General features: G+C 41.6%; 2 protein-coding genes and 1 long non-coding RNA gene across 16 annotated transcripts in view; 2 read left to right on the forward strand and 1 right to left on the reverse strand.

Annotated features, from left to right (window-relative positions):
- epb41l3a (erythrocyte membrane protein band 4.1-like 3a) overlaps positions 1-7,793 on the reverse strand; it is a 22,498-nt gene extending 14,705 nt beyond the window's left edge. For 8 of the 9 annotated variants that reach the window (XM_037079049.1, XM_037079046.1, XM_037079048.1 and 5 more), the window contains exons 1-9: positions 7,723-7,793; positions 3,359-3,437; positions 3,094-3,273; positions 2,907-3,011; positions 2,784-2,826; positions 2,579-2,654; positions 2,367-2,488; positions 1,870-1,966; positions 1,285-1,372 (exon numbers count right to left, since the gene is read on the reverse strand). In XM_037079049.1, coding sequence (XP_036934944.1) covers positions 1,285-1,372; positions 1,870-1,966; positions 2,367-2,488; positions 2,579-2,654; positions 2,784-2,826; positions 2,907-3,011; positions 3,094-3,273; positions 3,359-3,427 — 780 coding nt within the window. In that variant the 5' untranslated portion in view covers positions 3,428-3,437; positions 7,723-7,793. Of the gene's footprint in view, positions 1-1,284; positions 1,373-1,869; positions 1,967-2,366; positions 2,489-2,578; positions 2,655-2,783; positions 2,827-2,906; positions 3,012-3,093; positions 3,274-3,358; positions 3,438-4,572; positions 4,589-7,722 lie in introns of those variants that run through there. The other variant, XM_037079047.1, reaches the window with a different exon arrangement.
- A 4,250-nt stretch (positions 7,794-12,043) lies between these two features.
- LOC119008577 (piezo-type mechanosensitive ion channel component 2-like) lies at positions 12,044-60,124 on the forward strand. Of its 5 annotated transcripts, none has more exons than XM_037079034.1 (55): positions 12,044-12,546; positions 17,002-17,097; positions 17,854-17,961; positions 18,651-18,693; positions 20,334-20,454; positions 22,289-22,505; positions 22,645-22,858; positions 22,940-23,087; positions 23,337-23,510; positions 25,108-25,222; positions 25,661-26,049; positions 27,665-27,782; positions 27,890-28,146; positions 28,356-28,504; positions 28,805-28,883; positions 28,976-29,070; positions 29,283-29,476; positions 29,562-29,719; positions 29,814-29,990; positions 31,005-31,118; positions 31,225-31,425; positions 35,754-35,958; positions 36,284-36,385; positions 39,549-39,726; positions 39,806-39,892; positions 40,861-41,017; positions 42,758-42,854; positions 43,054-43,219; positions 43,298-43,387; positions 44,016-44,104; positions 44,194-44,253; positions 45,005-45,132; positions 45,961-46,081; positions 46,895-46,975; positions 47,369-47,535; positions 47,626-48,113; positions 48,358-48,672; positions 48,742-48,843; positions 48,917-49,073; positions 49,170-49,352; positions 49,449-49,629; positions 51,153-51,252; positions 51,377-51,524; positions 51,616-51,703; positions 51,777-51,903; positions 52,010-52,168; positions 52,546-52,693; positions 52,811-52,999; positions 53,211-53,303; positions 54,307-54,473; positions 54,592-54,708; positions 55,956-56,035; positions 56,632-56,845; positions 57,160-57,301; positions 58,144-60,124. In XM_037079034.1, exons 1-55 carry the CDS (start codon positions 12,483-12,485, stop codon positions 58,243-58,245), a joined length of 8,259 nt encoding a protein of 2,752 aa, XP_036934929.1. In that variant the 5' UTR covers positions 12,044-12,482; the 3' UTR covers positions 58,246-60,124. The 5 variants fall into 5 exon arrangements, with proteins under 5 accessions (XP_036934929.1, XP_036934930.1, XP_036934931.1 ...); XM_037079035.1 differs by having other exon boundaries at positions 46,898-46,975; XM_037079036.1 differs by having other exon boundaries at positions 27,890-27,957.
- Positions 60,125-66,918: 6,794 nt separating this feature from the next.
- The window catches only part of LOC119008235, a 7,509-nt gene continuing 2,338 nt past the window's right edge, over positions 66,919-72,089 (forward strand). The window contains exons 1-3 of one of the 2 annotated variants that reach the window (XR_005071362.1): positions 66,919-67,332; positions 68,639-68,695; positions 69,989-70,291. This is a non-coding gene — a long non-coding RNA (uncharacterized LOC119008235). Of the gene's footprint in view, positions 67,333-68,638; positions 68,696-69,988; positions 70,292-72,089 lie in introns of those variants that run through there. The other variant, XR_005071361.1, reaches the window with a different exon arrangement.

Raw genomic sequence — 72,089 nt, forward strand, 5'->3', positions numbered from 1 at the left:
GACCAGACATAAGCCAGCAGCAGCCTGATATCCAAGCTGAATGAGCAGGACGCTCATCCAGCTGCTCAGGCTGGATGGTAGAAAGATGCTGTGGACACTGATCTTCTCAGAATACACTCATGTTCACCTGTAATTGGATCTGCCTGTCTGATTTTGTGCATCTGATCCATCTGCTTATACTTTACCTGCCTCAGATCTTTTGATCTTGTGTCCACTGACTCCACCTGTTGTCCAACTGGATCAGTAAACAAAGCTGGCTTTCATCAAACTGCCTTGATTTCATTACAAAGCAGAACAAGCACTGCACGTCTTTTAGGTTAGTTTGTAGAATTTAAACTAGGCATTTTAAATCCCTCCAATATATCAATATGTTTTGTGATTAAATCTGTGATCAGTGCAATCAGGTCACTGTGGATCCTGTTAGACCTGCTGCTGATCCCGATCTGAGAGACAGTCTGTCCGAAACTGAGAGACTCAATCAATCAGGACAACAGCCACGATGGAAAAATCATTAATGTCACCCTGATCACACACAGACGCACACACGCACACACACATGCACACACACATACACACACACACACACTTACACACACGCACGCACACACACACACACACACACATACATATACACACACACACACACACGCACACACACGCACACACACACAAACATGCACACACACGCACACACACACACACACTCACGCAAACACACACACACACACAAAGATGATTAATAATGGACAGGAAGTGGGTCACGTATTGGTGATTGACCAGCTAGCAGAACATCAGCTGCACTGATCCTCTCACTGTGTTCTGTGTAGTTTATATTATATAGAAGTTAAATTCACAATTCAAATAAATACGTTAAGATAAATAAAACACTTCGTAACTCCATATGATAGCAAACAAGATGAAAATATTAAAACCTGTTTGACAGAAAATGTAAACTGTATCAAAAGAATTTATCAATGTATGTGTCCAACTATATATATATATATATATATATATATATATATATATATATATATATATATATATATATATATATATATATATATATATATATATATATATATATATGTATATATATATATATATAGTCCAGAATGGAACTACAGGGCTGATCAGAACATACAGCTACTGTTTGTTTCTCTAATGCAGTGCTAACAATGCTAACAATGCTAAAGACATATTTCAGTATATGTTTTATAGGAGCTGTCTGAATGCAGCATCCACCTGTTTCCCTGCAGTCTGAAGGGTTATGTTCTGTGTGTTTACCTTCGCGTGATGAAGGTCCACTCCATACATCGAAAGCTTTTTCACATTGTCCAAGAAGTGCATCTCTGCTTCAGCTGGTGTCATTCCTCTAAACACACAATCACACGTGGCTTCAGTTTGTTTCACTCCCAATAACATTTATAGTTTCATTTAACATTTATAAACGGAACCTTATGTTTAATTTAATGTTCACATACAGAATCTTATGTTTCATTTAACGTTTATAAACAGAACCTTTTGTTTCATTTAACGTTTTTAAATGGAACCTTATGTGTCATTTAACGTTTATAAACAGAACCTTTTGTTTCATTTAATGTATATAAACAGAACCTTATCTGTCATTTAACATTTATAAACAGAACCATTTGTTTCATTTAACGTTTATAAATAGGACTTTATGTTTCATTTAACGTTCATAAACAGAACCTTATCTTTCATTTAGCATTTATAAACAGAACCTTATCTTTCATTTAGCATTTATAAACAGAACCTTATCTTTCATTTAACATTTATAAACAGAATCTAATGTTTCATTTTACGTTTATAAACGGAACCTTCTGTTTCCTTTCATGTTATAAAGAGAACCTGTATGTTTTGTGAAGCTCCATGATCTTCTCCTCCATTTCTTTTGTTTGGTTTGGGGCGAAACAGAGTTCACTGATGTAATCTGAACCACACTCATCTGAGAGAGAGAGAGAGAGAGAGAGAGAGACAAGTGGTCAGAGACAGCAGCTGAGTACAATAATACAGTATAGGGGGTAAAACAAGTCAGAGAAATATTCCGTTGGGTTCTGTAAGGTACTAAAGGGCTATTGGGGGGTTCTGTAGAGTACTTGTGGGTAATATATGATTCTGTATGGTACTGAAGGGCACTGCATGGCTCTTTATGGTTCTGTAGGGTATGTAAGCCTCTGAACAGTACTGTAGGGTTCTGTATGTTTCTGCGTGGTACTGTAGAGTACTGCTTAGCCCTGGGCTACGTATCGTTCTGTAGGGCATTGCAGAGCTCTGTGTGGTTCTATAGGGGCGACAGGATTCTGTGGGGATCTGTCGGGTTATATTAGTGCAGAGCAGTGCAATACCGGGATCGTAGTCTCCAAGCTCTGATTGGACGGTGTAGGAGCCGAGGACGGTGTGAGTTGCAAATGAACATGGAAGACGACCAGAAACTATATCCTGTCTGAGCTGGAGACACAGAAAGTACCTGCAGACAGACAGACAGATAGACATCACCTGTCTCAGATGAACCAGCATGTGACAGTGTTGAGCTGGATGGACAGGTGAGTGAGTCTACCTGGTGATGTCCTCAGACAGCTGGGTGGGATCAGGAGGGTAAAACTTGATGTTAAAGGAGAAATTCCAGGGAACACCTGCCAGACACAGACGAGGGATCAGTTAACACATTCAACCTTTTCTACTGGATCAGGATCCGCTACCAAAACTGACCATTCAGGGTCAAACTTCCCCCTTCCCCAGGTGGAAGAGGCGGAGCTACTGACCTCTGACCTGCTTCTTCATCTCCTTCGCTGGATCCAGCCAGTTCTACAAGACAAAAGGTAGGGTCAGACAGACAGACAGAATGGCAAACAGACAGACAGATAAACAGACAGACAGACAGGTACCTTGTTGTTGTCGGCATCTCTGAAGCACAGAGCGAAGTAGTCTCTCTCCAGCAGGTTGACATGGTCACAAACTTTCTCAAACAGCTGAAGACCACGAGACCGTTTCTACACAAGAGACAGGACAGAGTTCATCTTTGATCATGTTCTCACCTGTCCCATCTGTCTCACCTGTCTCAAGCTGTCTCACCTCCACAGTGCAAGTGAACAGTGACCCGTCCAGCAGGGTCACTTTGGTCTGCATCGTCCTGAAGCTCAGCGGGTTTCTTGCTGGAGAGCGAGCGATCCGACTGTTCGATGACAGGTGACTTGACGAGTCATCAGCCAATGAGCTCCGAGGTTGACTTTGGGACAGCCTGCCCTCCCCTCCCTGCGGGCACAGGAAATGATGTCACATTTCACGTCCTTGTTTAGAATTATTATCTAGTGTTCATTGTTTTGGGGTTTTTTTTTACCTGTTTCGGTGTGGAGTGGGCGGCAGCTTCAGGGAAAGACTCCTGTGGCTCACCTGCCTCTGTCGTCATGGTGATTCACCTGCACATTACCAGCAGTTACCATAGAAATTAATAGTAATAACACTCTGGAGTTCAAGAGCACACTGAGCTGGAAGTAGATTGGCTGTCAGGGAAATGGTGCATTCATTTGTAGTCAGAAAAGAGGAAACTCAGTCCAGAGCAAAGGTTGTTCTGATTAAATGAGGTTAGCTAGAGAGCACCTGAGCAACTTGAGCGACAGTGACACTGTTTCACAGTATAATGTGAAGGTAAATGTCTTTGTAATGTTAATCGTGAACTTGGGTTAGTCATCTCAGTAAATATGTACCAATCTACATAAAAGTCCAGAACAGAATAAACATTTTCTGAAAGAAGCCCAACATCTCTTATGTGAACTGCGCTCGTGTCCTTGAAGGCAGCATCAGTTTTAAACACTCTACTTTCTGCTCTGCAGCTGCATCCATCTGTGATGGGAAAATTGCTTTTCATTATGGGTTGATGAACTTTGAACTATTTTGTCGAATATGATTTCTTAAAAACATTTATCTAACTTGCTTCATGTGACTGATATCTTATGCAAATGTATGAACACCTAACCTCTGCCCTATATGATTGTAATAGAGTCACGAACCAGCCAAAACTCAGATAGAAAGTCACCTTCTTGTCTCATGTTTTATGTCTGATAATTTTATGCTTCGCACAGAGTCCCAGGTCATGCGTCATGAAGTTTTAACTTTATGTCTTGTGTGGATGAGAAGCCTGTCTGATTGGGATAGTCATATGTATGTATGTGTGTAGCTTAATCATTGCTGGCGCTGAGAGTGCTTGTCTCTTCCCCTGACCTTGTTGATATCTGTGTATAAATTGTGAACACTCCTTTACTCGGGGCTCATTCACTCGGCTCATGAATTTGACTGCGTGGTGAGTCCATCTGCAGATGGTTGGATTAAACTTACAGAAAAGACAGATCTGACTTACTCTTTTATTGACAGAAATTTCCACCACACATCCTGTCTGCAGAACTCCAGAGAGTCCGCTTGAGGTGCGGACAGCACTGGACTTTACTGATTCAATTGCCCACAGTCATTGCAACATGTACATGACGTAACTTATAACAATAATAAGTAGCTACTAGTGATAATAATAAGAAGAGAGAAAGATGTGAGACAACTTACCATAATCAGATTTTTGGATAATAATAATAATAATAATAATAATAATAATAATAATAATAATAATAATAATAATAATAATAATGAAACTTCAGACAACAAAGTGATACAGCTAACAGAGCCATCCATCCATCCATCCATTTTCTTCCGCTTATCCGGGGCGAGGTCGCGGGGGCAGCTGCCTGGGCAGGGACACCCGGACTTCCCTCTCCCCGGACACTTCCTCCAGCTCCTCCGGGAGGATCCCAAGGCGTTCCCAGTGCAGCCGAGTGACATAGTCACTCCAGCGTGTCCTGGGTCTTCCTCTGGGTCTCCTCCCAGTGGGGCATGCCAGGAACACCTCTCGAGGACGGCGTCCAGGGTGCATCCGAAACAGATGTCCGGGCCACCTCAGCTGGTTCCTCTCAATGTGGAGGAGCAGCGGCTCTACTCCGAGCTCCTCCCGGGTGACAGAGCTCCTCGCCCTATCCTATCTCTAAGCGAGCGCCCCGCCACCCTGCGGAGGAAACTCATTTCGGACGCTCGTATCCGGGATCTTATTCTTTCGGTCATGACCCAAAGTTCATGACCATAGGGGAGGGTAGGAACGTAGATTGACCGGTAAACTGAGAGCTTCGCTAACAGAGCGTCACAGCTAAAAGAGCGATACAGCTAACAGAGCTTCACAGCTAATAGAGTGATACAGCTAACAGAGCTTCACAGCTAACAGAGAGACACAGTTAACAGAGCGACACAGCTAACAGAGTGTCAGAGCTAACAGGGTGATACAGCTAACAGAGCGTCACAGCTAATGGAGCTTCATAGCTAACAGTGCTTCACAGCTAACAGAGCGACACAGCTAACAGAGCTTCACAGCTAACAGAGCGATCCAGCTAACAGAGTGTCAGAGCTAACAGAGTGATACAGCTAACAGAACTTCACAGCTAACAGAGCTTCACAGCTAACAGAGCGTCACAGCTAACAGAGTGATACAGCTAACAGAGCTTCACAGCTAACAGAGCGACACAGCTAACAGAGCTTCACAGCTAACAGAGCGATACAGCTAACAGAGCGACACAGCTAACAGAGTGATCCAGCTAACAGAGTCTCAGAGCTAACAGAGTGATACAGCTAACAGAGTCTCAGAGCTAACAGAGCGATACAGCTAACAGAGTTTCAGAGCTAACAGAGCGTCACAGCTAACAGAGTGATACAGCTAACAGAGCGTCACAGCTAACAGTGATACAGCTAACAGAGCTTCACAGCTAACAGACTGATACAGCTAACAGAGCGCCACAGCTAACAGAGCTTCACAGTTAACAGAGCGATACAGCTAACAGAGCGACACAGCTAACAGAGTGATCCAGCTAACAGAGTCTCAGAGCTAACAGAGTGATACAGCTAACAGAGTCTCAGAGCTAACAGAGCGATACAGCTAACAGAGTTTCAGAGCTAACAGAGCGTCACAGCTAACAGAGTGATACAGCTAACAGAGCGTCACAGCTAACAGTGATACAGCTAACAGAGCTTCACAGCTAACAGACTGATACAGCTAACAGAGCGCCACAGCTAACAGAGCTTCACAGTTAACAGAGCCATACAGCTAACAGAGCGACACAGCTAACGGAGCGACACAGCTAACAGAGCGTCACAGCTAACAGAGCGACACAGCTAAAGGAGCGACACAGCTAACAAGAGCTTCACAGCTAACAGAGCGTCACAGCTAACAGAGCGACACAGCTAACAAGAGCTTCACAGCTAACAGAGCGTCACAGCTAACAGAGTGATACTACTAACAGAGTGTCAGAGCTAACAGAGCGTCACAGCTAACAGAGCGATACAGTTAACAGAGTGATACAACTAACAGAGTGTCAGAGCTAACAGAGCGTCACAGCTAACAGAGCGATACAGCTAACAGAGTGTTAGAGCTAACAAGAGCTTCACAGCTAACAGAGCGTCACAGCTAACAGAGTGATACAACTAACAGAGTGTCAGAGCTAACACAGCCTCACAGCGAACAGAGCGATACAGTTAACAGAGTGATACAACTAACAGAGTGTCAGAGCTAACAGAGCGTCACAGCTAACAGAGCGATACAGCTAACAGAGTGTTAGAGCTAACAGAGCAATACAGCTAACAGAGCGATACAGCTAACAGAGTGTCAGAGCTAACAGAGCGATATAGCTAACAGAGCGATACAGCTAACAGAGTGTCAGAGCTAACAGAGCGATATAGCTAACAGAGCGATACAGCTAACAGAGTGTCAGAGCTAACAGAGCGTCACAGCTAACAGAATGATACAGCTAACAGAGTGTCAGAGTTAACAGGACGATACAGCTAACAGAGTATCAGAACTAACAGAGCGTCACAGCTAACAGAGCTTCACAGCTAACAGAGCAACTTTCTGTGTCCAATCAAAGAGCTTTTTTAAATTGCTGAAACACTGAATACAACAGTATACATGTTTTGGATGAGTTTTTTGGGGAGAAATGTTTCTAACTTTCAATCACTGTTAGTTTATTTGATTGATTTTATGTACTGACAATGTGATTGTGTTGTATGTTTCAGTCCTGCAATTGTTACTTTTGTATGAAGCTGATTTATAAATAAGTTTTAGTAATATCTGTATTTGCAACATATTTTTCTGTCACCTTTATTGTTTATTGATTTCTGATGTTTGTCTGATGCCTTTTCTCAGATCAGTAAAGTCTCATCAGGTGATCTTAAACAGCTGATGAGCAACATGAACTGTGACGTCACAGTAGGTCATTAACAATAATTAACACGAACTTATAAAATAACACAAACTTGTAAATAACATATAATACTAAATTTGTTTTAATTAAACGTTAATAACATTAAATTCTATCTGAAATGAGACGTTTGTCACACAGACATGATGCGGTCCAGTCTGCGGTTCTGAGTCTTTGTCGTCCTGCAGCAGGAAACACCCCGCTGCAACACACACACACACACACACACACACTGAGCTGCAGAGTGATGAAGCAGAATGATGCTCTCTCTCTCTCTCTCTCTCTCTCTCTCTCTCTCTCTCTCTCTATCTATCTATCTATCTCTATCTCGTCCCCTTGGTCCTGATCATTGATATTAAAGTGATGATCACTTCTATCAGTGATCAATAACCTGCACATCAATCCATCAGTTCATCTTTACCTGTCCTCGTGCAGGACGCTCGCCCTCTTCCTCCCGTTGACGGACGTTTTTTTTTTTTTTTTTTTACTACGTCACTTCTCTCTTCCGACACAGCGCACGTCGGCTGCGGAACTGTGACGTCATGACGCACGGAGCGGAGACAGCAGTTTTTTTTTTTTTTTTTAAATAGATCGTCAGTCATTTAAGTCAGTACTGATGATGTACATGAAGTACTGTTGTGGTATTTGTATAAACTGAGCCCACCTCATCGTGTGTGTGTGTGTGTGTGTGTGTGTGTGTGTGTGTGTGTGTGTGTGTGTGTGTGTGTGTGTGCGTGTTTGTGTGTGTGTTTTACTCACCAGCGATGGATCCAGCAGAAGAAAAAGAGAAACACACACACATATTATATATTATAAATGCATGTATATAGTGAACTTCACTCTTCATGTATCAGACAAGCTATCAATATTGACAGTTTCTAGTCTCAGTTTAACTTCATGAAAAGTGTCAGTCGGTCCTGATGTGTGCTGACTATTGATTGTTGATCAGCTGTGATCTGTACTGGCTGGTTACTGTAGGGTTACTGTATTTATATGTATATTTGAATATGTGTATTCATGCATCTGAATAAAGCTACTCCCTGTAGTATACTGAAATGATCATTTTTATATTATCAGCCACTCTGTGAAACATTGAACTGATCACTGTAATCAATAACTGATCAGATTGGCAGCCAGCTGCCAATCAAATCTAACCTTCTTCATGTTTGTGATCAATAATATTTATTATTTTTTTTAGAACAATAAAATCAGTGGTTTCTTTACATTCTGAGTCTCAAACAAACAATAATCAATAATCTGAATGAATATTAACATCTAATCTAAATGTTTAAAACTCAGAAGATCAATTATCAAACAAGTTACCATAAACATCTGTTGATAATCAATAAAATGATCAGACTGTTCATCATGTTCTCAGTTAATATTTTGTCTTCTTTTTTCCAATCAGTATCAATCATACCATTATCAATCATATCCTTATCAATGATTTGAGTGTAATCAGTAACAATATTATCAGTTTGACTCTAGATCTGAACCTGACATTGATCTGCATCAGGTGGGAAAACTGAATCAGTCATTGATCAACTGATTAACAGGAGTCAGAGTCATTGATGTATCATTTATTGATCATTCATTGGTCACTTATTCATCATTTATTATCAGAGCTTCAACTTTGGAACAAGTTGAATGTGAACTACAAAACATCAAGATGCTAAAATGATGTGAGAACTTAAAGATGATCGGAGTATTCCAGAAAGGAGGGTGAACAAACTCTGAGTCTAACCCTGAACTCTGAGCTGACTTACCCTGTGAAGTGAAACTCTGACTTTTCGGTTCCAGAACAGCTGATCTGAGTTAGGTAAGTCGACTCTGAGTATGTTACCTCTGAGTTGAGCTCGTGCCTGACGACTGGTAAAAAGCCATCATCAATGGAGCTCCGATACTGTGATTCACCATGGCAACAGGGGAGACAACAGGAAGCAGACATTTTCTGGGGGAAATAGTAACACAGCTGCGACCGTAATAAAAATCACTGACAGAGTTTTACATGAGGTTGCCTTTTCATTTTGGATTTAACATCACTTTCTTTTATATTAGCATTTAAGAGAGTGGTTGAATGTTGTTCAATGTTTTGTTTTATTTTATTTTAGGCTATTTAATTAAAATCGTCTGAAAATGAATTATAAAAACAGTCTCATGATGGCTCCTCACTTTGGTTTTATTTCACATATTAAACAAAGTAAAAGTTTATCCAGTGGATATTTTAACTTGTAGTAGCTCTTACCACCAACAGAAAATGTTTAACACACATCTGTGTCCTAACATCCCGCTGAGAAGTTGAACATGAAGTGGTGCTCTCCTCCACCTCATCCGACAGAGGCAGAGGAGCTGATCCTGAGTCAGGTCGCTGGGCGACCAGAGGAGCTGATCCTGAGTCAGGTCGCTGGGCGACCAGAGGTGCTGATCCTGAGTCAGGTCGCTGGGCGACCAGAGGAGCTGATCCTGAGTCAGGTCGCTGGGCGACCAGAGGCTGAGGGCGTCACTCACCCCCAGCACCAACATTAGAGGCAGACACACACTGACTGTCTACAGACTGAACTAGAAGTCACTTAATCTCATACTCAATGCGGCAGCAAACTAGAAACACAGACTTTGAAATTACGTTGTTGGAAAAAATACAATAGGCTACACATCCATACATAGATGGTTACTTTTGTAGTTATCTGTGGGGAACTAAAGAAAGCCAAATGAAAGGTGACTTAATTTTCTTTTTCTGGCTGCTGGAAGGTGATTGATTAACCTGCAAAGTGATTAAAATTGTTTTGTTTTTTTTAAAAAAAAAAAACCAAAGCGGATTGTTCAGATCTGAGAGCACGTCAGTGGTGACGTGTAGCCTGATATTCGCTGTGCAGCCGGAGAATATAAATGACGGACTGCTGTTCGGTTCAGTCCTCGTCAGGGAGTGAGAGCTCATCTAAATGAATCTAAATTCTCCTCCTGGTGTAAAACTATGTGAATTATTTCTGCTTCAACATGATCGGACTGAGAAGGAAAGGACAGCTGCTGTCAGACAGCTCTGTCAGACTCAGGGTTTCTTCTGGCAAACCTGCCAGCGAGCAGGTTATGTTCACAGAGTAAGTTACCGCGGTAACAGACCCAGAGTTTAACTTACGTCTCTTTCTGGAACTGAAAACTCACTGAAAACTCAGAGTTTCTCTCATCTCAGGGTTACCAAACTCAGAGTTTTCACAAAACCTGCTTTCTGGAATACCCCCCAGATGTATTGATCTTCAATGTTAATGGTCACACAGTGAGATCAGCTGTTTGATTTTAATCTGTGTGTGAAGCCGAACCAACACAATGTGTTTGTGGACGGGTCAGTTTGACCTTTCAGGACCTCCGTAGAGATACTGCTGACACAAATAACATGTTTACTACATCTAAATATCAACATCAACATCAACAACAACATCAACATCATCAACAACATCAACATCAACAACATCAACATCTACAACAACATCAAGAACAACAACAATAACAACATCAACATAAACAACATCAACAACAACATCATCAACATCAACAACAACATCAACAACAACAACATCAACAACAACACCAACAACATCAACAGCAACATCAAAAACAACATCAACATAAACATTAACATCAACAACAACATGAACATCAACAACAACAACGCTCTCTGTAAACAACATGTGGGGTTGATGAGTGTGATGATGAAGATAAAGATGGAGGATCAGGCGACATGAAACAGCGACATCACTAATACACACACACACACGCACACACACACACACACACACACACACACACACACATTAAACATGGGTGTATGTGTTACCTGTGCAGGTGTTGAGATGACGAAGATGAAGATGATGAAGGTCAAAGTCCTTTAAATGAATCCTCTGTGTGTGTGTGTGTGTGTGTGTGTGGTGTCCTGTTGTCTGCTGGATTAGTGATCTTTACTCTGACACGTCAGGCCCCGCCCACACAGATTATCTCCCCCCCACCCCATCACAGCTGTCAATCTCAGAACGGGGCGGGGCTGACAACTGTCAGCAGTCACTGGGTCATGTTGGGCTCCCTCCTGCTGAGGATTGTGGGATGTTTGACAGTCTGTCTCCCCCTGCTGGCCACATCACGACACTGATGAGTTTTGACTGTTTGATGAATGAATAGTATAAAATAAATAAATAAAATCTTCATTTGTTGACGATCTCTTTACAGTTTTCTTTTGATTTAAAGTCATAAAACACACAGTATCAGTATCCTGGAGCTGGGATTTCAACCTGCTCTACCCACTGAGCTACAGCCACCCCTTGAGTTACCTGTAATAATTATTTATTACAATAAACTAAAATCATTAAAGTAAAACACTGCTAACATTAGCTTGCTAACTCAGAGAGTAGATGAGTCAGAGATAATAATGTGCTGCTGTTGCTGAATGTGTGAATTATTTTTTAAGGGCTTTAATCTTCATTTATTGATTAATTCATCACATGTGAAGGAAACACTTTCCACAGTCACATATTGATTATCTGGCCTTATTGTTGTTTATCTATTTATTTATATTCATATTTATATTCGCATGAGGCGTGGTCTCATTTCACCATGAGAACTGAGTTGGCTCCTAATCCCGCCCCTCTGATTGGCCGAAACAGCTGTCAGTCAACATGTGGGCGGAACCTGTGAGTTATACTTCTGAGTGTCGGCGTGTTTTTCAGTGAGGAGGAGGAGGAGAGGAGAAGAAAGGACAGAAGAAGAAGAAGAAGAAGAAGAAGACCAAGAAGAAGAAGACCAAGAAGAAGAAGAAGAAGAAGAAGAAGAAGAAAACGGACTTCACTTTGTGAACGGATTTTCTCTTTTTGTTTTTTACTTCAACAAACGAAACTTTTGCTGCCTGAGAGAGAGACAGAGAGACAGTCTTAAATCTGTGGTGGACATAAAACTGGCAGTGAGACAGGCAGCATCTGTCTGTCTCTCCGGAGGACGGAGGATGACACCGGGGTGTGTCGCCTCCCTCAGCCGGACCCGCGGCTCCTCCTGCGGGCATTTAGAGCTCTGACAGGAGGAACCAGAACCAGAACTGGAGCCGGGACTGGATCTGGATCTGGATCAGTAAACCCGGATTAGAACAGTGGATCCAGACTGAAGTGGACCAAAGTGGATTGAAGCGGGTCAGCCGGATCCAGGATGTCCTCAGGACTGGCTGTAGGTGTGGTCTTCAGGGTTCTGCTGCCCCTCACTCTGACTGCAGGTAAGATCCGGTTCCACTCAGCTACAAGTAGAAACTGAGGTAATCTATTACAGTTAGACCAGTATTAGAAGTAAAAGTACTGAGTGTCCAATGATGTATAAATATTGTTATTGATAATCACAGGTGATTGATCAAGTTTATTAATCACTGAGGAGTTCACCTGTCACAGCTGTCAACTGTAAACATCGTTATATACAAACAATCAATTAGCTCCAGTATTGATTACCCTGTGGACAGCTCAGTATCCTTTCAGAGGCTGTTGAGGAGCTTTCAGTCACATCACATGATCTTCTTCAGAAAACATGTGAAGCCACGCAGACAGTGAGCTGCGTGACGCTGGTGGGTCCAGAACTGGTTCTGTATGTCAGGATCAGTATCTGGACATTGACTAGACGAAAATATAAATATGTTGACTTCTGCCAACATCTGAATCAATCTGATCAATATTATTGCAAAATCATATAAAAAAAAACATAAACATGACTCAGTTACCATGGAGATGATCTTCATGTCCCACAATCCTTCACTCCTGAAGAGGACCTTCAGCCGGCTGCTCAAAGACAATCAGAGCAAATGTGCTCATGTTGTTCACCAAGAACCCTCACACAGATGTTTCACAACCTGAAGGAGCTGCAACACACACAGCCTCTTCTTCTTCTACATATCTATAGATGTGTGTATATCTAATTACATATGTCTATAGATACATATATATAATTATTGTTAATGGAGCAGATGAACAGGTAGCTCATCTGCTCGAGTTTCTCTAAAAGGTTTTCTGCTTGGTCCATCTTCTCTCCGTGCATCCTCAGAGTTAGTCCTCGTCTTTCTAATGAGACTGTAGACTGTTACTACTAACTAACCTAACTAACCTAACTAACCCTCATAAGACAATCTTTTACTTCGTGGCTCAGATTTAAATGTCATTTCTTATCAGTTCTCATAAAGAACATGATCGACATGTTTGATGAACGATGATAGAAAACAAACTCTATTTTTGATTAACAGATCAAACCAAAGTCTCGACTTCCATTAGCTGATCAGATGATTCACAACCAAATAAACAAGTAAACATCAGTAATCAGAGTATTTCTACAGGAGCCCAGAAGGAGCAACCCAGACACTGGAATGACGTGGAGGATTCAGTTGGTTCCAGTCTGCAGCCTCACCACTAAATGTGACTAAATCAGCAGACCTGATCAATGATTTGATCAGATTAATAACCTGATAAGCTTCCTGTAGGGTCTGAGCCTGCCGACCTCTAGTAACCTGTAGTGATGTCACAGCTCTGTGATGTCACCGTCTGCCTCACAGATGTTTGCAGAGTGTGTGTGTGTGTGTGTGTGTGTGTGTGTGTGTGTGTGTGTGTGTGTGTGTGTGTGTGTGTGTGTGTTGAATTGTTAGCATTTCCCATTGATGAAGTCAGTTAGCAGTGAGCTAACTGCTGAAGTGGCCTTGAGGAAACAGCTGGAGTTACAAATCATTCCAGGAAGTTCCAGGATCTTCCAGGACTGATCAATGTGGAGCCTTGAATTTATATTTTAGGTGGAATTCCCCTTTAAAACTGCTTCACATTCCAGAGAGAGGGGGAGGTGTGTGTGTTGACACACTGCTAACCACACACACGCACACACACACACACACACACACACACACACACACACACACCAGATGTTGTTACCTGAAGAGGGGAACCAATTTGTGTGTGTTGGGGGAGGGGAACTTAAAGAGGGGGGCACTCTTCCTGTTTGCACCCCCCCCTCCACTCACACACTGACACAGTGAGCTGTAAATAGTGCGTGTGTGTGTGAGTGTGAGAGAGAGAGAGAGAGAGAGAGAGACGTTTATCTTGAGACTGTTTATGAATCAAAATTCTGAAACTGAAGCAGCTGAGGGTAAGCTGTCTGACAGTGGGTTGACGTGTTAGCAGCTAGTTCGCTACGTTTAACAACCCTGCTGGAAAAACCAGCATAGACCAGCACCAAAACACAACATATGCTGGTCTTGGTAGTGACTCACCAGCAAGACCAGCATATGTTGTGTTTTGGTGCTGGTCTATGCTGTTTTTTCCAGCAGGGAAGTGCTCTGAATTTTTAGTTAAATATATAAAGATCTCTGTTAAATTTAACAGTCTGAAGAGGCTGCTGACAAGTGCTGCTTACTGAGAGGCTCAGGGGCTGTTAGCTCAGTGCTAACGGTGTTAGCTGCTGGACAACAGACTCAGAACAAGATACGTAGGTAGACAGACCTGTCCAATAACATCACACAGGATGACTAAAATGATCAATGATCAGTTATTGGAGTTTTTTTCTTTAAGCTCTCTGATCATTTGAGTCATTGATTCATTAATTTATTGATTTCTGTCGGATGTTCAGAAAATTCTTCTCAAGCTGTCTACTCACCGTCACATGTACATCAAGGATGGACCTGCTTGTGCGTGTGTGTGCACATGTGTGCACGTGTGTTTGTATGTGTGTGGTTGTGCATGTGTGCGTGTTCGTACGTGTGTGTGTGTGTGTGGTTTCAGAGTTATTTCTGTCTGCCATGTTTACAGTCCGGTCCAGTCTGCAGACAGTAAACTTAAACTGACCTCAGGTCAGTCACTGAAGAATGTAATCAGATTACACGTAGGACTGAAGCACTTCTTTTAACAAATACATTTATTGTTTTTTTGACAAAAAAAACATATAATATTAAACTTCACAGGAAAGAAAAGGAGAAAAAATTATATTTTGGGGGAAAAAATAGAAGGTTCTGAGGTCAAGAAGGAAATAAGTTTAGAGGTGATACTAAAATGATTTTAATAATACTAATGCAGCCAACATGGGACAAACAGCCATCTGTTAATAGGTTCTATTTCTGAGGCTATGATTGGGTCATAATTTGATGGTGGAGGCGGAGTGAGTCTTTCAGTTCCTTCAGAAAGAGAATATTAGATTTGCTGTTTTTCACCTGAAAACTCACAGAAGCATCTGATCAGTCCGAGGAGGGTCGGCACGAGGGTCGGCAGGAAGTTTGGCAGGCCTAGATTTAAAAAAACAAACAAAACTTGGTTTTGACATATAGTTTAAGTATGTTTAATTCTCATCCTGTTTTAGTTTATACGATATCACTCACATTCCAACTTGAGTTTTCTTACATGCCATCATGCCATCAACAAACTTGATAAGGGCCCTGAGCCCTGTGTCGTAGTACAGACTTTATAAAGTTAAAACACACAAAACAAAAAATAATAATAAAGACATGAAATAACTGGGTCTCCCCCACACTGCCCGTCCACCTCGTGGCCCATCCACATCAGCCCATCCAACTTGGCCTGTCCCAATCCTCTTTCAGACCTCCAGGTGACTATTGAGCCGACCTATAGAGACAAGCAGAGTACAGCAGTGTGTCCCTAACCCTAATTCTACCACAGAAGACAAAAGTACATTACATTCAAATCATATTGGAAGTGACATAGTGGTTTACTAACTGCCCCTTCACTTTAGAACCTGTGCTGCAGAGATCTCACAATCACAACTGGCAGCACATCTGTATGTTCGGATGTCTGAACAGAGCTGCATGTCGAATCCCCGCTTCATTTGTCTCTTTGAGCTGTTTGGTGGAAGAATTAAACTTAAAGGAGGATTGTCGGCCCACACTTACTGAGAGGGAATGCTCAGTCCTCTTTAATGAACAAACTGATTAAAGTAAATACTGCTAATGTGTCCAGCTGGCACAAAATGTGTTTCTAAGTCCTTTGAAAATGATATATATCCCCTTGATATGGTTGTGTTCAGTCTCATGTAGTGTACCTCTCTTCCTGATGCGTATCCATGTCACAAAGAAAAGATTCAGCCTCACATGGAGAGGCGAACGTACGTCTACATCCATTGTGGAAGATGCTGAAATCCAGTTCCAGATGAGGAGCATCGTATTTCTTTCTTTTCTACATCACCAAACATGACGTGGTGTTCTCCGTGCGCTACCTCGCCCTCGGTTCCGGCAGCTTTCATTACCCTGGTTTTATCCTCAAAGTTTGAGAACTTCACGATGAGTGGTCCGAGTCTGGCAGCAGACGGGTCGTCAGATCTATGTAGGCTCTTCATTGTGCTCATTTTCACATTCTGTACTCTGCTTCTATTATCGAGTGTGATCGCTTGGTCTTTATCTGTCTTCGAGTAAGGATGCTGACAAACTGGTTTCAAACAGTTTACTGACAGTTACAGTGTTTGTGGCTCTGTACTTCACCTCCAGCTGTTCATGGACATTATCAGGTTCTGATCAGCAGAGAATCAACAACAACAGTTCCTCTGAACAGAACCAGAAATGTTCATCATGTTACATCAGAACACAAGTCAGGCTAAAGACCAGATACTTGACGAACCTGATTGAACCATTATTGATCTGTAATCAAGACCAATGTGGATGTACTAATTAATAGATATACTGATGTATTGATTCATGTGTTGACAGCGTGTGTGTTGCGGTACAATGGATTCTCTCTGGTCTACATCCTCCTGCTGCTGTTGCTGCCACTGCTGCGTGAACCATCCACCTGCTCCACCTCAGGTACCAATACTGATCAACATGGATCAATACTTCATCACTACCAGTGAAAACATGTGACTGTATCTTTTAATGATCATCCTCTCCTCCTGATGAATGTAATATAAATGTCTCACAAAGCAATGTTACAGAACCTAACAACAGTAACTGTAACTGTCTTTGGCAACTTCCATCCTCCTGTCTGTCCTGTCCGTCTTCCTGTCTGTCCTCCTGTCAACATCAGGAAATAGACCAGACCCAACCTGTCTGTCTTTGACTGTGTCTGTATGTGTGTGTGTGTCTGTATGTACACACACACATGCGCGCACACACAGGTCTCAGGTGATGACAGGATGTGAGTGTTTCCTGAGGGATCTTCCTGAGGAAACACAGAGAATAGAGGAGGGGTGGGGCCATGACATCACTTCTTGTGTTCTTGTAGTTTTTCTGAATGTGCAGGAAACTGAACAATCACTGCAGTTACAATGTTTATGGGTACAAGTAAATGTTTATATGACAGCGAACTGAAGTACAGTTGTACAGTTACACATTTCCCTCAGGTATTTTTATCACTAACAGGAAGTACAGGGAAAACTACCAAAATAATAGTCATGTTTCACCTTTTTCCTTCACTATGCACCTGTAGGTGTGACTGACAACAGGTAAATCAGCTGAACCTATGAAACATCTGTTTAATGCTCTCCATGTTAATATCACTTCTTCTGTCTGCAGATTTTCAAATTAAAAGTCCAGTTTAACCGCGTTGCATTTGTTTCCTAGGTAATACGAGTCGCTGTGTGACGGCGGTTTGTATCTCCAGTTTCCTCTTCCTGTTATTGCAGTCCTTCTTCCAGCTGACCACTGCGACCCTTCAGCCAGAGAACAACTGTAAGTCACACCTGTCTGTCTACCTTGTCAGTCTCTCTACCCGTCTGACTGTTTAACTGTCTGTCAGTGTTGAGCTGATGGCTGACTGTCATTGATAAATGATAAGTGGACTTGCATGTCTACCCTAGCATTAGGACAAGCACTTTTCCAGCCTTCATAACACCTGTCACGTTCACACACATTGAGCTACGGCCGATCACTGAGTCCTGAGCATCCAAACATCGTCAATGTCAAGTGGCTCCACCAGAGAGTGCAGTAGAGTGGTGTGTCCCCTCAGGGTTGCCGTAGGGCGGGTGTTGTTGTTTGTGACATTTGTCTCCTTCATTCTTTTCTTATTAAACTAGTTCAGACGCTGTGAGCTGCTGTTGGTGTGTTTCTTTCGTTCAGCCTGTGTTTTTCTGTGCATTCATAGCTTAGCTTCCTCAGTTTGGTAAGCCAGCTAACATAGTTTAAAGTTTCTGATATAGCGAAGACATTTCCAAACCCAGTACATGGATGAATTTCAGAGATGCTGACACTGCTGATGGGAGACAGTTTTCTGTTTGGACAATGTAAATTGTCACTAGCCAACAATCTTCCTGTCTGTCTGTCTGTCTGTCTGTCTATTTGTCTGTGTATTGATTACCTGTCTGTGTATTAAGGACCTGTCCATCTGTCTGTCTGTGTATTGATGACCTGTCTGTCTGCAGGTACGTCATGGCAGAAAGCTCTCGCTCAGCTCGGCCTGGTGAGGTAAACATTATACCGTGTGTGGACACAACTGATGGACGACTGTCTGTATTCACACACGCACACACACACACATACACATACACACACACACACACACAGTGAGGATCAAATGTCAGGTTGTTTTCTCATCGTACTCTAAAGGGACAGAATGGTAAAACATCATGACACTTATTTTGGTAGTTTGTCTGAACTGCCTGGTTGTTATGGAAACACTGAGTCATGTGGCCACAGTGTCAGGATGTTGACATGACTGGGTTCAGACACCGAGACAGAACATGTGTTCTGATCCATGAATTGTAATGTGCCAATAACATTTTAGAAAAGGGTCAGAAACTCTGAGAGGAACGATTTAAGAGAGGTCATATTCTGCTTTAGAAGGAACGATTCAGGAGTAGGAACCTCCCAGAGGAGGAGAGGGAACATTCCAGTGGAGGAGAAGGAACGTTCCAGTGGAGGAGAAGGAACGTTTCAGTGGAGGAGAAGGAACGTTTCAGTGGAGGAGAAGAAACATTTTAGAGGAGGAGAAGGAACTTTTCATTGAAGGAGAAGGAACGTTTCAGTGGAGGAGAAGGAACTTTTCATTGAAGGAGAAGGAACGTTTCAGTGGAGGAGAAGGAACTTTTCATTGAAGGAAAAGGAATGTTTTAGTGAAGGAGAAGGAACGTTTCAGTGCAGGGGAAGGAACGTTTCAGTGGAGGAGAAGAAACATTTTAGAGGAGGAGAAGGAACTTTTCATTGAAGGAAAAGGAATGTTTTAGTGAAGGAGAAGGAACGTTTCAGTGTAGGGGAAGGAATGTTTCAGTGGAGGAGAAGGAATGTTTCATTGAAGGAGAAGGAACGTTTCAAAAGAGAGGGAGGAATGTTTCAGGAGAGAAGACGGAACGTTTCAGAAGAGAAGAAGGAACGTTTTGGAAGAGGACAAGGAACGTTTCAGAAGAGGAGAAGGAATGTTTCAGAGAATAAGGAACATTTGCGGAGGAGAAGGGAAGTTTCGGAAGAGAAGAAGGAACGTTTCAGAAGAAAAGAAAGAATGTTTCAGAGGAGGAGAAGGAACATTTCAGAAAAGGGAAAAGGAACATTTCATTGAAGGAGAAGGAACGTTTCAGAGGAACCTCCTCCTCCTCAACAACAGGTCTGCAGTCAGTCCTTGATGTCACTCAGTAACATTTTTACAGGGAACGGATACAGTGTGTGTGTGTGTGTGTGTGTGTGTGTGTGTGTGTGTGTGTGTGTGTGTGTGTGTTTGTGTGTGTGTATGTGTGTGTCAGCAGTGGGAGGTTCAGACAGTCGTCTCTCTGTCTGGACTACATGGCTCTGTAAACACCTACACACCAATAAACACATGCACGCACGCACGCACGCACGCACGCACGCACGCACGCACGCACGCACACACACACACACACACAGAGCAGCAGCAGCATTCTGCAGCTCATGAATCTAAACAGATATCATTCTGACTCTGAACCAGAATTTGAACCATTTCATTTTTTTATTTTTTTTTTTGTCAGTCTCATTTTTCTTTTCCTTCTTGACTTACTATAAAATTTAGTTTTTCTCTCAAGCTGAAAGTTTCACGTATCATCCAAAGACAACGTGAAATATCTTAATGTGTGTGTCTGTCCGTCTGTCTGCATCAGTCTGACAGGAAGTGATGCTGGTTCAGCAGTGAGACAGGTCTTTCCAGATGTTGGTGTGCTGGTTGTTGGACTGCTGGCCTGGAGGCTGATCGTAAGACTGAACGCTGACACACATACACAGGTATCACACACACACACACACACACACACACACACACACACACACACACACACACACACACACACACACACACTAATGAAGCATGTGTAACCTTGTTAAGTCGTCTCCTCTTGTTTCTTAACAAAGTTTCCTGTCTATTAGTGTGTAACTCAGTAAGCTATTTATTAACAGTAATGTGGTTATGTTACTGCACTGGGACACATACGTACAGGAACACACACACACACACACACACAGGGTTTAATGATTAAGTTTCAGGATTAATCAGTGTGTTAGTCGTCCTGTTGGAGTCCGTTAACATGAAACCAGACCAGCAGACAGCAGCAGTGACTGACCACCAGGAAACCAGCTCTCCTCCTCCCTCTCGTCCTCCTGCTGCTCCTCCTGCTGTCTTGATATTTAATCAGCAGGGTTCTGCAAACAAGTTTCAGAGTGAAATTTTCCTGATCTGCTAGAGATTTTCAACACGTCTCTTCTCTCAGGTGATAGAGACGACTTTGTGTCTATTGGTAAATACACAATCCTCTAGGGCTCCATTCTGGGGCCTCTACTATTCTCAGATAATGGAAATCAATAAAATATGTTACCATAGTTCTGCAGATGACACAAAAACTTAACTAACCATATCACCAGCAAACTATAATCCCCTACAAATGCTGAGTAGATGCATTGAACAAATCAATGATTGGATGTGTCAGAGTTTTCTTCAGTTAAACAAAGATGAGACTGAAATAATTGTTTTTGGATCCGAGGAAGAACAACTAACAGTCTCTGCTCAGCTTCAGTCTCTAGTGTTGGAAACTAAACTGAGCCAGAAACCTTGGTGTGATCATGGACTCAGACCAGAACTTCAGCAGCCACACTAAGGCAGTTACAAAGTCAGACTACTCTCACCTGAAGAATATATCCAGGATTAAAGGACTTATGTCTCTGCACTTTTGTCCCTACATTTATCTTAAGCAGACCTGAATACTGTAACGGTGTCTTTACAGGACAGACAGCTGCAGCTGATTCAGAGCCAGCTGCTCGAGTCTGAACAAGAACCAGAACAGTAGATGACATCACTCCAGTTCTCAGATCTTCACACTGGCTTACTGTCAGTCAAAGAACAGAGTTCTAAATCCTGCTGATGGTTTAAAAGCACTGAATGGGTTCTGAACCATCCAGAACCTCTGAGGTCATCAGGTTCTGGTCTGCTGTCAGTCCCTGGAGTCAGAACCAAACATGGGAAGCAGCGTTCAGTTATTATGAGCCACAGATCAGAACAAACTCCCTGAAAACTGAAGGTTGGCTCGACTCTGAAGACCTTTCAGTTCCATAGATTTAAACTGCGCTGTGACTTCTTTGTCTCTTTGAAACCTTCTGTCGTAGATTATTTTACTGTTTCCTAACTTGTTTTAATGTTTTGTCATTGATGTATTCGTGCTTGTTTTTAATGTCTTCTAATGTAATTGTATGCCCCTGTAAAGCACTTTGAGTCGTCTTGTGTTTAAATTGTGCTTCACGGATTAACTTGATAAACCTCCACATTTTTGACCTGATGTTCAGGTGTTTGATTCCTGTCACCTCTTATGATACATGGAAAGAGTTTTACTGGATGTTCAGAAATGTATAACCGTTAGTAGAAACAGTCAGCTAGATGATTGTTTTTAATCTTTTTGTTCTCTGGTTGCAGTGCGAGGAGGAATAATTTTTCATACTGATCTAATGTGAAAAGAATCTTCTGCACAATAACAACTCTGTGAAAGTTTATTCAGCGGATAATAAGTCATAGAGTCAATGTCAGCTGGCAGTCATGAGTTGCGTCTTACAGTATCAGTCTGTGTGTTTTTAGCCACAGCAGGAGGAGCAGCAGCCAGAGGAGCTGATGTTTGAGGAAGACTCTGTTCTCGGAGAGGAGGAGGAGGAGAAGGAGGAGGAGGAGGAGGAAGGCAGCAGAAACAGGGCTCTGGTTGAACTGGAGTTACTGGTTTGTAAAACCAGGCAGTTATTGGGAAGCATGATGACAACTGGACGAAAAGTCCTGCTGACGGCTCTACTGGGGATCACAGGTAAGATAGAAACTGACAAGTAACCAGTAGAATCCAGTAGAAAGTTACTAGAGCCATTGTGTAGTGCTGGACCAGAATCAGGGAGGACTGAGGAAAGAGGTGCTACTAATCTCTCACTCTCTCATCTCCTCCCCTCCAGGTATCATCTTCCCCTCTCTCTCCTCCCTCCTCTACCTCCTCTGTTTCCAGGTGTTGTGTACATGGTGGGCATGGTCAGGTCAGGTCCCACCCCTCCTCTTCAGGTGTGTGTCTGTGATGTCACTGCTCTATTCCTCCTCTCACTTCCTACTCTTCTACTGCTACCAGCTGCCCTTGCTGCAGGAGTCATGGCCCCCCAGCCACACCTCCACCAGGTAACACACCTGCACACCATGAAACACTTTTGATTGTTTCCTGCTGTCTGTTTAATGTTAGTATTGATTTTTTTCCTGCAGTGTGTTTGGCCTGGTCTCGTTGGTCTCGATGGACTGCACTACCCCATGGAGACTGCAGGTGAACTCTGAGCTCAGCTGGTTTCACTTTATCAGTCCCCTGATGCTACTGCTGCTCTACAACACTGTGGCTGGTCTGTGGAGGAACCAGGTGATGTCACTGGTCCACCACTGGAGTGAACTATATATGCCATTTTGCAAACCCATCATAAACAGACAGGAACTAGAGTTGTGATCCCATTAACTGCACATGTTGTTTCAAATGCTGTTGATGTGTTTATTGTTACAGGAACTAGGGATGCAAATGTTACCCATGTTTACATTGTGTATTTTCTTACTGATGTTCATCAATGTGCTCATCATAAAGTAATAGTGGCTGACATGTCACATGTCTCTGCAGCTGATTGACAGTGATGGGGGGCGGGACATAGAGAGGACAGAGTCAGTGGTAAGCGAGAGCTGTGACATCATGACTGCCACCAGCAACCTGAGTGATGAGGTCAGCGGTGACATCACAGCAGAGAAGCGGAGGGAGCTGTGGAGGAGAGCTCATGATCAACCTGACTGCAGAGATGTAAATGAACCTTTTGTGATCTCAAAAACTAATAATTTGATATACACTATATTACCAAAAGTATTCGCTCACCTGCCTTTACTCATTCTATGAACTGAAGTGCCATCCCATTCCTAACTCATAGAATTCAATATGATGTCGGTCCACCTTTTGCAGCTATTACAGCTTCAACTCTTCTGGGAAGACTGTCCACAAGGTTGAGGAGAGTGTTTATAGGAATTTTTGACCATTCTTCCAAAAGCGCATTGGTGAGGTCACACACTGATGTTGGTCGAGAAGGCCTGGCTCTCAGTCTCTGCTCTAATTCATCCCAAAGGTGTTCTATCGGGTTCAGGTCAGGACTCTGTGCAGGCCAGTCAAGTTCATCCACACCAGACTCTGTCATCCACGTCTTTATGGACCTTGCTTTGTGCACTGGTGCACAGTCATGTTGGAAGAGGAAGGGGCCCGCTCCAAACTGTTCCCACAAGGTTGGGAGCATGGAATTGTCCAAAATGTTTTGGTATCCTGAAGCATTCAATGTTCCTTTCACTGGAACTAAGGGGCCAAGCCCAGCTCCTGAAAAACAACCCCATACCATAATTCCTCCTCCACCAAATTTCACAGTTGGCACAATGCAATCTGAAATGTACCGTTCTCCTGGCAACCTCCAAACCCAGACTCGTCCATCAGATTGCCAGATGGAAAAGCGTGATTCATCACTCCAGAGAACGCGTCTCCACTGCTCTAGAGGCCAGTGACGGCGTGCTTTACACCATTGCATCCGACGCCTTGCATTGCACTTGGTGATGTGTGGCTTGGCTGCAGCTGCTCGGCCATGGAAACCCATTCCATGAAGCTCTCTGCGTACTGTACTTGGGCTAATCTGAAGGTCACATGAAGTTTGTAGCTCTCTAGCAATTGACTGTGCAGAAAGTCGGCGACCTCTTTGCACTATGCGCTTCAGCATCCGCTGACCCCTCTCCGTCACTTTACGTGGCCTACCACTTCGTGGCTGAGTTGCTGTTGTTCCCAAACGCTTCCATTTTGTTATAATAGAGCTGACAGTTGACTGTGGAATATTTAGGAGCGAGGAAATTTCACGACTGGATTTGTTGCACAAGTGGCATCCTATGACAGTTCCACGCTGGAATTCACTGAGCTCCTGAGAGCGGCCCATTCTTTCACAAATGTCTTGTTTCACAGTCTGCATGCCTGAGTGCTTGAATTTATACACCTGGGGCCAGGCCAAGTGATTAGAACACCTGATTCTGATCATTTGAATGGGTGAGCGAATACTTTTGGTAATATAGTGTACGTCTTAGTTGTTTTAAAAGTATATGATGCAGGATATTCCTCACACACAAAGTTTGATCCACTTCTTTCATGTCTCTGCAGAGATGTCTCTGCCTTCACTTTCATTTGTCTCACTCTGTTTCTATGCTCTGGACGTTTCTGTTGTAGGTCATGACATACTGACAGCTTCTGTTGGTGTCAGTATTTGAATCGTGTCAGCAGTCATATCCGTGTCATTCATGGTCATGTCTCAGTTAATTTATTTGATTTTGTATTTCTATACTGATCAGTGAACATGTCTTTCTTCTCTGTCTGTCACAAGGTGCTAACATCATCGGCCAATGACAGTCCATCTGACTCTTTTGCCCCACCTACCCAGAGCACAGCCCTTGGACTGGATGTTTACGCCACGCCTCACTACTCTCTCAGCCAATCAGGTGATCCAGTGTGAGACCAGTGAGATCTTACTCCTCTGCATATTTAAGACTGTCGACTAAATGAAATGTTCACAGGAGGTCTCGGGCTCTGCAGAGTGAAACCAATGGAATGATGAGCAGCAAGCAACTCCAGTGGTTTCTTCTCATTTTATTACTTCAGGGTTGCATTTATGGTCTCATTTACAGCACTAGTTTCAGATCGTATTTAAAATAATATATGTATAGATGATAAATATACACAGTAGTCAAAATATTATTAGGATATTCTGTTTTTTAAAGCCCTGCCAACTAAGCTGAAGCAATTCCACAATCAACAAAATCATTTTTTCATAACTGTTGAAGATGCTGAGATGTCAAAATCAGGTACAGTTTATCTTTAGGGTGTGAAGTTACACACGTAACCCTTTCTGTTCTGATCTCCTGTGTGTGATGCTGCAGACACATTGGAGACGTGTGTTTTTGAAGGAGAAGGATGGGAGGAGGAGGAGGATGAAGCGGAGGTGAGGAGGAGCTGTGATGAGGGAAGCAGTGCAGCCTCCATGGCGTTCATGTTCCTCATGAAACAGAGTTACATCTGTGCTCTGATCGCCATGATGGCATGGTCCATCACATACGTGTCCTGGTTGACATGTGTCCTGTTGCTCTGGTCCTGTGTCCTCTGGATGATGCGAGAGCGTCGCCACTACACACTGATGTCATCGCCCTGGCTGGTTGCCTATGGCAACCTTCTGGTCATCTTGCAGTATGTCTACAGCTTCCCTTCCATCAAGGAAGTCCCTGGACTGTTCCCAAGAAAAGATGATCCCTGCAGGGAACTCGCCTCCAAGGTACTACTACTATTCTATTAGGGTTATGGTTAATTTCATATTTGTCGAATAGAATTGCCATCACCTGGTCCACTATCAGGGATGACTATGAGGGGTGCCTCACTTGTGTCGGTGTCTGGGCCAAATAATATCCCAGTTCATTATCTTATCATTCTGTGCGTTTACATGACACTCGAGAAAATTCAACGGATGGATTATTAAGGGTTAGGGTTATTAAGATTTTTAAGATGCATGTATACAGTATTAGTCTGACTAAAATTGGACCAGATCGGATTCCTCGTAGTCGGATTAACACACCTAGATTATTCGATTGATAGTCGCATTAATCCTGCATGTATACATTCCATCAGATCAGATGGGATTTTTGCATTGTGTGCAGGCTCGAGACTTTTTTCCCGGGGCCATGAGCCGGACATAGAAGAACAGCACCAGGGGCATCTTTCCTCTGAAATATTGTGCATCTAGTTTGTGTAATTATCATGTACACTATACAAAATGTACAAAGATGTAGCTTTGTCTTGTTCTTCATATGGCATCTTTCTCGAATGCCGAGGCAGCTGGTGACGTAAAGAGGTCAGCCGAAGGTGTTTCTGTTACCACTAGTTGAAATGACTACAGCACCACCCATCTTTTTCACTTATGGGCCTTCTCTTTGTTTGAGATGTGCATGGAGAAGGCCGAGGCCCAACACGTTGTTACGCAGATCAAATGCAGTTATATATCTCAGTAAAACCAAGTGGCTATTCCAATTTAAACACCCTCCAAAATTGTTTAAATGCAGTAAAGAAGACAGAACTGAAATTCTTAGCATCACTCCCAATAATTCATCACATAACATCCTTCAACATATTAGTCCACTTGCTCTCCCGGTCAAACCATACTCTAGAAACCCTAACCCTAACCCTCTTTAAAAAATCACATCACTACTATCCAACTCAGAATAAGAATGTTTCATTCACACATTAATTTTTGTTGTTTCGATTTCTGTAATTCACTTTTACCTATCTTCATCAACCTGCCCTAGCTCGACCTCAGTTTGGACAACATGCAGCAGCAAAGCTGTTAACCAGAACTGGTCGGGTCCACTATGTTTTGTATCACATGACTGTTTAGTTTTCCTTCGTAAATTGCTTTTAATCAATATCATAGATGATGTAAAGCACTTTGTAACTTATGTTTAAGAAAGTTCAATCTGAATAGAGTTTTACTTGCTTACTTTTACTTCCAATTACCACATGTGCTACTACTACCACATGTAAACTGTGATGTTGTTGTTCTTTTCTGTACATTCGACATCTATGATATGTCTGTCCTGGTCGAGGATCCTCCTCTGTGGCTCATCCTCACGTTTCTTCTGTCGTTTTTTCTCAACATGTCATGTTTTTCCTCACATGAATCAGCGTCTAAGGACAGAGGATGTCATTGACTTTACACATTGTAAAGCCCACTGAGGCCATGTGACTGTGATTCTGAACTATATAAATTCATTGATTTGATTTGATACTATGACCACTTTTACTGCTGAAGAGCTCAGAATCTTCTGTTGTTGTTGATGATGATGATGATGATGATGATGATGATGATGATGATGATGATGAATTTGTCACTGTTGCAGTTGATGTGTCTGTTGACATTCTGGCTGCTGCTGCGTCAGGCATTGACAGAGAAGAGGGACAGACAGAAAGACCAACAGACAGTCACACAGCTGTCTACCATAACTGTCCATTTCAAGGGTAAGAACCTGTCTCACTGACTGATCACCTGTCTGATGATCACCTGTCTCACTGACCAGTTGCCTGTCTGTGTGGTGATAACATGTATGTTGCTGTATGTCCTCTAGATGAGCAGAGGGCAGATGAAGACCTGCAGGAGAAGAAAAAGAAGGATGAGGAGATGTTGTACGAGGAGGTGCTGCTCCTGCAGAGAGGAGGGGGAGTTAAGATGGAGGCACTGGTTGCCGTGGTTACCAGGATGTTTGTTAAATACTGGATCTACGTGTGTGGGACAATGTTCTTCTTCGTTAGTTTTGAGGGGAAAATTGTCCTCTACAAAGTCATCTACATGGTCATGTTCCTCTGCTGTGTTGCCCTCTACCAGGTACTGCATGTGCTGCTGGTTACTGTGGAGTCAGATTTAGAGTTTTAATCTCAGCTCTGATTGGATGAACACTGAATTTGAATGCCCGGTCCTGTATTGATTTGTGTCAGTGGCCAGGACCTCTGTTTGGATGGATCACTGATTAGATGTTTGATCTGGTTCGGATGTGACCTGATTGACAGCATGGACCTGTCTGTCTTTCTCCGTAGTTGAACTACGAGCGTTGGCGTGCCTTGCTCAGAGGTTTCTGGGTAGCTGTGGTGGTTTACTCGATGCTGGTTCTGATCCTAGTCTACACCTTCCAGTTCCCCTCATCCCCTCACACCTGGAGCTATTACAGTGGACTCAGCACTCACAGGTGTTTCAGCTAATGCATACTGTCTCAAATATCTATATGTCTCTATTTTATGCTATGTTTCTGGTCTCTACTGTCTGTAATGTCTACTGTCTCTACTGTCTGTAATGTCTACTGTCTCTACTGTCTGTAATGTCTCTTCTGTCTGTAATGTCTATTGTCTGTAATGTCTCTACTGTCTTTAATGACTACTGTCTCTACTGTCTGTAATGACTACTGTCTCTACTCTCTCTACTGTTTCTCCCTAATGCATCCACTGTCTCTAATGTCTCTACTGTCTCTATGGTGTCCTTGTCTCTCCAGGTTGGAGGATGTGGGTTTGGAGAAGTTTTCTGTTCCGGTTCTCTTCACAAAGATCTTCATCCCAGCTGCCTTCCTCCTGGTACTCAGACACGTTCATACAGAACATCAGTTTGATGACTGTTTTTTCTTCTGCTGTCTTTTTGTGAATGTTGAGCTACTATTGTTCTGCAGGTGTGTATTGTACACCTACATTACTTCCATGAGCCGTTCCTGCAGCTGACCGACCTGAAGACTGTAGTGGACACACACAACAGCACCATCACTAGGTAACACACACACACACACCCACACACACACACACACACACACACACACACACACACACACACACACACACACAAACACACACACACACACACACACACACACACACACACACACACACACACACACACACCTATCTGCTGGTCACAGGTCAACAACATGTGAAATCCTCCTGTCCAATCAGCGACCAGATATCCTCTGTTCGTAATGGCAGGTTGGTCCACTCAGATGGGAGCCTGTTTGACCTGTCTGTTGGTGGAGCTCCTCAACTCCTCCCTGAGGAGGAGAAGAGAGGAAGACAGAGGGAGAGACAGGAGGAGACAGAGGAGAAGTGGATAAAGAAGGAGGAAGAGGAGGAGGAGTATTCCTGTATGTTTGATGGGGAAACCCTGTCGGACCCCATGGCAGGTAAACTCACTGTGTGGTCATGATCGCACCTGTGACAGTTGAGTTTTAAACAGGAAGTTAACTCCTCATGTCTCCTCCTCCTCAGTGCTGGTCTCCTGGAGGTTGGTGGTGGATCGTCTCTCTGTTTTGTTCCTGCGCCTCCTCTTGTCTCTGCAGCGCCTGCAGCACCTCCTCTGGTGGCTCCTGGAACTGCACATCGTCAAGATCGTCTCCTCCTACATCATCTGGGTGTCTGTGAAGGAGGTCAGAGCCTGTCTCTCTCTCTCCTCAGGTGTGTGTGTTGAACCTGTCTGTCTCCCCTAGGGTGTGTGTGTTAACTCTGTCTGTCTCTCCTCAGGTGTGTGTATTTAACCTGCTCTTCGTGCTGTGTGTGGCCGTGGCTCTGCCATGCAGGCCGTGGCGTCCCTTGCTGTCAGGAATGTGTACAGTCTGGACATGTGTGGTGACCGTCTGTAAGATGTTGTACCAACTCAACGTTGTCCAACCGACCAGATACTCCTCCAACTGCACCATGGTAACCCTGTCTAACCTGTTTGTCTGTCTCTAGGACGTCACATATATTTAGGCACTCCTAAGAAGAGATTATCAAGAAATGGGGACGGAAATATTAAAAAGCATTTATTGTGGCTAAATCATTACAAAAGCCAGCATGTTTCAGATATCAGGTCTTCATCAGGTCTTCAAACAACACCTGGCCCCAGCTGTACAGTGTCCACAGCCAATGAGAGGTATTCACATGACCCATGTCAACCTTTTGTGTAATCTCATCTATAGTTGTTTCATTGCTTCATTAACTTGAGTGTGATTCATCTGGTGTGGTCATATTTGGGCTTTGGCTACAGTTGTTTTATTGGTTGTGTGTTATAGAGGAGAGGCTGGGCGGGGCTTCTGTCTGATCAGAGCCTCTGACATTCACACAAACACCTGCAGCGCATTGTGTCAATCAACACCAACAGAAATACCCTAGCACTTGTCGCGTTGCAAGATGATTTTTTCAGTTTGACGTGGTATATGGTCCACATGGTAAGCTTGAGAGTACTTGTGACCAACTTGTGTTTTCCCTAAACCTTATCCAGCCAACCTTCTGCTCAGCATCCTGCAAGCCGACGCTCTCTGTAGCTCCTGAGCGTGACCCTCCGTGCACCCAGCCAGTGCCTTCGTGAGTCCCCTCCTCTTTGCTGTGGCGGAGCCAATAGCCTGAGCTGGAACTCACCTCCACTCCCTGACTACTTTTAATAAATCCTTGGTGTGTTCAATTCCCTGTTCTTGTGTCCGATTTTGGGTCCTAACCAACCAACCACTGAGCCTTACAGTTATGTCATTATCAGGGTCATGTGAATGCCTCTTATTGGCTGTGATTACAAACAGGTTGGGCCACATGGTGGCGTTTGTTTGGATCCCTGATGAAGACTGGATTGCCTCTGGAATCACTAGTTTCCCCTTAATTGTGTTAAATAGAGCAACCGTCTCTACATCTAATATTTTACTTTTCACAAACTGCAGCAAACACCTGTCTGTCTCTCTGCAGCCAGGTAACTCCAGCACCGACTTGTCCTGCTCTCTTTTGTACTCTGGTCCAGTAGACCCTGCCCAGTGGGTGGGGCTTCGTAAAACAGACGGAAAACTGCTTGATTACCTGAGGGTGAGGAGTGATATCACTAAGAACACGAGAGACACTACAACCAATCTGACTGTAATCAGATCTGTTAGCTCTGATAACTTAGCATTATGCTAACCTGTCCCTACAGTATAACCTGATGATGTTAGCGCTGTTAGCCTTCGAGGTGACCATTTACAGACACCAGGAGCTCTACCGTCTCCGGCATAACCAAGTCCCGCACCCCACCAGAACGTTGTTTCATGACATCACCAGGCGTCACCTGGATGACGGATTGCTAAGCTGCATGAAGTACTTCCTCAACTACTTCTTCTACAAGTTTGGACTGGAGGTGAGATGCACACGTTAGCATAGCATTAAGCTAATCTGTGACGGCGCAGCTCTTTCACTGTGGGCAGCACACACACATTCACACACACCGCATACTTCTCTGTTGGGTCGCTGGTTACAGGCCACACACACACTCACACATGCACACAAACACCACATACACACCGCATTTCTCTGTTATGTCGCTGGCTACAGGCAGCGCATACACCTACACCCTCACACACCACACATTTCTCCCATCCGTTCACCAAGTATTTAAAACACCTCATAACTATCCCTCTGTTTCGGGAGGTCAGGGATGCACGCATGGTTGTTCTGCTGTTTCCTGTACACACACATTCACACAAACATTAACCCTTTGATGACACACTGCATGGCCATCTTGTCACCTCGCATTTACAAGTTTGACTTGCAAACAAGGTCTTCTTCTTATAGGATTTCGGCAGTGTAGACGCTGTTAAGCGTATTACTGTCCTCCATAGGTCAGATTTAGATCTAAATTCTGACATACAATCCTGTATCATGTAGAAACTGCAGAACTGCATTGGAGATCAATTCATATTTATCAATGTGTCCAAACAAAGATGCAACATAAAAAGCCTCAACTCCAAGTCCTGTCAATCTAACAAAGAATACTTTACTGCCATTCTTTTGTTAGCCCTCTTTGATTATTTCCCTTAATTCCACTAGACATCTACCCCTCTGCTTAAGCTTTCCTTTGCAATGTGGTCCACCTGCTCATTCCCCCTAACCTAAGTAATGCTGCAAGCAAACCCAATTCTAAAAAACACATTCAAAATGTCATTCACAATGTTAGGACGAGCTGTGGATTGTCCTGCTCTTAAAGTCTCCAGAGCAGCTGAAGAATCAGAGCAGATAGTGACTTATTTAGGTCTAGCTTCCTCAATCCAACATAAAGCCAAAAGAATTGCCATTAACTCAGTAGTGATAACAGAGCTTCCATTAGAAATACGTATAATCTTCAGCTCAATCTGCTCCACATACACCCCAAAACTGGCTCTCCCACTAACTAGATCTCTAGATCCATCTGTAAAAACAATTAAAGTACTCTCACTGATTGACTTAAGATGTACCACTATTCTTGGAGTCACTGTCCTCTTGTCTTTTTCCTGAAGAAATGAAAGCTCAGTTTCAATTCAGGCATCACCCAATAGGGCATAGGTAGCCATCTTATGAGCTCTACATTACTTCTCCATTCCAAGCCCAGCTTCCAAGCCCTCTGATTTACAGTGACAAAAAAAGTATTGTATTTATTACCTGCAATCTCTTGTAACAGACACCTTGCTGGAAAGGTATGACTACACCCCATAAGTTTTACCCACTACTGTAACCCTAACTTAATGTGCCTTAACCATAAGGGCACTTCTCCCATTTAAACAAGTAGGGCAGGGACTGGGGAAGTTCTAAAGGCCCCACAACAAAACCTCAACGCCTTTGCATGCACCACATCTAACTTAGCCAGAACAGTTTTAGAAGCAGATACATACACAAAACTCCCATAATCGAGAGCAGATCTGATCAAGGCCTGAAAAATTAACAACATTGTCTCACTCTCAGCCTCCCACTAATACCCAACCAGACTTCATAACATTCAGAACTTTTTCACATTTCAGCACAATTTTATCTATATGCACAGCCCATGTCATATGCTCTTCAAACCATACACCCCAAATTTAAAAACATTTACCATCTCCAATAAAGACCCATACATATACAGCCCTATATTAGGTAACTTTCTTTTAAAACCAAATACAACATATTTAGTGTTAGATGCAGAAATTTTGAAGCCCCATGTGTTCCCCCATTCCTCTATAGACAATAATGCTCTTTGAATCTCTTTTAAAACAAACTCCACATTACGGCCTCTTTTCCAGATGGCCCCATCATCTGTAATTAGAGACAATCCAAATCCTCCTTCTATTTTGCCAAAGATATCATTAATCATTATATATTGAATAAAACTAGAGTGATAACACTTCCTTACGGGGTTCCGATCTCTATTTCTACAGTCTTTGAACAGACACTACCAACCATTACTTGTATTGTTCTTTTCATTAAAAAATCTTTCAATTAAACATTCGCCCCCTAACTCCCAAGTCAAAAATTTTAATCATTAATCCCTCCTTTCATAGAGAATCATTTGCTTTCTCAATATCCAGGAATACACTCACTTCTATTTCCTTATTGCTAAGTGCCCTTTTGATATCCTGATCTAAAACTGACGCACCTTGTCGACCTTCCCTTCCTCAAGCCATTCTGGACATCAGCAAAGAGTCCTCTAGTTTCTATGAAGCACACTAGTCTGTTGGTTACCATCTTCTCCATTATTTTACAAAGCACTGCTGTGAGTGCTATAGGGCGGTATGAACTAAGGTCAGATGGATTTTTGCCTGGCTTCAAGATAGGGACCATGTTTCCAGTCCTTGGGCAAATAACCCTCTGCCCACACCATATTAAACAAAGCTAAGATTTCATCAAGTACAGTATCATCCAAATGTTTAAAAAACTCATGTGACAACCTTTCTCTCCCCGGGGTAGTATTTGCCCCAGACATAATGGTACCCTTCAACTCTGTTGAGTTGAAGGATACCTGTAAAGAACAGATTAATAGGATTATCGTTTTCTAAACTCCTTTCCAACTTCCACTGATTAACTGTCATCAGCTCAGTTCTGTTCCTACACCTCTCAGCCCCCATTCTCTCTGATCTATGCACTGCTTGAAAGCTATCAACACACGTCTGCTTTTTCCTTAGTGGAAACTGCTACTGTCTCACCGTTCTGTAACACTGGTATCAACCTTCTTTTATATACCCCTGACATTCTACTATTGCAGACCACAAATGCCATACAGGAGTCTCAGGGCCTAACATACCACAAAACTCCCTGCAACTATTCCTCTTTGCGTCCTTTATAACTGTTCTTGCTACTGCTCTTAGCTGCTTGTATTCCATTACATTAACCAACATTGGAAACGTTCTTAATCTTTTATATGCTGTATTCCTACTCCTTACAGCTTGATCGCATTCCTTATTCCACCAAGGAACCAGCATACGAGTCCTAGGTTCCTGCCTCAGAGGAATTGTACTGCAAGTGGCCACATGTATCATGAGACCAATGGATGTATTTCAATTATATACAAAACCCTCATTATCAATCTCTCCCACTAAGCTCTGAACCCTCTCCGGAAATGTATCCCATTTAGCCTGAGAACAGTTAGATCTAGGGGCTTTCTTTTCCACTTCTCTCCTCAAATCCCTACCAAACCTGCATAGAATAGGATAATGATCACTACCCAATGTATACGATTCTATAACATCCCATTCACCAACTCTAGCTAAGTTTGATGAAGCAATTGACAAATCTATATGCTAGCAAGTATTTAACACTACTAACTCATATTTATTGATACATTCTTCTACAATAACACCATTTTTATCTCTATGATCACTACCCCATAAAGGATTGTGTGCATTAAAATCTCCAATCCACCCTACAGGACACCTTACCTTCTCCATTATCTCATCAAAATCTGACAATACCAAAGTTTGACAAGGGTTATAATAATTTAGCACAGTAATAGAATTTTGATTACTCCAAATCTCCACAGCCAAACACTGAAGATTGGAATTAATATCAATTCTCCTATACTGCAACCCAATCTTAACAAAAGTTGCACAGCCCCCACCTGATCTATCAGACTTATCTACTCTCAGACATTCATAACCTGAGGTTACAAAAAATTACAAAATCTAAAGAAGGCTTTAACCAAGTCTCTTGAATACATATCAATTCTGGAGCTTCTTTAAATTAATCAGCAAACCTTTCTAACTCCTGGCCATTTCCTATTAGACTCCGGGCATTCCATTGAAGAATATACCACATTAAGATGCTAATGAGGATCCACCTCATCCGCTTCACCAACATCCTCCATACTGCTAGCTCTTGCCAACTGTGACCTATCAACAGATTGACTCTCCTTCATGTGGTGATGTAATTTTTCTGGCAATTGCAGAAAGATTTTTTTTCCTCTGTCTGTTATCTATCTGGAAGACGCTGAGTCATTGAGGGACTACATTTTTGGTGCTATTCTGATCATCTTGTACATTAATTTATTTAGGGTTAGGGTTAGGTTTTTTTTCATTTTTTCCTTTGTGTTGATATTTGCACTGTTTGTACTTTGGGAAGCTGGTTTAGAAAATTACTGTTGCTATAGTTTTTTCAACTAGTCTTGATGCTTTGTCAAGTCTGAAGTAGGACCCTGCGACTAAATCACTTTCCTGATTTAAACATTCCCGCACTCTTCCGCAGACTTGCTTCCTGTTGGCTGTGAATGTGATTGGTCAACGAATGGATCTGTTTGCTGTAGGCCACGCCCTTGGTCTCATCACCGTCTTATCATGTCGCAGCAGGAAGCGCATCGCCTCAGTTTGGCCCAAGTACTGCTATTTCCTGTCAGGGGTGTTGTGTTTCCAGTATGTGCTTTGTATTGGATTCCCTCCTGCTGCCTGCAAAGGTACAAACTCAACTGATCTCTTCTTGTTGGAATTATTTACTTCACAATTTAGTCCAGAAACCGTCTTAGAAAATGTACAAGGCTTTTATTGTGATTAAAGATTTTTTAAAAAACGTGTGAAGACAGAATGTTTTCTCCCCTGATGGATCAAGAAGCGTTTCTCTCTCACTTCATGTCTCTGTGCTAGGCAAATACTTAATTTCTGAGTTTGGAATTAAAACATTTCTTACAAATGTTAATTATTATTCTGCAATCTGATTTAAATGTGACAATTCAGGAAAATATTCATGTTTTTGTCAAAGAAACAGCTCTGTTGTATTTTCAGATTATCCCTGGAGACCTCCATCCTCCAACGTTGACTCGAATGTGGTGAAGTGGCTCTTCCTCCCTGATCACCTGACCCCACCAAACCCACTCTTCCTCCTTTGTAAGATCATCATCATCATCTAGCATGATGTGTGAAAAACATCCAGAATATAAAGGAATAATTTCATCACATTAATATTTGACTTTTGTAGACTAGTTAGTTTACACACCCACATGGTACAAGGTCATTTACAACAAAGGGTTGCACAACAGAATGACAGTTCAGTCAGACAGTGCATTTTTTCATATTACAGAACATACAGAAACACACAGGGAACACACTGCATGAATCTGCATCTGGGTTAAAGTAAACAACACCAACAAGAGGATGATGATGATGATGATGATGATGATGATGATGATGTGGTCAGCATCTTCACCTCAAACTTTGTGTGTGTGAGCACCAAGCATCGATGTGATACACTCAGAGTCCCGGTCATCTCTTTCAGCTGTAGTCCTGCTCTCTGTCTGATTTATCAATGTTTTGCCAGCCTTAGTACCATTTGTCCATTTAGAAAAATTATATTTTTATAATTCTGTGCCCAAACAGTTTCAGTTCACTTCTACAGGACTGTTGTAAATATGGACAGCTGTACATGTGCACTTGTTATAACATTTCTTATGATGAAAAACTAGGGAGTTCACGACACAGTGAGTGAGCGAGACACCATTCAACTTGTCACAAGTCAAAATATCATCAGAGTGTTTCTGAAGGTTATCAGGTAAAATAGTGACGTCAAGTTATCCGACTTCTTCGGCCACAATATCTGCCCAAACTGGAAAAGACATCTAGGTTTCTACAAAGGGCACAGCGGACAACTCACTGCCTTTTTTAATTTATTCTATTCTGCTTTATTGAAGTTTTCAGGTTTAGGTTTTTAACCTTCAACACAAGTCATAAAGGAACGGATATACAGAAAGGTCACTAAATTAATATGTTGAATCACATTTCAGGAATGATAATCACAATTTTATTTAATAATGTAATTTGAATAAATGATTAACACAAATACATTCTCAAATGCAGTGTCATTACATAATCATGGGTCTACACAATCATAATAAATTGTAGTTAACTGCCAAACCAAATCCACTGACATAATTGATTATAAACATATGTACAAAAATACATAGAAACAGAGGATTTTAACACTCTTCATTATCAAACTTGAAGTCCAAACAATTGAATGTGTGGCGTCTCCACAGCCGCACCGCTCATTACCCTCATTAATTACTAGGGGTGTCACAATTCTCCAAATCCTTGATTCGATTACATTTTTTATCCTAAGGTCACGGTTTGATTCAATTCTCGATTTTTACATTTATTTTTTTAAAGCACATTTTTAGACTAGACTTTTATGCAATATAATATCTGACCATTGTTCACAATGTACCACACTGCATTGTCAAATCTAAAACATTTATTAAGAACATAATGTAACAATAAATTTTATCCTCATTGAATTTAAACTTAAACAAAATAACCTACCATCTAGTTTCTACAGAGCTTGCAAACATAACTCACTGGAAATCCAAAATACTTCCACACCTGCGACTTCAGTGAAAGAGGGGCTGCCCTATTCCTGAAAGGGGCTACACTACTTTTACAACAATGGCAACTGCAGAACAAGTTGTGTTGATGCAGGAGACCCATCAACAGAACTTGTTCTGTTGAAGTTCTGTTGCTCCTGCATCTGCAGTTGCCATTGTTGTAAGAGTGACGTAGCTCCTTTCAGGAATAGGGCGGTGCCTGAGGTGTGAGTGGGCGAGCGAGAGTGAGGGAGTGTGCGGACAGTGAATGTATGGGAGAGGAAGGAGAAGTGAAAGGAGTAGCAGGAGTAGCAACAGCAGTAAAGTGTATAATATAGGCTGCAGTCTGGCTGTGAATAAAAGCGATGGCTCCTCCAGATACAGCAAAGCTCCCTGGTATTATTTCCTGACCAGCTTAACACGTGAAAGGGGTTCACCCCGAAGGTAAACACAAAGTTCGGCCATGGACGAATCAACTCCTCTGTGCTTCCCGACCACGGTCCGGGAGTCGAACAGGAATGGTGTAACACCATGCTGTCGTTTGGATGGCTGTAGCTAACAGCTACTGGCTTAGCTAGTAGCTAAGTTAGAGGAGGTTGACTCGCAGCACTTCAACACGTGTGTGGTTTTTTTACTGCTTGGAAAGCTGACCAGACTGCCATGGAGGCGTGGCAGCAGCGACAATCCCATTTTTTAATTGGAAGTTTGAGACTGTGACTTAATTTCGGTCGATTTCGATTTAAAATCGAAATCATGACACCCTTATTAATTACCAATGATTATCGACTCAGCGGATTTCTTTTTTAAGCCGGACTATCGTGGACTGTCACATTCATTCACTCTTTGGTCTTTCAAATGCTAGTAACTTTTTTTTTTTTTTCATTTTCACTCAAACTCACCTCAGTTCTGCCCTCTTGTGTGAAACGCACAAGACACACAGTTCTGTCTGAACAGTGATATAATGTTGAAATAGTTAATTCTTTATATAGAGTGTAAGAGAAAATCCTCGAGACATGGAAGTTGAAGACCTTTTGACAAGGTCTTTCTTCAGACACCATGTCCCTGTTCACCTTCACTACATGTTCAGGTTTATCAGATCTACCTGTCCCAACTCCTCCCAGGTGACGGTTCTGCCTTTGAAGTTCGGGGTGAGATTCTGAAGTTACTTCTCAGCAGATTCATGTGGGGTCTGAGAATCTGTAATTCTGACTGGAACCAGTTTACCTCGAGTCACCTGAGCACCCAGGGTCACAGGAACACACAAACCCTGTCGATTCTTGGAGTAAAACAGAAAAACTCTTGATTGAAGAAAGAAAATCACAGGCTTCATCTTATTATTATATCATTTTAAATGACTGAGTGTTAGATTATACCTTCATCATTTATATATTTACAAACTTTGGGATTAACCTCAGATTGTGGAGGGTTAGGATTAATTGATTACATCATGTGATAATAATGGAACTTGTCATTTCAGAAATAAATCTTGGTCCTCTCAACAAATTTAGGATGAATTATGTTTTTTTGACAATTTGAAAATCTAGGTTTTTGATTTTATAAAAACTGATTAGATCCAAACAGTTAGTAAATCTAAAGTTGTGGATTGATTTCAAGGTAAAACCTGAATATGTTACATGTTGACTGATGACATCATGATATCTGTTACAGTTGTGTTTTTTTTCCTGATTTCCCAGATGACTTCCTGCTCCTCCTCGGTGCCTCCCTGCAGCTGCAGGTGTTTGAGGAGGAGGTCCAGGCGTCTGTTCAGATCCTTGCAGGAGACAACTGTGAGCTGGACGAAGATGAAGGACACATGTCTGATCTAATCAGACGGCTCCGTCTCAGCACGGTCCCTGACTTCATGATGTGCAGGCAAGCTCCACCCACTGACTGCTTGCTGTCTCCCTATCCATCTGTTTACCCGTGTGACCTTTGACCTCTGTATGTACAGGTCTTACCTGGACATGATGAAAGTGATCATCTTCAGCTACATGTTCTGGTTCGTTCTCACCATCATCTTCATCACTGGGACCACCAGGTGAGTAGGCGTGGATACGGGTAGCTGAATTTCAGAATCTTGGATTCAAAGAACAAAATGTTCGTAAGACCGAAATATTCTGGATCCAGTAAAGGAGTATGTCTGAGTTTTTGTAAAACCTGTAAGGTTGCAAAGGAAACACCTGTGCATCCACTTCAGTCTACAGCTGCTTCCTCTTCTACCCTAACCCTTACATCAGTGAATCTTTGGTTCCAGACTTAGTTGACAGGCTCAGTGAAGTCAATGGGAGAAGATGGAGAAGCACTACACAACTACAGCCCAACATATGTACAATGTATGACTTTTGACAAAGAATGAACGAACGCCTCATTTTTAAATCAGCGCATTTTTGTCCCCTTGAAATTGTGTAGGAAAAGCTCCTGTTTGTCTCTATCATCTCCCATTGACTTCAGTGCAGCTGTCAGCACAGTCTGGTACCAAACACACCAAACCGACATGCATGATTTCAGCAAACAGAACAGCACACACACATACTTGCACAAGTAAACACGCACACAAGCTTTGGAACGATTGCTGGAAGTTACATGATTATTGGGAAAGATACGGAACAATGAAGCAAAGCTCATATTGAAATTTTGGTGATGGTCCAGATCATTACTAAGACACTGTGTAAACAGCTGAGGTTTAAATACTTGGTCAGCCCAGGAATAAACAGAACCCACTTTTTGCAACCCCGTCTCTGTGTCGATTCTTCTCAGAGCTTTAGCTTCAATATATACATTTTGTATACATCCTCTACGACAAGATTCAGTGATGTGATGACCTTTCCCTCTTTTTAAAGTCACTTTTTGAGGTTCCTTCAGGACAAGCATCTTCTGTATTTTTTCAGGACATTCTTGTAAAAGAGATTTTCAATCTCAATGAGTCGTTTCCTGGTTAAATAAAAGTTAAATAAAAAAGATAAAAGTATGGGTTCTCTGGTGGCATGTTTGTCCTCCCTCTTCCAGGATCAGTATCTTCTGTATGGGTTACCTGGTGGCATGTTTCTACTTCCTGTTGGTGGGCGGAGACCTGCTGCTGAAACCAGTCAAATCCATCCTGGTGTACTGGGACTGTCTGATTGGCTACAATGTGTTTGTCATCACCATGAAGAATATTCTGTCGGTAAGATGCATAATCACATTCATCATCGTAATAATAACGATAAACATTTATAGGTGTAGAAAATATTAAAATATTAAAAGAATATTAAGAATAGGCATAACAGTACAAGGCATTGTGCGTGTTGTTTGTGCACAACACAGGTGTAGATGTCTGTCAACACACTGAGGTAAGCTGCTAGGGAGACATTAGCAGCTTTTCCAATATAAAATGTGCAATTGGTACAGTAGCTCAAAACTATTAAAAATGTATTTCACAGTCAAATTATACTTCACAATCTGTATTGACTGTTGAGATTGTTGGAGAGATGTAATGATCTGTGATAGAAGCAGCTCCTCAGTCTCATTTTACCTATAGCACCACCCAGAAGGCAAGGCGATGTCAGGGGTGTGGAGATGGATCAAGAGGTGGTAGTTGGGCTCTGTTGACTGTTTGGGCACCGGTAATGTCCGACTGCAGAGCCTGTCTCTCTGTAGCAGTACAGCTTGTATACCATGTGGTTCAAAGCTGCAGTGGTAGAAGGTAACAAGCCAGTCTTTGTTTAAGTTGACTGTCTTTTGCGATGACGGAAAATTATAGCTATTGTTGTGCCTACATTACCAGTGCTGTGGTACTGGTAGTATGGAGTAAATATCCTCTGACATGTGAATGCCCAGGAGCATGAAGTAAGATGCTCTATCCACCATTTTTCCGGTATTTACTCTTAATTAGCAGTGGTGCATTTTGGGAGTAACATAAATTAAACCATCTGAATGTCATCTCCCATTCCCTTCGACAGGGAGTTAAAAGCAACCTGGTTCTCATTGTTTAAACAGAGGCTCTCATCTTTTTTAAGAGAGGTCTGTGGTCTTTGACCTTTGGTTCCACAGGAAACTGTTTGACTGCATATGAGCAAAAACACTGATATTAACTGCAGAGCTGGAGGAGCATGTGGGGGAAGAGAGGAGGAGGTGAGGAAGGAGTGCTGCTGTGTAAATATTATTAAATATAATAGAAAAACCCTAACCAAATAACCAAGAGGTATGTCTCATTCAACCAGTAAAGGAAGACAGAAAGCAACAGACTGCTTCACCCACATTGTAAAAAGGAGCGCTACTGCAGGTCGTTCATTCCAACTGCTGTAAGACTGTTCACCAATAACTCTTTTTGAAGCACCATTAGCACCTACTTATTTTGCACTAATTTACACTTCTGCCTCCACCATCTTGTGCTATTATCCTGTGCAATAATACTATTTTATGTTTTGTATATATACATATTCATATTACACAATGAGTCTGTTTATTTGTAAACACTGTATTTCAGCACTATTTATTTATGCACCCAACCTCAACAAAGCAATACTTTGACACTTTATTTAAATGTATATAATGCACATTTTGCCTCCTCTATATACTGTACAATGCACATAATGTATTGTCCTTTCTGTATTTATTTTATTTTATTATATTTTATCTTTTTCTCTCCTATTTAAATCTTTTTATAGTATTCCAAGTCCTGTACTTATTGTATGTCTGTATGTCTTTCCACCTGCTATTGTGACGAGTACATTTTCCCAGATGTGGGATAAATAAATGTCTAAAGTCTAAGTCTAAAGTCTAAAGTCTAAGACATTTCAGCACTTAATTTAGCCTGTACTAGTGCTTTTTGTATTTTTTATAAAAACTGTTGTTGTCAAACTTTTTCAGTAGCTCTCTCTCTCTTTGTGTTTGTCTGCCTGTCTATCTCACTGTCTGTTTGCAGATCCTGGCCTGTGGGTTCATTAAGTCGTTGGTATTGAATCACTGTTGGCTGATCCAGCTCTTCAGTTTGGCCTGCACCATCAAAGGATACACCAAACGTATGTAAACCACCTGTGTATCTACCTGTTTGTCTACCTGTCTCTCTTAAATTCTGTTTAATTCTCTGTCATGACCATCAAACCATCAAGTGAAAACGATAAAGAGCAGTAGAGCTTCAGACAAACAACCTGCCTGCTTGCCTGTCTGTCTGTCTGCCCGTTGACGTGTTTGTGTTTCTGTATGCCTTCCGTCCTGCAGCGGAGCAGCAGAGCAGTAAACAGTGTGAGTTGCCGAGTGATGAAGCAGGGATCATCTGGGACGGCGTCTGTTTCTGTTTCCTGTTGCTGCAGAGGAGAGTCTTCAGGAGTCACTACTTCCTGTATGTGGTCCTGGACCTGCAAAATACGCAACTGCTGGCCTCCCGGTATGTACTCACAATCACGTCAGCACACACACATTAATACACACATAGTCACATGATGTTAATGTGTGTGCGCTGCAGGGGGGCGGAGCTCTTCGAGGCCTCCACAGTGAAAGCTGTCAGAGCTAGACTGGAGGTGGAGAAGACATCAATGGACCTGCTGAAGAGACAGTAAGTCACAACCCATTTGCAGTCAGGACCAGTCAGGTCAAGTCCAAGTCCAAACAGATATGAGTCATGACTTAGTCTGAACAGGTTCGAGGCCAAACCAAGTCTGAGTCAAAATGCCCGTGACACTTGCACAAGTACAAGCAGAAGTGTCGAGAACAAATACACAGAATCTCAAGACAGACCAAGCCCCAGTCAAAACCAGACAAGTGTGAATTTAAAGAGGCCAGACAATGAAAGATCAGTCAGCACAACCAGACTGGTTCACAGGGTCGAATAGTTCATTAAGTTTAACATAACAATAATACATAATAAACTAAAAATTAACATTATGACATCAGATAACTCTGCGTCCAAATGATTCGAGTTAATTGAAACACTGTCCGAGTCTGAGTCAAAGTAGGGCTCTGTTTCAGAAAATGGCTTTTGTGAAATCCTGTTTTCTGAAACAGGCCCCAGCACTGAGAGTGAGACAAAGCATTGATGGACACACCTGTTCTCGACACACCTGTCCTCGACCAGGCGTTAATGGAAACACCTGTCCAAGACCAGCTGTTTATCAAAAAACCTGTCCTTGACACTCAGACTGGTCTGGCCTCTGAACCCCTTCCTGTCTCTGTATTTCCTGCAGGATGGAGAGGATTAAATCTCGACAGCAGAAGTTCCGCAGAGGAAAAGAGAAAATGTTCAGTTTGACCCAGGACAGCTTCCATACTGATGGTGTGTAAGCAAAGAGTGGTTGCCTTGTATCAGTGTTACAAACACAGCTGTGTGTTCTGTTGCTTTAATTTTCATGTTTTCATTTTTAGGTCAAGAAAACAGGAAGGGGCAGAAAGAGTGGTGGAGACCCTGGGTAAACCATGCCTCCAGTGAGTCACATGACCTCTGACATCATCAGTCCCCCACTTGTTAATGGGAGAAGTTAGCTGTCTAGTCCGGAATGTCTTAGGAAGTCAGGTGACGCAGTATAAAGAGGGAACACAGGTAGCAGGTTGTGGTGATTGATTGTTTAATTATTATTTTGTCTTGATGTTGATGATAGCTGCAACCGGAAGAGCTAATTGTTTGAGCTGTAGTCTGTCTGAGGTACATTTGTACCACAAAATCACAGCAAAGCCTGGAAGGAGTTTCTCCAAATCTTCTGATCTTCTGTGGTGTCTTAATAGAGATGGTCACTGGTAAATGTGGAGACCTTCTGTGGTGACAATAGAAAACTACCGTGATGATTGTAGAGATCTTCTGTGCTGCTGGGTTCAACATGTGTGTGACACATCTATGTTTCTTTTCTTTTCTTTTCTTTTCTTTTCTTTTCTTTTCTTTTCTTTTCTTTTCTTTTCCAGCTTTATTGACCAAACATGGCATATACAAGCAATCTTATTTTACACACTAATACACATACAGCAATAGGCTAAATGTTTTTGCTGATACTGACCTTCAGGTGATTATCTGATTTGAGGCTGACTATGACATTGTTAATTCTATTAAAATAGGATCTTTTAAAATGTGAGCCACGTAACCTTATGACAGGAAGGCCTGGAAGCTAACTTCTTCAGCACATTTACAGCCATTATGTCTGCACTAGTTGGTCTTTCAAATACCTGTCTGTCTGTCTGCCTGCAGTGGTGAGGAGTGGTGACTACTACCTTTTTGAGACAGACAGTGAGGAGGAGGAGGAGGAGGAGGAGGAGGAAAAGAAAGTTGAAGAGGAGAAGACAGAAAAGGCGCTACCTGAGAAATCAGCCTTCCAGGTTTGAACTTGTCACCTGAGACAAAATGCTGAACGTGTGAAGGAGTCCTTGGCGGGACCATCTTTAGATTACTACTGACAACCTGAAGGCGTCCAGCTGTTGCTATTTATAGTAGATTAACTTCATCTATTGATACATTATTTTAAATATTCATTATCTTCATCTTCATATCAAACTTTTCAATACAAGGTCACAAAATGCTTCACAGAAACTGAATGTCTCTCTAAAGTCACTTAGACTTGTGAGTGTTTCCATATCATCTTAAAAATGTAATAAATAAAATACTTCTCCAAGTTATCAGAAACCAGTTTGGGGGCAGTCAAAGATCTCAGTGTGCTACTCTTGAGTTTTAAAGAGGCATTTAAAGACCAAACTAATAAAACTAAGCATGACACCCTGTTAATCAGTGTTGCTAAAGAAATATTAAAGAGCTGCACCATGTTTCCAATTTTATGACTCCATGGTAACCCGACTACTTACTGCTTGTTTTTGACCAAACCACATTCAAAATGTCCACAACATAAAACCAATGACGTGAAAGGAAAGTGTTGACAGACTTTTGTGTTGAAAATTCATCACTGACCACAAATCAGGCTGAAGATACTATCAGAAAAGCAGTCTACAGAGGACAGTCAGAGCGTATGGATTCTTTAGGTCCGAGGAAATATTGTCAATATATTCTCAAAATTTGGTCTTATGATGATGGTGGTTAAAAGACAGCAGTACGTCATACAGGAAGAAGAGGAGATCAGGAGTGTCAAAAGAAGACTCAAAGTGATGATTTGTCTGTCTGTCGCTCTCACCTGTCGGTCTGTCTCTCTCTCTTAGTTTGTCTATCATGCCTGGATAACAGACTCCAGAACAGCGATGAGAGCTCGCAACAACCAGAAGAAAATGTGGAAGAAAAAGTCGTCAGAACGAAGGAACAGGAGAGAAGAGAAGAGAGGAGGTGGGGAGGAGGTGATCAGGAGGAAGAGGAGAGGCAGAGATAAACAGAGAAGGATGTTTGGATGAAGGTTGTCTTGAGTTTGTAAACATTAGTCTGATGTAAACCATGTTTCAGATGCAGCAGATAAACTGTCGGCTTCTCGTTTACATCATCAGACATCTCAAAAAAAACACTGCTAGCTGCGTCTGGCGGCCTGTGATCAGCCCGTGGTCAGACCGTGGTCAGCCTGTTTTTGCCGAGCTGTTTAGAATGAAACATGAGGATTTATTGGAGATATAAAACATCTTTTTTTGTTTTGGCAGCTGATAAAGGATTTGAATGGTGAAGATGTGTAAGAAGCTAAGGTTTTACAGATCATAAGCTGAGCAAATTTTTCATTCAGTTAGTAATATTCAGGTTCACTAGTGAGGTTTCAGTGATTGAGCCTGGAAAGACTGGGATTATTTTTTATCAATTACAGTACATAAAATATGTATACCCCTAACCCAACAAATTCGTTTCATCAACCAAAACGAAAAATGAATTCAAACAGTTCAAAGAAATTTACTGAGTGAAATGTTAAAGTTAAAAGTAACATGAAATAGAAAATTGGCCAGCAGAGTTCCTCGTAGAGTCTGTACAGCTGCCTCCAGATGTTAAGTAATATACTGTCTATTGTGGTATCATAGAAATAATGTCAATGAAATAATATGACCCCAACAAACAAACACCAGTCTTCTCTCCTTTTAACAATTAAACATTTGATCCACTCATCATGAATGTAGAGTGGTGTGTTGTCCGCGTATTAGTGTAACTGTTCCTCCCTGTGTGCAGCAGCTGGAGTTATAGAAGTGATGGAGGAGATGCAGGAGAACGAAGGGGAGGACGAGGAGGAAGACACAGAGGAGGGTCCAGGTAGAAGTTCCACCAGTGTTAGGTGTCATTACATTTGTATGTCTTTGTAAGATCCTTGTTGAAACTACAAACACACTGTTGGTCTATTAATGTTCAGAGTGACGAGTTACATTCTCCAGTTCAATTGTCATTCATATCGGATCAATACATATTTTAAACTATTTATTTATTTAGGCATGTGTATAGTGACTTTTTTGGCTTGTATTTAGTATTGGTTTTAATGGATTCATGTTGATAAGCAGATTGTATACTGGGCACGAAATCGCTAAAATGTCTTCAAACTGATAACAAGCTGAGAAGAATTAGTAGGTAAAATAAGTGTAGAGTAAGACTTTCACTCTAACAGTGTTAACAATAAGGATGAGTAACATCATCAACTGTCATGTTTTTCAGACACGGTGCTACGTCGGTTCTCAAACACGTTGCGGTTCTGTTGGGTTCTGCTGTCGGCTCTGCTGGACTCTCTGACTGCCTGGCTTAGAGGTCTATGTCAGGAGCACATTGCCATCTCCACCGTTCTTCGCATCGAGCACTGCATGCTAATGCAGCAGGCTAAGCAGGTATACTCAGGACTACAGAAGTGTTGCATCTACAACCGAGATGTATGCCATGGCTGCATCAGTGAGGTTGATTTGTTTTTATTTTTCCAGGGAAATGTTCCTACCAGAGAGGCGATACACATATACTACCAAGAACAGATGATGAAAGGCTCCAGAGAGTCAGACTTGGACTGCCCTATCCATGAGGCCAAGCTGCAGACCTCAACAGATATGGGGAGGGAAGAGGAAGGTAAAGTGAGTCCTGATACAGATGAAGAAGAAGCAGGTCAGTTAGCAGAGGAGAAACCAGAAAATGAACCAGGAGGAGATTATCCAGATAAACCAGAACTAGGACCTGAAACAGTTTTAGGAGCTGATGGTCCTGATGAACCAGGACCAGTATCACAACAGGAAACCTTGGTGGCTCCATCCTCAGCAGAAGGTCATCCAGCCATGGAAGTTAAAGGTGAGGAATACCCTGAATACTTGGTGGCTAAAACCTACAAAAGATGCCGACCAAAACTGTTGAGGATGGCAAGAGTCCAGTCCTTTTCCTGCTCATCATCCTCAGAGGAAGAACACATCAGTGGGACCCACAGGTAGGTTCTTCTGCAGGAACCTAAACAATATTAACATTCATGAACATTGTATATAAATCAAAAGGACAAACACATGGACAGACTGGAGTCTTTTTGTCTTGACACATCTGATGTAGTGGAGTTATGTAAGCATAGCGGTAGTTGTTAACTCTGCAGTTTTTTGCTCAGACGATAAGCATAGCTTAATATTAGCATTAGCACCGCATTAGCTCAGTCACTTAGTATTATGAATTTGTTTTAACAGTGGTGGAGAATCAAACCAGCAACCTCCTGTGGACAAACAGCAAGCTCATACCTTCCCCAGTGCCTCCTCCCTGTCCACCCCCTCCTCACTCACCCTTCCCCCCTCCTACAGCCTTGCTCTGGGCCTGGATGTGCAGGAAGGGGAGGAAGGGGAACACAGAGGTGAAAGGGGTGAAGCGGGATCAGGATTCAGGAGGCGGCTGCTGGTTCACACTCCAGATGAGAGGAGTGATTTCCTGTCTGACTCTGCCTCCACTTCCTGTCCACTGGCATCTCACACTCAGGAGCTGACAGCCAGCGAACTGCTTAGGAACAGGTGAGTCACAAGTGAGTCACAGAGGTCACTTGCCTTTAAGCTGCTGCTGATTCACATGTTGTGTTTTAGGACTTTTTACAATGAGGAGCTTGAGTCATCAGATAATTTCTATAGCAACCAACACCAGCTGCTCCAGCTATGCTATGCTCTCTACAACATCCTTGCAGCAAGGTAAGCTCGGCACCAAAGGTAACTCCACACATTCTGTCTGTCTACTGAGATAATGATTACGTCCCTCTGTCAGGTCAGAGACAGTGTGTTACCTTGTCATCGTGTTGAACCACATGGTGTCGGCCAGCTGCCTGACACTGGTACTTCCTGTTCTGGTGTTTTTATGGGCGACCCTGTCCGTACCTCGACCCAGTAAGACCTTCTGGATGACAGCTATCATCTACACTGAGGTGCTCACTACTCTGCTGCTGTAGCCTGACTTTATTTAAAACATCTGTGAACAGGTATTACACTTAGTCTACCTGTCTGTCTCCCTGTGTCCTCAGGTCACCATCGTCATCAAGTATTTCTTCCAGTTTGGTTTCTTTCCTTTCAACCAGAAGCTGGAGGTGGACCGTGCCAAACCATTCCACCCCCCAAACATTCTCGGGGTCGAGAAGAAAGAGGGCTATGTCTTGTATGACCTGCTACAGCTGCTCGCTTTGTTCTATCACCGAGCCATACTCAAGGTAGAGAACACTAAATTATACCATCAAGTTTTACTCAAGGTAAAGAACCATGAAGTGCTCCATGATTTATTCCACCTTCCACGATCTCCACTGCAGTGCCATGGACTGTGGGACCTGACTGTTAGCATGGAGACTGACGTTCTCCATCACCATGTCGACCAAGCCCATTCCACCCATGATGCTACCACTATCGATTCGGCCGATGCCATCAACACACTGCGGCGACGAGGCAGGAGACGGACACGCACCAGCTCCACCCAACTGCGCTCTCCAGCAGGTAGAATCTAACCCACCTGAACACAGTGGCTTCCTGTCAGTTGGTCAGTAAGTAATATGTAAAGACTTTTGTTGTCTCTTTTCATTTACCCCTCTCCGTAACGTTACGTTCATGAAGTAAAGTCCATTTCCCCCCCCCAAGCTCCAGTCAGCAGTCAACATTACAGAACAGAACCACCCGATAATGGAGGTCACCTCCGGGTCACTGCTGCAGTCAGGTTGATCAACAAGAGTGAAGAGAAATCACCTTTTTAATCCCAGTAATTTAGAAGTAGTCACTGAGCTCTCCTCCTGTCTCCTCTAAATGTCTCTGGATCAGAGCAGAATCTGGTGTCACTCCAGGTGTTTATTCTTCCAGAAGGTCTAGATCTGTAGTGACTGTCTTCCAGAGCAGGACGTTTTGAGCAGCTAAGTTAACAAATTCAGCAATGTCCTGTGATTTACAGGAATTTTTGCTCTACTTGAATATTTTTCAATTGGTGTGAAATACAAATATGATTTTATTGCCCAGCATGAATAGATGCACACTTGCGTCTTTGCAGTGTCTTTGTATGTAATCTCAAAATGCAAAAAAACAGTTTTCCCTTTTGTGGGAACACACCACCAGAGGAGATAATGTGCTGTAACTTGGTGCTCATCTTGTGTCCATGCTCAGAAAAGAGAACGGATGAGACTTAGTTGATACAAGTGTTCAGTGCACCTGTTCAGGCCACTCAATGTGTCGACAGCTTATGGCTTTTTGCTCGTTGGTTGGGTGTATGTTAACAGTCAAATCTCGCCCAGGGTGATGGTTCACATTTTTGAAAAAGCCACCAGAGCTTCTTACTGGTCAGCCTCCTGGGGGAAAGCTTCCGATTCGGGAGGACTGATGTGGATTCTATCCTGGTCACTGATCAGCTCCCAACTCTCACAAGGATCCAGGAAGATCATGGAAATTTAGCTAAGTCTGTCCTTGTACAACCACAGTGAGTGCTATGTATTCTAATCTGTATTCTGAGCAGGAATCCAACATGTTGAGCTTCCTGTCACAGAATCTGATCTTCACAAACAGAACCTGAAGTTGAATTTCAGGTGTTGAGAGTTTCATTATGACGTCGTCTGGATTGTATCTCAGCTTTTTGCAGATGACATCGTTCTGTTAGTTTCACTGATGTGTCAATTAATCTCTTCAAGTTGTGATTGAAATCATTTTACTTGGTAGTCTCAGCAACATCTTCAAAGAGGCAAACCACTGCCCCTTGATGTTGACAGAAGTCAGCTGAGGTGATATGATCATCTGAATTTGTGGACTCCCTGTGGATGATTCTGAAACATGATCTTCTTGGAGGAGACCCCCAATCAAATCAGACCACATGACAGGGATCATCCCATCAGGCCTGGGGAAAGGAGGAGATAGAGGACAGGGATTGGATTGGGACTGGGGTTGGATCAGTGGTAGAAAATACATTCAACAATACTTGAAATAAATGCAGTATTGTTTGGATGCTGTTGATGTTTTACCAGTCTTCTTCATGTGTTTTTCAGGCAGTGTGAGCTCCAGAGCTCAGCAGCCCAGCAAGTTTGATCTGCTGCTTGAGAAACTTAGAGAACTTACCATTAGATGCCAGGTGTACTCTGTTAGCAGGTATGACAAAAACAAAGCTAACAAATGTCCAGTGAAGCTCTTCTTTTCATCTTTTTAATTATTACTTTTGTGTTTGACTTAAGTGAAACCATAATCCCTCTCTCTATCTCTCTCTCACTGTTAGGTGTAGGTCTCTCTACCATCCAGTCCTTCAGTTTTTTAGAGCTCTTGTCCAACCAGAGTACAGTGCTGTCACTGATGTTTACGTCCTTATGTTCCTCGCTGACACCGTCGACTTCATAATCATCGTCTTCGGCTTCTGGGCCTTCGGAGTACAGTTTAATTAACATCAAGTAACACATCACTTGCTCAAGCTTTGATACATTTTGTCTGATTCTACTTAATTTGATTTAAACTTCCCAGAAACACTCTGCAGCTGCTGACATCACCTCCTCCCTCTCTGAAGATCAAGTTCCTGAAGCTTTCTTGGTGATGGTTCTGATCCAGTTTGGTACGTCTACAGCGGTCTGTCTGATACCTGTCTGTCTTTTTACCCTCCTCAATATCTACTCCTCTGTCTTCAGGTACCATGGTGATAGACAGGGCTCTGTACTTGAGGAAGACAGTTTTGGGGAAGTTGGTCTTTCAGGTGATTTTGGTTTTTGGGATTCACTTCTGGATGTTCTTTATCCTGCCTACAGTCACTGAGAGGTAACTCACCTTTACCTGCTAACTCATTAATGTAACAAAGCTGCAGTTTGACTTAGACATTTATGTGTCTGTCTGTCTGTCTGTCTGTCTGTCTGTCTGTCTCTAGGCGTTTCAATCAGAACCTGGTGGCTCAGCTCTGGTATTTTGTCAAATGTCTGTATTTCGGTCTGTCAGCCTATCAGATTCGATCTGGTTACCCAACACGAGTTCTGGGAAACTTCCTGACGAAGAGCTACAACTACCTGAACCTCTTCCTGTTTCAGGGGTGAGTCCCCATCAGAGTCCAACACATACCAAAACACAGCCAACAGTTTGCATAGGTTCGCACAAAGACTAACATCATGAAGAAAACAAACTGTTAGCCTATCTTGGCACAAAAACACAGAGAAACTGTTATCCTAGATTAGTATAAATATTGAAATCAGCAACTGAATCAGAAACTGTAAGCCTGGACCATTTAGATTCAAAATTACACCTTACAAGCCTGTAGAGATGCAGCACCAGTTTTGCACCAGACTGTGTTATAAAATTAACATTTTAACAACATCGTGTTCCAAAATGTTATGTTAAAGTCTCTGACTGTTAATATATGTTACTTCTGTCTGTTTATACCTGTCTGTCTGCCTGTCTGTGTGCTTACAGTTTTCGTCTGGTTCCCTTCCTGACGGAACTAAGGGCAGTGATGGACTGGGTGTGGACAGACACCACCCTGTCTCTGTCCTCTTGGATCTGTGTGGAAGATGTTTATGCCCACTGCTTTGTCTTAAAGTGTTGGAGGGAGTCCGAGAAAGTATGTCTATGTGTACTTACAAATTAATGTGTATTTTTTTGTATTTGTATATAGATTTGTGGTCAGGAGAAGTGTCTATATTTATTGATGTGTATTTTTGAACGTATTTGTACCCAGAGGTACCCACAGCCTCGAGGTCAGAAGAAGAAACGGGTGGTTAAGTATGGGATGGGCGGTCTGATCGTTCTCCTGCTTATCTGTATCGTCTGGTTTCCACTGCTCTTCATGTCACTCATTAAATCTGTTGCTGGAGTCGTCAACCGACCACTCGACGTCTCTCTGACCATCACACTAGGAGGCTTCCAGGTAAATTCACCTGCAGTGACTACGCTCTACTGACTGACCTACACCAACTCACTTGTACCGAGTAAAAATGGTCCTTTGTACTGTTGTTGATAGTAACTGCATTAGTATTTACAGTATCAGTGCTACAACTGCTGTATTATGGTTGATGGTAGTTGCAGTAGTATTAGCAGTATTAGTACTATAACTGTTGTGTTGTTGTTGTTGTTGACAGCCGATCTTTACCATGAGCGCGCAGCAGAATCAGCTCAAAGATCTGACTGAGGAAGACTTTAACTCCTTGGTCAGCTCCTACAGCTACACACCTGTAAGTTTTCTGCAGTACTACATTTATGCATTTAGCAGACACTTGCTTTCCAGAGCGTCTTATGGTAATTCATACAAACAGTACTGTGCGACTACCCTTTGCCTTCCAGCCAGCATCAATTGTCATAGGTACAGTTGCACAAAGCCAGGGATTTTGCAGGACTGTAGTCAGGTGTTTGATTAACCAGTTATACCAAGCTAATGATTAGGAATTTCACTAGTAGGTTGAAACACAGTTATTAACTGAGATAGAAACCTCAGCCAAAATCTGCTACCAAGGTGAGGTTGTTGAAGACAGTTTCGTGTCACAGGTCATACACCATGGCAAGACTGAGCGCAGCAAAAAGACACAAGTTAGTTAGACCTCAGGAGATTATCTCCAAGACAGAGATTTCAAATCAGACTGGGGTTTCAAGATGTGCAGTTCAATTTCTTTTGAAGAAGCACAAAGAAAGAGGCAACGTTGAGGACTGCAGTCACAGTGGTCGGACAAGGAAACTTAGCGCAGCAGATGAAAAACAGATAAAGCTAATTTTGCTTCAAAATCGGAATATGTCCACTAGTGCCATCAGTCCACAACTAGTAGAAACCTGTGCGACCCAGGTACACCCATCCACCTTCTGGAGAAGTCTGGCCAGAAGTTGTCTTCATGGAGGAGTTGCAGCCAAAAGCCATACTTCTGACATGGAAACCAAAGCCAAATGACTGAACTATGCATGAAAACATAGACACTGGGGTGCAGGAAAGTCAATCATGCAATATTAGGGAGGTGTATTATTGGCCCTAAACATACGACAGATGTCATCAACAACTACATTTAGCGTAACGAAGGACAAGTCCTGGAAGTGACGGTATGGCCCCCATAGAGGATATGCCCCATATAAGAAGACGCTGGCTCTACTCCTGTGCCACAGCCGGCCACTACTATCACAAACAGTCACTGCAGTATGCTTGCTGCAGCTTGTAGGTTTATTTCAGTAACTTTTGTTTTCTGTATTTCCCAGAGTGCCTTGCAGTTCCTTGAAGCATATGGTCATGAGGATGTGACATTGGCAGAGCTGCAGGGCAGCAGTAACTCTCTGTGGACCATCAGTCCCCCCAGCAGGCAGTACCTGAGCCAGGTGCTCAACCTGGACCACTTTCCCCTGACTGTCTCCTGGACCATTCAAAGGTCAGCTGTATGATTCATCAGTGATCAATAATTATTAATACATCCCTTTGATTGTGTCCTGCAGCAAAAGTAGCAGTCAGCAGGCATAGTACCTGAAAACTGTTTTTTGTTCTTACAGGAACTTAAGTCTGGGGGCGAAGGTGGAGCTTGCATCAGGTAAACATGTCACTTACCTTAATGATCCAACTCGTCTGGAGCTGATCCAGCTGCTGAATGGAACAAGGACTCTTCCTGTGTGAGTACATGCGGCGAGGTTATACACAGAGAGTACATGGGGGCGGGTCTCTACAGCTTACTGTGATACAGTTGTCACCGTAATGCATCTGATCAGCACTGCAGCAGACTGACAGGTTTGACTGTTTATGCTCTGTGGAAGTGTCTCTATGTATGGATTGTAAACTTCAGCTTGACAGTGATGTTGATAGGTTTTCAGTATATTGACAACCCGGGACCCACAGGTGGTCACCAATAAAAATTGTGATTTCTGACAAATTGAAGTGTTAAAGTGAAACTCTTGCCAAAAAGCAACCAAGGCTTTGTGATTGAACATGAGTTAAACCTTTGTGCAAATGCATAACTACGACGCAAGAGGCACTTTTAAGATTTACCGTAGTTTCATTTTCAGGCAAGCTACTTTTCAATGGAGTGCAGGGGTACTTTAGTGCTATCATCAAAATAGCTTTTTTTAAAAACACTAAGAAGGCTTGACACAACATGAAACTTTGCCCATAGTATCACCAGGGTCACAAAATGTGTGGCTCTGGCCCTGCTCTGATAGCGGTGTCTGCAGCTGACAGAGGAGATCTTCCATGGTGCATCTCTGGGATTTTATAACTCAACTTCAAACTTGCTAACTCTCTGTACCTGAGGCTGCAGGTAAAACATATTGTTGTAGGCCAATAAGGAGTTTAGTGTTAACTGGAAAAAGACACCATTTGAATGTTTTTATAGAACAGCAAAATGTAATTCTACTGATAAAATCCTGAATATGGTACTACCCCATCACATCATCATGATACATCTTTCTACACAATACAGATAAACTTAACAGTGATTTATGTCTTTTGTTTCAACAAGCATGTCTCCTCCATAGTAAAGCTTCATCCAAAATCATTACCATGAAAAAATACAGCATCAGAGTTGACTCTTCTCTGCAGTAACCCAGTTAGTTTACTCACCAATACCAAGTTTGGAGCTTTGACTGTGAAAATCTGTGTGCCAGGATTGGTCTTGTTGCAGCAGAAAGTATCATGATGATTGATAGATGCACACAGTGTTCAGATTGTCAGAATTTGTGAACAGCAGAGTGCCTTGTTAATTTTTCTACACGGATGTGCTGTTGACAATGTAGGGATTGTTAGGGATAAAATATGGTGCGTCTCTGGGAACTGGGGATTTCACTGCATCCTTTCAGATTTGAATGTGTCAGAGATGCAGGACACATACCTATCAACATAACTGGCTGTCTGTCTCTGTTTTCAGGGTGATACAGGATGTGTTTCCATGTTTCATTCGAGCTCCCAGTGATTCCAATGCCAAACCCATCGAACAGCTTTACACAGGTGTATACTTTGACACAGATATCGTTAAACCCACCACATGAATGTCCAAAAGCAATGATCTGAAATCACTGTCACTGTTTGTATTTAATTGCTTAAGTCTATGAAAAAGAAACCACATTTCAAGGAGGTAGAAGTGAATTTATTACTGTTTCACAGATTTGTCTCAGAACACCGTCTTCCAGTACAAATGAACTACAGTAACTTGAATTGTCTCAATATGATCATAGAGAAAGAATCTCAAGATGATAACAGAGAGACTCAAAACTACTACAGAGACATCTTACCCAAAATGATAACAAAGAGTTAAAAAGACAACAAAGACACTCAAAAAGACAACATAGACAGTAACCCTAACCCAAAATGATAACAAAGAAGTAAAAAGACAACAACAACACTGAAATAGCCTCAAAAGGACAACAACGAGGCTCGAGAGGTCAACAAAGAAACTCAAAACAACAAAGACACATTGCCTGCTGTGAGACAATAAAAAAAAATAAATCAGAAATAGAAATTCAGATTGTCGTCCTTTGGTGTTTAAACATCAAACAGCATCTCTCTTCCAATCATGTGACTACTCTGTTCTCTACTCCAATCAGACGAACGCTATAAAGCAATCTTGCTTGCCCTGGAGCGGTCCACCAATCACAGCAGAGAAATCCAGGAGTGGTGGATTGTTGACCAGCCAGCTGCCAGCCTGGTTCCTGTGGGGGGTGCAGCTTCTTTGGGTGACAGGAGGGAGGCTGGGCTTCAGTTGTTTGTATTCAGTGACAAAGTCAGTCCACCGAGTCTGGGCTTCCTGGCGGGATACGGGTACACATTGCCTTCTAGTGCTGCAGTAACTGTGATACCATTACATTTAACTCACATGAGCAACACATGTTGATAGTGGTAGCACCATAAGTAGTGCTAGTAATGGTAGCAGTGTCAGCAGTGTCAGTAGTGGTAATACTAGTAGCACTAGCTGTAGATATAGTATTAGCTGTATTTAGTAGTGTTAGCAATAGTAGCAGTGCTCACCACGTACAGCAACACTGAGTATTGGTTTTGTACATGATATAACCAGACACCTTCTCCTCATGCTTCTTATCCTCTTTCTTATGTTTTGTGTCTCTCTCGCCCTGCAGCATCATGGGATTATATGCATCAGTGGTTTTGGTGATTGGGAAGTTTGTGCGTGAGTTCTTCAGTGGGATCAGTCACTCCATAATGTTTGAGGAACTGCCCTGCGTCGACCGCATCCTCAAACTATGCACCGACATCTTCCTGGTAACATTTACAATGCTGCATTAACACAGTGATACCTCCACAAGCTCCACCCTCTGATTTGTCATCCTGTTAGAAAAAAAGTGATAGTGAAAAGATAGGTAACTTTATTAATCCCGAGGGGAAACTAGGTCATCATAGCTGCTAGTACATTCAAGTACAGATACAATAAAAATAGGGTAAATACAGAAACAGTAAGAAACAATAAAGTACAATATACAATAGGTAAATTACCCTAAACTAAAGTACTAGATACAATAATATGCTCAAGCAGTTACAAAATAAGATAAAATACAGAGGAAAATAAAATGCTGAGATAAGTGGAACTTAAGATGCAATAGAAATAAGATGCAGTTTTATGTACGGAGATAATAATTGAAAGCACAATAAATTGTGTGAGTGTTTTTAAGTGAGTCTTGTAAGGTGTTATGCAGCAGGTAGGAAGGATTTCCTTCTGGCAGCAGATTGAATGATTATGTTGCTGAAGCTGCTCTTTAGCTTATCCAGAGTTTTGTGGAGGGGGTGACAGACATAGTTCTTAATGAGTTTAATCAGTCTGTTTACGTCCTTCACTTTGATGCCAGCACCCTAAGACACCACAGCAAAGAAGATTGTGCTCACAACAAGACACTGATAGAACATCTGGACTATCTGGCTACAGACATTGAAGGACCTGAGCGTCCTCAGGAAGTAATGCTGGCTCAGGCCCCTCTTGTAGACTGCCTCTGTGTTTGTAGTCCACTCCAGTGCATTGTTCAGCTCATTGTTCATCTGATGGGTATGGATGTGTTGTCTGATCTGATATTCCTTCATGCTGTGATCTCATTGGCTGTTTTCTGTCTCAGGTGAGAGAGACAGGTGAGCTGGAGCTGGAGGAGGAGCTTTATGCAAAACTGATCTTCCTGTATCGATCTCCAGAGACTCTCATCAAATGGACACGACGCTGACCAGACTGCTGATTAATCAGTCTAGGACTGATTCTACCTGTAGTGACATCACAGACATCATCTCTCAACTGTATGGTTCCTTTTAATGTTCTTGAAATTGCATACGGAACCTCAGAGAACATTCTCCAGAAGTTACGTTAAATAACAGGAACCAGTGGACATAGTATTTGAAGAACCCTGCTGGACCCAAATTGAAAACATATCCAGACTTTTACGTTGATGTGTTAAAAAAAACATTAAACCTGGGAGATCTTTACCTTCTTACTGGGTGACCAATGGCGGCAGCTGGGAGGCGGAGCTAACATTATGACTAAACCTAAACCGATCTAAGGGCATTGTTGCACATCAGTGTTATGAGAGTATTATCTTAATGATTATCAATCACAGCAGGGATATGTCATTTCCTGGAAAAGCTGGAATTCACTAATGCAGAGCTTGTAAAATTCCTGGAAAATGAAACTGACTTTCACATTCAATTGGACACTGTTACAGGGACTAACATAACAGGAAATGATGTCACACACGGTAACTGACAATAAAAGTCCCAGCATAGTCACTCAGCTGTTTTCATTCATTTTATCTATTTAGCTGCAATGTTTACAGATATTTTTGTCAGCAATGTGTTAGTTGTATGATAGTTGTACCTTAGCTTTATGGTAGTTGTATTTAGCTCAACTTCAAGCTTTATTTTAAGTGTAGGCTCCTCCATTTTTAGCTTTATGGTAGCTGTAGTTATTGCTTGCGCTAGTTTTACATTAGCTGTGGTTAGGTGGTCTTCTTGATCATTATATCAGCTTAGAAATTGTTTGACATTTTTGTTGTCATTCACATTTCCCCTTACGGTGCAGTGGGAATGAAATTTTATTTCAAATGGCTCAGAGTAGTTCAGGATAAAAACAGCAGCATTTACTGACATAAAAATAAATAGCTATGGCCAGCTCTGCTTTAGCTTCACATTAGCTGACACTTCTGTTATAGTGATAGTACAATCTTGATCCAAATGAGACATCTTAGTGTTTTCTATGAGTACACTTAAAACCACCAAAAGCCAGCAGGTTGTCTTGTTGGCAAAGCATCAGCTTCATGTTATGGCTAAGTTAGCTGTATGTCAGTGTAATCATTTTACAGTTTAGATCAACTTTATATCAGGTTTTTATAAGGATTTGTTAATGTCATCACTCATTTGGTGTGCATCTCATGTCTTCATTAACTCTGTATTAGCTTAGTTTAATGTGTTCCTAGCTTAATATTAGCTCTAGTTAAGCCTTGTCAGCTCTGTTAGCTCTATCTCAAATACATGCTGTTAAGTTACATTGATTATGATTCCTTTATGTTAGATCTTTTTCTTTTGCGTCATCCACCCTCTGTTCAGGTGGTAGTCAACACAGCTATGCTAACTCCATGAACTAATGGGAATGATAATGGTGTGACATGTCCCATCCCATTAGGTACAACAAAGTTAACAGTTGAGTGATTATGTGTTAACATGACATATAATTAGACAACATAACATGAAAACAGCTGCAGTCTCACACAAACACACCTTAAGTGAAAGTTGATATATCGAATGAAGGAACATGAGATTTTCATGTCAGAAAATGAATAAGAATTATGTCTGTTTTGTGTGTGAGAGGATTGTGTGTGTGATTATCAACTATGCTTTGCTTTCAGCATTATTTAGTTTGAATATAATGAAGCTGGATTAATCTGCCTACCTGTCCAATGTGTTCCTATCGATACATGTTAAATGATCTTTATGAGTATTCTGCTGTGTTCCGCAGTAATTTTTGTGGTAACATGGTAAGAATTGTAATCAAGATGATACTTCAGTAAATCACACTAATCCAATAAACTAAGGAATTGCTCCAAAAGTAGATGACATTACAGTAAACTGGCTGTTTCAATGTAATACATTCGATTTCTGGTGTAATGTGGCTCAGCTTCACATCACTGTAACAGGCTAGTGTAACCTGTCAACTGTGTGCTGTGTGAAGGACTTTTCACACAGCACACAGCTATGTTAATACAGAATTACACTAAACCCTGCTTATCATTCATACATTTGGCTCAGTAGAATAACATGTTAAAAGCTCTGTCAATACTGTTGTTATCTGTATGCTAAGCCATAGTGCATACACTGATTTTTCATACAACTGGCTCCACTCTAATGAAGACACATTGGTTTGTACACATCGGTACACTGGACCACTTTTGTGGGTCGCTTCTTTCGTAAGAGCTGCTGTGATAAATAAAAAATATGAATGAAGTTAGTATTAAATATGTCTCAATATCAATAGTATTCGCTGTTATAGGTTGTTTGGTCAGTAACCCAAGTTACTCTTCACCATTGATGTGAATAACAGCGTTAAAATAAACGGTGTTACTAATGGCATTATTTTTTTCAGGAATGGGTAGTCAAAGTAATTACTCTTTCCAATGTTACGACGCCATTATCATTACTGACAATTAAATGTGGTGTGTTATAAGCTGAAGCTGCTCGTTGAAGCTGTTGTTATCTGACTTGGCTCTCAGCCATAGGGGTTGTGCAAGACAACCGCATAAGTGATGATCATTTGCTAAGGTAGAGTAAGAGTTCGTAAGCCAATCACAGGCAGTGTTCAGTTTACACACAAACCAGACATGCACACAGCAGCCTCACACACAAACTAGCAGAGGTAAGCTGCAGCAATGGTGAGTCCGGAGGGAAATTTGACGTTTTCAAAGTGGAAGTACAGACACTATTTTAATCACCTTGAGGTAAAATGCAAGATCGTACATGTGAATTATCTCCCAGAGCGAAGTGTTTGTCCATGTCCTCTGTAAGCAACTCTAATGTAATGAAGCATCTCTCAACAGCACACACTTCTACAAAACTAGTGGCAAAAAACACTGTTTGCTAAGGTTTTGCCATGTCTCCTGTTGCATTGTCCTTGTGTCTGGTTTTTGGTTTTGATTTAATCTTCTTGTTTTTTCTATGTCTTGTTGTGTTATGTGTTTTGTTTTTCCTTGTCTTGTGTGTCATTTTCTGATTTTTCCATGCCCTCATGTGTACTTTAACTTCTATTTTCTTCCCTCTGGCTCCCTCTGTCTGTTGTCTTGTTCCCTCCTGGTCTCTTCCTCTGTGCTCCTCCCACTCATTATCACACCTGGCTTCCTTCCTCCTCTCTCCTCACCTCTTCCACGTCATGTCATTAGTGTTGGTGTATTTAGTCTCTGTCTTCCCCTCACTCCTTGTCTTGTCATTGTTTTCTGTTTGCTGTTTTCTGTCCCCTTTTCCTCGCTCCTGTTCCTCACTCCTGTTCCTCGCTTCTGCCTCGGTTTGGTATGTTTTGGTTTCAAGTTTTTCATGTTTGATTTGTACTTTGCCTTTTTTTTCTTTTGTACTTTGTCTAGCTGTTTTCTTTTGCTACTTTGTCTTGTTCTTGGTTGTTACTTTGCCTTTTGCCCTGTTTCGTCTGCTTTTTGTTTTTTGTAATCAGCTTTTTAATAAAGCTCGCCTTTTTTTCCCCCCCTTATCCTCGCCTCCCGTGTGTACTGCGTTTGGGTCCTCCTTTCCCTTCCATAGTTTTCCCCTTTAAACCCCTACCTGACAGGTTTAGTGGGTTAGGCTCCTAAGAAGCCACTTACACATAGGCATTTATATTTCCTAATCATTCAAAGGGTAAAATGCAACTGGCTAACACTCTTCCAACTGCAAGATTGGAATATATTTAAGTAGTATAATCCACTGATTGGAATTAGAGAGTTGAAACACAGAGAGTGCTAGGTCAGATGGTAATTATGCTGTAAGATCCACCAATCTGACCCGATGATTGTCAAAACAGTGATACCAATTAGAACTTGTACGACATGACAAGTCTGTGTGACAGACATGAATACTTCTTGCCTACCTCACCAAGAGGGATATCACAATCGAACAACACATTCCAGAATGTCAAGAACACACTGTGCCAACTCATAGGCTTTCACTGTGATGTTCTTCTCCATGTCTTTACTGTGTCGCAAGCATCGCCAACCTATCACTGCACACTCTGACCTTGCTCCCCCATGTCATGACTGTGTTACAAGCCTTGATTTCCTTGTGCCAACCTGATGAAAGGGGTTTCTCAATTTCAAACAACACATTCACAAAAAACAAAATCCACAAAGCACACTGTCAACCCCAGAAGTCTCCACTCTGATGCTGTTTGTCATGAAACGTCTCTGAAACCTTACAAAAACATTTTGCTCCTTTGAAAATATGCCTTGTCCTCACAAGATTATAAAGTTTTGAATCATGCCTGTTTGGTACCTCTTTTACTGATTTTGTTAGAGCTACATCCACCCCAAAAGGCACGCTTGAGATATGTTGCCCCAGGCTTAAGTGATTCTGACAACACTCTGCTTTTGGGTGTACTATGCCATTTAAAAGTGTCACTATCTCCCTAATATCAGGGGCTATCAGGCTTCTAACCTATCCTATCACACCATACTCTACTGTATGTAACGTGGCATGACATGTAAACGTCTCTTATGCCATGATTATCATAATCCAAGCCATCATTCTATATGTTGAATACAATATCCATTCAATCAATCCTAACCTCATCCTTTCCAAAACCAGTATCTCAATTCGAATAACATCATCCAATCTATGATGTGATTTCATATATTGTATGTTGACTTCAAAAACATTATCTCAGCCCTAACTCTCTTCCAGAAACAATATTTAGAGACCAGAAAACGTCACCTGACATCTAACTCTCTTTCAGAACCAGTATCTCTAGTCCAAAAATATTACCTTGACTGTAACTCTCTTCCAGAAACTGTATGTTGACAGCAATAATATTATCTTGCCAAAGTCTCTCACCCTGTCATCCCAGGAGTAATTTCCCTTGGTGAAATTGCGTGTTACTTGGATATTATGTGGATGGAAGTTTGCACGCCTGCTCCCAGAACGTACAAGAGTCCATCTGTCATCCTTCTGGAAAGGGTATAGGGATGAAAACCACCCGACGTCATTCTTTTTGGGAATAACTCGATAACGGAAGGTCTGATGGACTTGAAAGTATGTTTTTTGGCCATTTTAGGCCGTTCTGGAGCGCCTGGTGGTGGTCCCAAGTGGCTAGGAGCTACGGTTGGTGAGATATGGAAAAAGTATGATTTCGATGTCATTCTTTTTGGGAATAATTCGAGATAGGAAGGTGCTAGAGAGATGGTAGAGGTATCCAGAGACTCGTCTAGACGTGTTGTATGTGTGACTTGTAGTATTTGAGAAATTTCCCAAAAAGCTGATGTCATTTGACTTGGTCAGATTGACCTAAAGTGGCAATGGGCTTTCCAATGCACCTGGAATGGAGTTTGTAGTAGTGTCCTGTCTGGAGTTGTGTGGGTTTGAAAATCCCCATTCAAGTGAATGGGCGAAGTGTGAAAATGTCTCAAAGTGTGAGATCGCCAAATGCATGTTGCAGAAACCATTTAGGAGTCCGTTTTGGGCCATTTGGAGTCTGTCTATACCACTCCCAGAAGCAAGAAAGTGTGGATGGAGCTGATAGCAGGGAGTGGTTGAGGTAAGTGAAAAAGTCATGGTGAGGGGTAAGAAAGTGTTAGGTGAGGGGAAATAATAGAGAGACAGGTGCACTACCTGTCTCCCCAAATGCACGGTCCTTCTTGTACATGGGGATGGCCAGGCCCCCCTCCCCATGTACCTCAAATTGGTTTTTATTTAACAGCGCGGTGTATATATATAATAACGTATTTGTTTTTATCTAGTTTAGTTTTATTTATCTTTAAATTAAAGTTTATATCAAGTATAACGTATTTGTTTTTTTCTATACACCACTTCTTTTTTTGTTTGTTTTTTAATTTTTTCTATTTTTTTGTATTTTTTATTTTTTTGTTTGGCTTTCACTATTGTTTCTAATTCCCTCCCTTGTTTGAGTTGGTTAACCTTATTTAGTTTGTTGTCTGTATGTGGCGTCGCGACGTTTCGTCTCTTCTTGGACTTCTTCAGGCTGCCATCATACAGGTATGTTCCCTCTATTAAGTTCTCTGGGGAGATGTTGCTCCTCCGGATGTCTATGCCAAACTGATCTTCTTCTAACTGTGTTCTCCCTTTTATACTCTGCCCATGTCCATGAACTTGTTTGTCTTGTTTTTAAACTAACTTGTTATTTAACTATTTTTAGATTTGCATATTGACCTGTTTGTCTTTTAATTTGTTTGTTTTTTAACTTATATCCCATTAAACATATTTGTTATTTACCTTGTTCTATTTATTAATAAATTATTTAACCTCCAAATTTGTGTTTGTCATGAATTTATTTATCCTATGAATTTATATTTAATGTATTATTTATTTATTTACCCTACTATCCCTATTCCTTCTCCCTCTCCGCTTCCTTTCCTGTCTCCCGCCCTCCATCCTTCACTCACAACCGGTGTCCGAATTGGCGTACCTCGTATACCTAATTTTGCCTCCACTATTTGTGTTTATTTTTGGGCTGTATACGGCAATTTCTAATTTAGGGCCTCTAGGGTCAAATTACGGGTTGGGGTTAGGGTTTGGGGCCGGGTATAGAGTCGGGAATCAAATTAGGAAAATTCCTGGGGGTTGGGGTATGGGCCACAAATGGGGCTAGAGTTAACATAAAGCCAATTGGGGTTGGGATTAGGGCTATACTCAATTGGGGTTAAGGTTAGGGCAAGAGTCTGGGGTGGGTTAGCTTTAATTTAGCTTAACAATGGGGGAAGGAGGGTTAGGGGGTTAGGGTTAGGGGTTAGGGTTAGGGATACGAAAGTTATTCCGTCCCCCGTAGGGAACGGAAGTAGCACTCGCCATCCACCCATCCCTGCGGTCCTGATACGGAGGGCGAGCCGGCCGGCGTCGCCCCCTTCGTTGGACCAGGATCCAGTCACCCATGAAAGGGGTGTAGTTATCTCTTTAGGGTTAGGGTTAGGGTTAGGGGTTAGGGTTAGGGTTAGGGGGTTAGGGTTAGGGGTTAGGGTTAGGTGCGGGGAACTGAGCCCGTGCCGAAAATGGCCGGGAAGGTGCACTGTCCTTCCCCCACTGTGCCTCTCTCACGTGATCCCAGCCGGGATCATAGGTGTGTCGCCCCCTGCGCCCGTAGCTGACTCTTCTCCATACACCGTCCATCTGGAGAAATTTTTCCTTTACGGTGTATTTAAATAATTACTAGGGTTTATGTGTTATATTGATGTTTTTATAAGGAGATATGTTTTAATTTATGTGCTTATGCACTGTATGTTTTAATCAAATTCTAATTTATATTTAAGTTTAATGAGGATATTTATTAATAAAAGAAAAACCAAGAAGTGAAAAACAAAGAAAAGAACGAAAAAAGGCAAAACAAAGAGAATGTTTGTAAGGAAAAAGCTCTGCACTTGAGCTGCTGCAGAAATAAAGAAAGAGTGTGCTATCCGGCGACGTTTCGACCAAAGTTATGGTCTTCTTCAGGCCTAGCACACTTCTAAAGGGACAAAAGAGAGCTGTTTTTATTCAGAGTGACAGAGATCCTTCTCCTTCTCAGGTCAGAGTAGGTATGACCGCCTCTGCTCCTGCGGCTTCCTTTTATCTCCTCCCCCGGACCCTCTACAGAACTAAGCCCTCCCCCTTGCTACGGTTCCTCCGTACAGGCTTCTGACATGTCCGGGCATGCACAAACTGAACTCTATTTGTTTTCACTGTTTTGTTGCTCAAATGGTCCTAAAAACAAAAATAAAAAATAAAAATAAAGTGTCTGACTGAACTTACAAAGTGAATAAAGGAAAATGAAACCGAACTCAGTCTAAAAAAGTGCTAAAAAAATGTGTTTAAAGCTGCTTCCCCCAGAGATCCTATGTTTAAGGTAGACCGGTATGCTGTATTCTTTTCTTTTTCAGGTGTTCCAGGTAAGTATTGTTCTTTTACAGGTGTTCCAGGTAAGTATTGTTCTTTTACAGGTGTTCCAGGTAAGTATTTTTTTTCTTTTTCAGGTGTTCCAGGTAAGTATTGTGTTCTTTCTTTCTTTCCACAAGTGCTCCAGGTAAGTATTTTCTTTGCACAGGTGTTCCAGGTTAGTATAATTAGTTCAGGTAGGTGTTTGATGTGTATTGGTAAGTATGTTTAGTCATTTCAGGCCCAGGTAAGTGTTTTATGTGTGTTTTTCTTCTTTTCAGGTAAGTATTGTAATGTGTTTTTGCTTTTCAGGGCCTAATTTTATGTGTAACTGTCCCTTAAATGTAACTATACTATGTGTCTTTGTGTTTCAGGTAAGTATTTTAGGTGTAAGTGTCCTTTAATTGTAAATATCCTATGTGTGTCTGTGTGTCAGGTAAGTATGTGGTGTAATTGCCCTTTAAATGTGAATCTATGTGTGTGTTGTTGTTGTTAATTGCCAATTGTGCCTGAAATGACTAAATAAACTGGGTGTGTCCAATTCTCTGTCTCCTTCTATGAATTATTTATTTATATCATGAATTATCTATTTATTTATTTATTTATTTATTTATTTATTTATTTATTAATCTAACTAATCCTATATTAGCAGCTTTAAGGCTGTATGAATTAATCCATTTTTTAAGCTAATATTTATATAATGAAGTAAATACTGCTCTCTGAGGGTTCTATGATATCATTTAATCTCTAGGGTTAGGGGTTAGGGTTAGGGTAGGTGAAAGGAAAGAAATGGAAACCACTATGTGGTCTCCATGGTGCACTCTCCACCCCAAGGATGGCTAGTCCCCCATCCCCATGCTCCACTAATTGGGCTTTATCGGCGCGGTGTATTTATATAATAATATTTTTAATATAGTTGAATGTTTATATATAATGAAATTAAAGATATATCAAGTATAATTATGTTCTTTAGTTGTTTTTAACACCGCTTCTTTTTTTGTATTTTTATATTTTTCTATTTTTTTGTATTTTTTTGTATTTTTTTGTATTTTTTGTTTTTTCCTGGTTTGGCTTTATTTTTATTTTTATTTTCCAAGTAATTCCCACCCTTGTTTAATTTGGTTAACCATTGTCTTTTCCTTTTCCTTCTGTAGGTGGCGCTCGCGCGACGTTTCGTCTGGTCTGTGACTTCTTCAGGCTGGCCATCCTACGTATGAATTTACTTGAACCCTGGAGAGATGTTGCTCCCTCAGTGGTTCTTGCCAAACTGACTTGTCTTCTGTTCTAACTTCCCTTTTATACTCCGCCCACTCTGTCTTTTCTCTTTTAGTAAATTCCCTTTAGTTTTCTAAATCTGTGTATTAGTTATCCAATGAAATGGCTTGTTTTATTTATGTTATTTTTAACCCAACTAATTTAGAATTATGTATTTCTAACCTAATGTTTCACTATTTATATTTTTTTAACTATTTTGTTATTCTATTTATATTTTTTTAACTATTTTGTTATTTCACTTGTTTGTTGTCATTAACTTATTTATCAACTAATAAATTATTAAACCCTAACCTTCTTATGAATTATTCTGTCAATTAATAAATTTATTTACCCAAATTTCCTTATTCTTTTCCCTCTTTATTTCCCTTTTCCATAACTCATCCTCCATCCTTCACCCTAGGCCGGTGCCTATATTATAACGTACCTCGTATATAATTTGCCTGCCATTGGTGGGGACTTTTCCAAGGGGCTTATACGGAACCTAAAAGTAATGGCCGACTTGGCTCATTTGGACCTCTAAGGTCAATTTACGGGCCTATGTTAGGGTTTGGGGATTAGAATAGGGCAGGGAACCAAATTGGGGTTGGAATATAGGTTATGGGGTTGGGGCCACAACTGGGGCTAAAATATAACCAATTAAAAAACTAGAAGAGAGGTTAGGGTCTGGGTTGGGTTTAGGCTTAATTTCGAATAGGGTTGGGGTTAGAGTAAGGGACTGGATAGGCTTAATTTAGCATATGAATGGGTTGGGTTTAGGCTTAAATTCAAATGGGGTTGGGATTAGAGTAAGGGGCTGGGGAGGCTTAGCTTAGCTTACAAATGGAGGGGAGGGAGACCGACCAATCCATGGGAGGCCCTGGCAAGGTTAGGTGATAGGGAAAGAATGGGAACCACTATGTGGTCCCCATGGTGCACTCTCCACCCCAAGGATGGCTAGCCTCCCATCCCCATGCTCCACTAATTGGGCTTTATCGGCGCGGTGTATTTATATAATAATATTTTAAATTCTAGTTGAATGTTTATTTATAATGAAATTAAAGATATATCAAGTATAATTATGTTCTTTAGTTGTTTTTAACACCGCTTCTTTTTTGTATTTATATTTTTCTATTTTTTTGTATTTTTTTGTATTTTTTTGTATTTTTGTTTTTTCCTGGTTTGGCTTTATTTATTTTATTTTCCAAGTAATTCCCACCCTTGTTTAATTTGGTTAACCATTGTCTTTTCCTTTTCCTTCTGTAGGTGGCGCTCGCGCGACGATTCGTCTGGTCTGTGACTTCTTCAGGCTGGCCATCCTACGTATGAATTTCCTTGAACCCTGGAGAGATGTTGCTCCCTCAGTGGTTCTTGCCAAACTGACTTGTCTTCTGTTCTAACTTCCCTTTTATACTCCGCCCACTCTGTCTTTTCTGTTTTAGTAATTTCCCTTTTTTTTTCTTTATCTGTGTATTAGTTATCCAATGAAATGGCTTGTTTTATTTATGTTATTTTTAACCCAACTAATTTAGAATTATGTATTTCTAACCTAATGTTTCACTATTTATATTTTTTTAACTATTTTGTTATTCTATTTATATTTTTTTAACTATTTTGTTATTTCACTTGTTTGTTGTCATTAACTTATTTATCAACTAATAAATTATTAAACCCTAACCTTCTTATGAATTATTCTGTCAATTAATAAATTTATTTACCCAAATTTCCTTATTCTTTTCCCTCTTTATTTCCCTTTTCCATAACTCATCCTCCATCCTTCACCCTAGGCCGGTGCCTATATTATAACGTACCTCGTATATAATTTGCCTGCCATTGGTGGGGACTTTTCCAAGGGGCTTATACGGAACCTAAAAGTAATGGCCGACTTGGCTCATTTGGACCTCTAAGGTCAATTTACGGGCCTATGTTAGGGTTTGGGGATTAGAATAGGGCAGGGAACCAAATTGGGGTTGGAATATAGGTTATGGGGTTGGGGCCACAACTGGGGCTAAAATATAACCAATTAAAAAACTAGAAGAGAGGTTAGGGTCTGGGTTGGGTTTAGGCTTAATTTCGAATAGGGTTGGGGTTAGAGTAAGGGACTGGATAGGCTTAATTTAGCATATGAATGGGTTGGGTTTAGGCTTAAATTCAAATGGGGTTGGGATTAGAGTAAGGGGCTGGGGAGGCTTAGCTTAGCTTACAAATGGAGGGGAGGGAGACCGACCAATCCATGGGAGGCCCTGGCAAGGTTAGGTGATAGGGAAAGAATGGGAACCACTATGTGGTCCCCATGGTGCACTCTCCACCCCAAGGATGGCTAGCCTCCCATCCCCATCATCCACTAATTGGGCTTTATCGTCGCGGTGTATTTATATAATAATGTATAAAATTTCTAGTTTAATATTTATTTATCATAAAATTAAATATATATCAAGTATGAATGTTTGTAGTTGTATTTGTTTTTAACACCGCTTCTTTTTTTATATTTTTTTATTTTTTTCTATTTTTTTGTATTTTTTGTTTTTTCCTGGTTTGGCTTTATTTTTATTTTCCAATTAATTCCCACCCTTGTTTAATTTGGTTAACCATTGTCTTTTCCTTTTCCTTCTGTAGGTGGCGCTCGCGCGACGTTTCGTCTTGACTGTGACTTCTTCAGGCTGGCCATCCTACGTATAAATTTCCCTGAACCCTGGAGAGATGTTGCTCCCTCAGTGGTTCATGCCAAACTGACTTGTCTTCTGTTCTAACTTCCCTTTTATACTCCGCCCACTCTGTCTTTTCTCTTTTAGTAAATTCCCTTTAGTTTTCTAAATCTGTGTATTAGTTATCCAATGAAATGGCTTGTTTTATTTATGTTATTTTTAACCCAACTAATTTAGAATTATGTATTTCTAACCTAATGTTTCACTATTTATATTTTTTTAACTATTTTGTTATTCTATTTACTGTTATTTCACTTGTTTGTTGTCATTAACTTATTTATCAACTAATAAATTATTAAACCCTAACCTTCTTATGAATTATTCTGTCAATTAATAAATTTATTTACCCAAATTTCCTTATTCTTTTCCCTCTTTATTTCCCTTTTCCATAACTCATCCTCCATCCTTCACCCTAGGCCGGTGCCTATATTATAACGTACCTCGTATATAATTTGCCTGCCATTGGTGGGGACTTTTCCAAGGGGCTTATACGGAACCTAAAAGTAATGGCCGACTTGGCTCATTTGGACCTCTAAGGTCAATTTACGGGCCTATGTTAGGGTTTGGGGATTAGAATAGGGCAGGGAACCAAATTGGGGTTGGAATATAGGTTATGGGGTTGGGGCCACAACTGGGGCTAAAATATAACCAATTAAAAAACTAGAAGAGAGGTTAGGGTCTGGGTTGGGTTTAGGCTTAATTTCGAATAGGGTTGGGGTTAGAGTAAGGGACTGGATAGGCTTAATTTAGCTTATAAATGGGTTGGGTTTAGGCTTAAATTCAATTGGGGTTGGGATTAGAGTAAGGGACTGGGGAGGCTTAACTTAGCGTACAAATGGAGGGGAGGGAGACCAACCAATCCATGGGAGGCCCTGGCGAGGTTAGGTGAAAGGAAAGAAATGGAAACCACTATGTGGTCTCCATGGTGCACTCTCCACCCCAAGGATGGCTAGTCCCCCATCCCCATGCTCCACTAATTGGGCTTTATCGGCGCGGTGTATTTATATAATAATATTTTTAATATAGTTGAATGTTTATATATAATGAAATTAAAGATATATCAAGTATAATTATGTTCTTTAGTTGTTTTTAACACCGCTTCTTTTTTGTATTTTATATTTTTCTATTTTTTTGTATTTTTTTGTATTTTTTTGTATTTTTTGTTTTTTCCTGGTTTGGCTTTATTTTTAATTTTATTTTCCAAGTAATTCCCACCCTTGTTTAATTTGGTTAACCATTGTCTTTTCCTTTTCCTTCTGTAGGTGGCGCTCGCGCGACGTTTCGTCTTGACTGTGACTTCTTCAGGCTGGCCATCCTACGTATAAATTTCCCTGAACCCTGGAGAGATGTTGCTCCCTCAGTGGTTCATGCCAAACTGACTTGTCTTCTGTTCTAACTTCCCTTTTATACTCCGCCCACTCTGTCTTTTCTCTTTTAGTAAATTCCCTTTAGTTTTCTAAATCTGTGTATTAGTTATCCAATGAAATGGCTTGTTTTATTTATGTTATTTTTAACCCAACTAATTTAGAATTATGTATTTCTAACCTAATGTTTCACTATTTATATTTTTTTAACTATTTTGTTATTCTATTTATATTTTTTTAACTATTTTGTTATTTCACTTGTTTGTTGTCATTAACTTATTTATCAACTAATAAATTATTAAACCCTAACCTTCTTATGAATTATTCTGTCAATTAATAAATTTATTTACCCAAATTTCCTTATTCTTTTCCCTCTTTATTTCCCTTTTCCATAACTCATCCTCCATCCTTCACCCTAGGCCGGTGCCTATATTATAACGTACCTCGTATATAATTTGCCTGCCATTGGTGGGGACTTTTCCAAGGGGCTTATACGGAACCTAAAAGTAATGGCCGACTTGGCTCATTTGGACCTCTAAGGTCAATTTACGGGCCTATGTTAGGGTTTGGGGATTAGAATAGGGCAGGGAACCAAATTGGGGTTGGAATATAGGTTATGGGGTTGGGGCCACAACTGGGGCTAAAATA

The sequence above is a fragment of the Acanthopagrus latus genome, chromosome 19, assembly GCF_904848185.1.
Source record: "Acanthopagrus latus isolate v.2019 chromosome 19, fAcaLat1.1, whole genome shotgun sequence".
Taxonomy (NCBI): domain Eukaryota; kingdom Metazoa; phylum Chordata; class Actinopteri; order Spariformes; family Sparidae; genus Acanthopagrus; species Acanthopagrus latus.

What these genes read in the sequence shown, in the direction of transcription:
- LOC119008577 (XM_037079034.1), top strand. Translation starts at nt 12,483, where the DNA reads ATGTCCTCAGGACTGGCTGTAGGTGTGGTCTTCAGGGTTCTGCTGCCC. An exon ending in ATCAACCTGACTGCAGAGAT is followed by an intron (nt 23,511 to 25,107) that starts GTAAATGAACCT and finishes GTCTGTCACAAG; the next exon opens with GTGCTAACATCATCGGCCAA. An exon ending in CTACTCTCTCAGCCAATCAG is followed by an intron (nt 25,223 to 25,660) that starts GTGATCCAGTGT and finishes GTGATGCTGCAG; the next exon opens with ACACATTGGAGACGTGTGTT.